The 72089-nt window shown below is 39.0% G+C and overlaps 1 protein-coding gene and 3 pseudogenes across 1 annotated transcript; all 4 read left to right on the forward strand.

Moving 5' to 3' along the window:
* Nucleotides 1–33755: 33755 nt before the first annotated feature.
* Nucleotides 33756–34525, forward strand: LOC126625722 (disease resistance protein RLM3-like). The gene has a single exon (XM_050294788.1). The coding sequence runs from the start codon at nt 33954–33956 to the stop codon at nt 34482–34484; it is 531 nt and encodes a 176-aa protein (XP_050150745.1). The 5' UTR covers nt 33756–33953; the 3' UTR covers nt 34485–34525.
* A 258-nt stretch (nt 34526–34783) lies between these two features.
* LOC126629608 (disease resistance protein Roq1-like) lies at nt 34784–35452 on the forward strand (annotated as a pseudogene).
* A 13959-nt stretch (nt 35453–49411) lies between these two features.
* LOC126629621 (disease resistance protein RUN1-like) lies at nt 49412–51175 on the forward strand (annotated as a pseudogene).
* Nucleotides 51176–51843: 668 nt separating this feature from the next.
* On the forward strand, nt 51844–53488 carry LOC126629628 (disease resistance protein TAO1-like; annotated as a pseudogene).
* Nucleotides 53489–72089: the final 18601 nt, after the last annotated feature.

Raw genomic sequence — 72089 nt, forward strand, 5'->3', positions numbered from 1 at the left:
TCATGTTTCGATGCTTCGACATTATGTCTCAGATCCTTCACATGTGATTCCTCCTCAACCTTTGGAAATTAATTTGGATTTTAATTTGGATTTGACTTATGACGAGGAACCAGTGACTATTTTGGATTGGAAAGATAAGGAGCTGAGGAATAAGACAGTCATTTGGTGAAAGTATTATGGAGAAATCACTCAGTAGAAGAAGCTACCTGGGAGACAGAGGATCGAATGAGAGAGATGTATCCACGCTTGTTTTATGACTATTAGTGGATGTATTGGTTGCGTGTAATTTCGAGGATGAAATTTTATAAGGTGGGTAGATTGTCACAGCCCGTCCCGAAATAAATTATCGATGACGTGAATTGACTATTTTACCCTTGGATGTGAGCGTTGTGGTGTGTTATGCATGTAAATGGTGGTCCAAACTTGCATTTTCCTTAATTTTTGGAACAAAGTTTGAAATTGGTTTTGTGGTTTTGGTTGGTGACCACGTGGACCACTCACACACACACAAACTCTTCCTCTCACTTCTCTCCCGTGCTCTCTCTCCCTCGGACTCACTCTCTCTCCTTCCCTAACGTACGAATGAACGCCAAACTCGCATTTCATGCACGGATTGACGTCAAGAAGGTAAGATTCAAACTCTTTGCAAGCCCCTGAGTTCATAAATACCATTTTTAGGACTTGGGACCTTGAAAAACCCAAGAAACCATAACCTTCGATATGAGGTACTATTCATGCAAACGTAAAATCTCATGTTTTTGGTGATTTCAAGTTTATAGGTAGCTTAAAGAGGTCCTCACGAGGCTAGAAGTGGTTCGTTGGAAGATTTTGGACGTCGGAATAGTGAGATTCGACGAGTTACAGGTTTGGCCGGAATATCGAGGAGTTTTCCGGCGAATCCCATGGGTTTTAGGGCTCGTAAAAGGTATGGTTTTGTTCGTCTTGATGAGATCTTCAAAATGGTTCAAATTTCATAAAGTTTGGTGCCAAAGTGAGGTAGAAATTAGGGTTAGAAGCTTTTCCAGAAACCGGTGATTAGTCGCCGGCGTCCAGTGACTCGTCAGGGAAGAAGGAGCATATTCCGCCAGTTTTGATGGAATATGCTAACGGCGTAAGGTAACACCGTCAGGTTTTAGACGGAATATTCCAGATTTTAAAGGAATATTCCCTAACGCCGTTATTGCCACTGTCAGTGTGCCAAGCATGTGCCCGCGCGTGGGCGGCGCGTCTGGCCGTGCCTTGGCCAGCACGTGGCGGCGCGTGGGTGGTCGGAAAATTATTCTAAAAATATGGGGATGTTCGTGGAGTTGCGTAGATCACGTTGGTATATTCAAACACCCCATTTGAGCATTGTATGAGATGTTATTAGCTAGTTTTGTCTATGTGCTTTAAATAACGTTTTTATAGTTATTTCGCATATAGGGGAGGCTTATCCAGAGGACGAGCGCAGTCAAGGGCGACTCGGGGGCTACGACCCTTTGACATACCAGTGAGTGGGCTTTTGGTTTTCAGTAAATACTTATATACTTGATATTTTCCCAGAAAATGTGTTTAAATGAAAGTATGCCTTGAATGCCATGCATATAAATTTATATTTCATATGTTAATTAGTATATGAAGCATAATATATATAATCGTGGTGCTGTGGATGCTCAGGTAAGCCCAGGTGAGTTATAAATTGTGAATGTGATTAAAGTTGTGATTGAGAAAAGTTAAGCTCATAAACCTGCACCTAGGGTGATTGTGATTTAGCCAGATATATGTCACATGCCTATTTATAATGCCACCTCCCGCACCATATGCTCACATTGGATCCAATTTAGGTGCACAGTCCTGTCGTACAGACCATTAGAGGTGGTTTCGACTCGTAGGTGACTAGAGATTTATCACCCAACTATCATGAGAGCGTAGTATTGAGCATAACTATATTACACCCAGTCTTGTCGTACAGACCTTTTTTAGTGGTTCCGACTTATATGCAGTGTAGTGCTATATAGGTCATTATAGTGACTCCGGCTAGATTGACTAATGAGTTATGAATTCAGCCGTACAGACTTCTACAGGGGTTCCGGCTAATATGTTATTTTCCATGAATTTATTATCACCTGAATTACTTATTCTGTTATATCTTGGCATAGCATACTTACGGTTATGAATATGTGAAGCATGATTTGAATTGAGATATTTACATATATATTTATGCATATGTTTATATTCTATTTCTGGGAAAATTATACATGTTTTACGGCGAGGGGTTAGAACTTTTGAGAAATGAAGTGGTTTTGTAAAACAGTTGTTTTTGCCCACTGACGTTTTATGTTTTGTGCCCCTCCAGGTTTTAGGTAGGCTGCTGTTGGTGACGTAGGAGGATTCAGGCGGTTCAGACATATTAAAATAATTGCAGGACAACTTATGGTATTGTATGACTAGTACTTGTCCTAATGGATTGCACCTAGACTTTCTACGCTCTGATTAGGTGTATTTACACTTGTATTTCACTCTTAGCACTTCCAGTTATTTTGTGCACTTTAGTAGCTTTTGGTTTTAATTTATTCGTATAACTCTTATCTTTATTGCTTCCGCACTGTGCACATGGCTACGTCACCCTCACATGACGGCCAGCATGCTTCGATTCCGGTCGGGGTTTGTCACTTTATGTATCCCAATACAATTATGTATGTTTTTAGTATAAGCATACACCTATTTATAAGTTATGTTTATACCATATTTAGGGCCTCGTATATTTGGGCCTTGGGCCTTGTATTTGGGCCTCACACTAAAGCCCATACTTTGTAAAGGAGGAGGAGCCCCTTATTCTATAAAAGGGGACTCCTACCCTCATTCTAGGGAGGCTCATTCTCACCATCAGAGGCCATTTCTGAAGCCTCTCCTCATCCCTCTCAAAGCTTCCTCACACCCCCTAAGCTCTAAGCTCTCTCTCTCCCTCTTCAACAGAGAAACATAATACAATCAGTGTGGACGTAGCCCAAACCTTGGGGTGAACCACGATAAAATCCTTGTGTTCTTTGTGTTCTTCGTGTTCTTGAGCGTTTGTGCAGATTCACGGTCGGATTTACGTTGTACCAAGACCATCCGGTTTTGTGCATCAACATTTGGCGCCGTCTGTGGGAATCGATACAAAAAACTATGTCGGTTCTCTTTCATTTTTTCATCTCATCACCACCGTGAGACCTCATCACTGTCCACCATGAATCTGCAAAATCTGCAAAACCCCAACCAAAACTCTCTCGATCTCTTTCTCGCTTCTGATCTCTTTCACATCTTCAAACAAAACACCATCACTCCTTTATCTCTGGAAAACACATAGAAACTAAACAAAAAACCCATTTCAAATCTCCAAACTCCATAACCGACTTACTACTCCCATACGTCCATCATACATTTACGCAACTACCCTCATCTGGAAAGACTGGCTGGAGCTCAAGGCAATGGTCTCCCGCCTATTGTACTTGAGTTGCTGGGCCTGCTGGCGGTGAATCTGGTAGGCGTTGGCGAGCACCTCCAACGGCAGTGCACGTAGTATGGAAGTTTAGGCAGTAAGAGTGATGATCATGGCGTTGTCGGTGATCTTGTGGGCGATGTACTCGAAACCCTCGGACATGCGTGATCACTCCGTGGTTCTGAGGCACGATGAACAGTACACCTTCGACGATGACACGGAGGACCAGATCGAGTGCACGGGGAGGCACGGCAAGTCGTGCAGCGGAGTGATGCTCTGCTGCTGCTCCTGCACGCTAGTAAGCTCCGCCTATGGAGCTCCCCCGTCTCTGCGCATGCAATCAAGAGGAAGAAGTACAGGGTGATAGGGAAGGTGAAGGAACACCACAAAAAGAAGGCCAAGGACGCCAAGAAGCTCAGCTTTAAAAACAAGAAGGTTGAGAAAGGACCCGGGTATTCTTAATGACTGGCCCATCAAGGAGCAGGAGCTTAAGGCTCTCGAAGCCTCCAACCCGACCCGGTTTCAAATTAAGAGCACCGAACCTCATCGTCCCATCGCCGCCGTACATCTCCACCGACGAATCTCGTGCCAGACCTCCTCCGTCATTGCTTCGCCTTCGTCTGTCGGCAGCGTAACAGAAAAATCAGAACTGAAGGATTTCTTGCACATAAGTGATTTTGACAAAGCCACCATTTTGAAGATGTTAGATCGAGCTGCAGAGGTCAAGGCACATCTCAAATCAGGAGACAGGTCATTTCAACCATTTAAGGGGAAGACAATGGCTATGATCTTTGCAAAGCCTTCCATGAGAACACGTGTTTCATTCGAGACTGGGTTTTTCTTGTTAGGTGGTCATGCCATATACTTGGGTCCAAATGATATCCAAATGGGTAAGCGGGAGGAAACGCGAGATGTCACACGTGGTCAAACAAAGAACCTGATCGGCTCATCCCTTCCCAGCAGTGCCAACACAGCATCACCATCATGGCCAACCTGCAGATTCAAAGGTGCACATGCATGACAGCTATAAGAGACAGAAAGAGAGGAAAGTCAAAAGCAGAAAGCAAAAGCTTTTGCAAAGAAAAAGAGAAGATAAGAGTATTTTCTTATTATCAAATATATTCCTTGTCTGCCATATTGATCAGGGTTAAGAAACAGAAACCAAAGCAAAAGAAAAAGCAATGTCTGGAGAAAGCAAAATAAAAAATAAGATGCAGTGGGAGCAAAAGTAGAAAAGAAAAAGGAAAAGGAGTAAAGGGTCTGAAGAAGTTTGTGGAGATGGCATGCGCCAATTGCACACCAGTGAAGCAATCCAGCCACCATGTCACTAAGAAAGCAAAAATAGAAAAAGGAAAAGACAGAGACAGAGATAATGGATGGGCACGACCAAAGCAAGTGGGTTTGGCAAAAGATACCTTACAAATCAAGGTGGACAGAAAAGGAGTGGGGAGATCAAGAAAAGCATCAGGAAAAAAGAAAATAAAAGAGAAAGTAAAAGCAAGGAATAAACACCCCATCAGAGGGTAATATGTATAAACCCCATCAGAGGGTTAAAAAAAAAAAAAAAAAAAAAAAAAGAACAACGACAAGCCCAAAATAAATGGGTTGGACTGGAATGTTGTGGAGGGCGAAGGCCCATAAGCCCAAAATAACACCAACCAGGTGATCAAAAGTACGCCTAGTACTCCAAATCATACATGAGCACTACTCATGTCATTCATACATAAACATTCATGACCATCATTCATGTCAACATTCATGAGCATCACTCATGTTAACATTCATGAGCATCACTCATAACAACATTCATGAGCATCACTCATGTCAATCAACATAAACATTCATGAGCATCACTCATATCAATCAACTTCAAAAGCTTCATTTACAGAGCTCTAGCTTCAAAAGCTTCATTTACAAGAGCTCTAGCTTCAAAGACTTCATTTACAGAGCTCTAGCTTCAAAAGCTTCATTTATAAGAGCTCTAGCTTCAAAGACTTCATTTACAGAGCTCTAGCTTCAAAGCTTCACTTGCAAAGCTTCACCTACAAAGCTTCACCTACAAAGCTTCAGTGCAGGGTATACAAATACCGCCTCTGAACAACCACCACTTCGGCCCATACATGGATTCAATTTGAAGTCTCCAGCCAACAGACTCTATTGACCGAAGACTTGGGGGACTACATTATGTACCATATATTGGGCCTCAACTGGGCCTCATAAAAAATACTTGGGGGACTCTAGCCCATCACTTATGTATTGAGGAGTGAGCCCTTATTCTATAAAAGGGAATCCCTCATTTTCATTAGAGAGCACCCATTATTCATGTACTGAGGAGTGAACCCTTATTCTATAAAAGGGACTCCCTCACCTTCAAACGCCACAAGCCAAGCCAACCAAGGCAACATAAGCTACAAGCAAAGCGGCCTCACAACATGTGCTACTTCTAGTTGAGCATCATTTCAGATTGGGCACCGCCTCATATCGAGCATCAGTTACTTCGGCCCACACATGGACTGAATTTCAAGTCTCCAGCCAAAAGACTCTCTTGACTGAAGACTTGGGGGACTACTGTTTATACCATATTTAGGGCCTCGTATATTTGGGCCTTGGGCCTTGTATTTGGGCCTCACACTAAAGCCCATACTTTGTAAAGGAGGAGGAGCCCCTTATTCTATAAAAGGGGACTCCTACCCTCATTCTAGGGAGGCTCATTCTCACCATCAGAGGCCATTTCTGAAGCCTCTCCTCATCCCTCTCAAAGCTTCCTCACACCCCCTAAGCTCTAAGCTCTCTCTCTCCCTCTTCAACAGAGAAACATAATACAATCAGTGTGGACGTAGCCCAAACCTTGGGGTGAACCACGATAAAATCCTTGTGTTCTTTGTGTTCTTCGTGTTCTTGAGCGTTTGTGCAGATTCACGGTCGGATTTACGTTGTACCAAGACCATCCGGTTTTGTGCATCAACAAGTTATATAATAAATTTGCTTAAATCCGCCTAGGCCTCTGCCTAGCCGTCTAGGCACTAGGCCCTAACCCGTCGCCCAATTAGTGCTTAATGTCTTTTAGAACCTTGGTATCAATACATTTTTCATTTTATGAATTAAAAAACCACGATTTGAATTTGAAACCTAGAACGTATTGAAAAGAAAAATATGACTAGAGTATAAGTAGATTAGTACCGTGTGACTCATGTGAGTTGATATTTGTCAATGTTGCTGGGAATTAGCATAATATCATTGAAGGGTCATGTATGAAACAATGAATCTTGTGGGTGGGATTGAATTGAAATTTAATTTGAGCACAATTATTTGGGAAGGGTATGGGGGAATATGAGTGTCATTTTCTTTGTTGGTTTGTGCCACTAAAAGTCATTTTCCAATTCTTGTCATTGTTGTTCATGTGGTGATAGAAATGAGTTTGGTGAAAACCCGAAATTTGGGCTGAATGATGATGGACCAAGTTGAACTTTCAACACAGTTTTGACATAAATATGTGCGTGGTTATGAAAGATACTTTTCTTTGGGTCCATTCATTTGGTGCCAAATTATGTCTTTACCCTTATGAAAGATTGGATATTTGCCTAACAAAAATGACACCTGTATTGACCTTTGTGACCTCTTGAATTTGGTTTGAAGAACCTCTGGACAAATTCGGGATACTCTGTTTGCAGATAATCAAGCCTAGTGTGGCTAAGTTGATTGTAATTTTGGGAATAGTTGACGTTTGTAGTCTTTTGTGCGAGACGCTCTTTTTCTCTTAGACCAGGTTGAAATCTATTCTTAAGTTTTGTACATTTTCAATTTCATCAATGAATATCGTACAATTTCTTCAAAAAATTCCTCTCCTTCTTTCTCCTCATATGTACTAACTTTTTTTCTTTCTTTGCACCACCGTAACGGATCTAGCCATAATTAGATAGCTAACTCATCACAAATAGCTTGTAATTTATGTTGTAAGATTTTTTTTTTATTTTCTTGATGGACTTGTTTTTTCAAAAGACAAGTTGTCACTCTAAATTGTCAATTAAGTCATTGTAAAGCAAGAGAGTTCCTTAGACTTTGTGCTCAACTTTAGGAATTTTATGCACTTTTTGGCTTTCTGAATTGTAACGTTATGGATTAAATTTCAAATGTTGAATTTTTTTTCCCTTTCTTTCTTCTATTTTGCCACATTTGAAAGTATTTTCTCTACTCAAAAGCTTGAACAAAATGGATTTAATGTTATGGATTAAGAGCGTAATGTGCGGATCCATGAATTATGAATTATTATCCAAGTAAAAAACATGTCTTTAACTATTTTTTTTTCAGAAAAATTAAGTCATGAAATTCATTAATATTATCTGTTTTCTCCCTACTACAAAATTAGGATGTATTACATTCAATTTTTCGCAAATTAATTCACGTCTTGCTTGTGATACAATTTGGAAGGTAGATCAACATATTTAATGAGTTTAAAAACATTTAGAAAAAAAAAATGGTGATTGAAGTTAACTTTGGACGATAGATCGGCAATTAAATTTGCAACCTATATGCATCCTTAGGAGCTTATAAACGAGGAAATGATAGTATTAATTTCCAAAATGCATCACATACAAGTGATGAGATTTAAATTAATAAAAAAATTGCACGTAATGGCTTTAAATCTAACAGTAAGGATAAAATTGACAAATTTTCTAGATAATAATGCAAAGACCAAGTCAGCAATTTATTCTTTAAAAATTTACGTTTTTAATTTCCTAGCAAAACACAATACCAAATTATATGTATATTTCCCAATGGTCCATTTTTTAAAAATGCTACTAGACCTACTCAAATGTCTTATTTCCCCACCTACCATCAGAAGTTAAAAAATTGAAACCCTGTCCCCACCCACTATTATTCCTAAGATAACCTTGTATCATAGTAACTAAAAAACTCTTAAAATCTTCAAGTTCATTATACATATTGGATATGAAGTTATTGCTTGAAACTGAAAGACTCGTATTCTAACCAATCATCTCTCTAATTAGCATCTCAATACGCCATGTGAGCTGAATGGGGTTCCGAGGACATAAATCACAACTATTGGAAAAGAGGACTAATCAATACTTTAATTAAGGATTTCCAATCAGCGCATATATCCAAAAGCGATCCTTTTGAAATTGAAATTGAAAATTAAACTTAATCCTAAATCAAGTTATAACACTAAATGAATTGAAATTGGAAATTAAACTAAAACCCAACTCATCTATCATACCACCTAATCAAGCCTTCAATCTGGACAGTCAGTGCCACCGTCAGCAGGCTCATGGTTTCAGACGAGGGTTAGATTGTTGGGAGATTTGGGATTGAACTCTCTGTGGCTTGAAAGAAAGTTGCATCAGGATAAATGACCGTACCAAAATAGAAATGGAAGATAATACTGTGAGGGAGACGAGGAAAAAAGGAGCTGGGAGAGCAAAGTAGTTCTTTGGAACAGTAAAAATAAAATGTTGCATTCGGCCAAGCTTCTAAGTTGCATCATTTTGTTATAAACTTGTGAATAAAATCTTTATTAAAAGATGGATGAAAAAATAAGACACACGGGTACAGATATCAGCACTCTTTTTTGAACGTGTACCAAACTGACTGATCCTTAATTAATTACAAAGAGAAAAGCGAATTGAGGTGTTTCTCTTTGTTTACAATTTATAGAAAGGTTTCAAGTGTCGTGAAAAGCAGGCACTCCCTCCCTCAATGTGCTGCCCTTTTGCTTTGCATGCTCAAGTCTCTCTGTGGCCTTCACTATTAACAATAACATTAACATCCATGTGCAAGAGGAGCAACGTCCCCAACCTAAAATAAATAAACAAAAAATAAAATAAAAGCAACGTCTGACATATTTTACACTAGTTTATACGAAGAAGAGGGAAGATACTTTGAATGCGTAAAAGCAATGGGTTGAAGAAAATTAACACTATGTTTGGATGAAGAAATTTAAGATTACTAAGAAATTTTAAAATGACGGAAATTGAATTGACAGGATTTTATTTTCTAGAATTTGTGAATTTTCTTGTTTAGTTAACCTAAAAGAACAATTGGGAAATGACATAATTTGTTATATTTAAGCTCTCAATCATAGAAATTGGGAAATGACACATCTTTACATGGAATTTAAACTTGGGAATTGGAGGTCCCAAATCCCAAGTTTTTTTTTTCACACGGAAATTCTAAATTTCTATGTTTATGAATCCAAACAAGGGAATTAGTGCATGTCAATTTACAAATTCTGACTTTTATTAAAATTCCAAGTTTATTTCCCTCGTCCAAACATAGTGTAACATAACAACTAAGGCAATTCACCACTTGCAGCAACATTCAATATTTAAATTTCATGCAATGATATTAGGAGTGTCAGCAAGTTATGCAGAGCAAAAAATAAGGCTTTTTAGTCAAAATGGTCTTTGAGATTTGCATAACATATCACTTTGGTCCCTGAGATTGAAAATCAATAGAAATGGTCCCTGAGATTGTCCACCATCCATTATTTTGGTTATTCTGTTAAAAACTCCGTTAAGTGTCTCGGAGCTCTTGGCCGAAAGTTTGGGCAATTTTCAAAGCTTCGTAACTCAATCGTTTCTTAACCAAATTCGACCCATAATATATCAAAATGAAGATAGGAAAGTGTAGAATACGATTATACCTATTTGGAAGCCCAATGGTTGCCAGAGATGACCGGAAAATGGCCTGAAAGGTGATTGGTCCGCGGGAAAATTGGAAAACTCGCCGGAAATTGGGTAAATTTTAAACGCTCATAACTTCTTCAATACTCAACAAAATCGAGTGATTCAAAAATAAAAATAATACTTCTTGATGAGACAAAGAGAATGGTACCCTTCTTGATGGCTAAATCACTGTGGTTTGGTTGAAAAACGGCTCGAAAGTGGTTGTTTGGTCTCAAGTTAGCCACTTTCGAGCGGGTTTTCAGCCAAACCATGATGAATTAGCTGTCGCAAAAGGTACCATTCTCTTTCTCTTATTGAGCAGTATGATTTTAGTTTTTGAATTACCTGATTGTGTTGAGTATTGAAGAAGTTATGAACGTTTAAAGTTTACCTAGTTTTTAGCGAGTTTTTCATTTTTCTCGCGAACCGGTCACCTTTCAGACTATTTTTCGGCCATCGCCGACAACCATTGGGATTCAAAATAGGTATAATCTTATTCTACACTTTCCTATCTTCATTTTGATATATTATGGGTATAATTTGGTTAAGAAACGATTGAGTTACGAAGCTTTGAAAATTTCCCAAACTTCCGGCCAAGAGCTCTAGGACACTTAACGGAGTTTTTAACGGAAGGACCAAAATAATGGATGGTGGACAATCTCAGGGACCAAAGTGATGTGTTATGCAAATTTCAAGGATCATTTTGGCTAAAAAGCCCAAAAAATAATAAAGAAAATCATGGAGTTGACACCTGAACTTTTAGCGGCAAGTGATGAAAATGCCCTCAGTAAATTGACGAGGCATACACCTTCTCCACGTGCAGTTCAACCCTCTTGAAGACCTGAGCAGTTGACTACAACCTCATCAAACTATTATGTCCATGACAAAGAAAATTGTCAAAAGTGTTACAAATAGGATTAATTACTAAATGTTATTTTTAATACTCTCCTAATTGAAGGACAATTCAATCAAGCAAGGATTCACAATCATATCCAATCAAGGATATTTCAAAGATAATCCCAAGTATTATTTATTAAACAATATCTTGGGATAGTTCTTTACTCATATATCATACGGATGAATCACCTTGACTAATCAGATGTCGGCATATGTTAGGGCAAACCATACACATGAGGCCGACCTAGCTTCTCTAAATAACTCATCTCCACCAATCTTTGGTAAGCTTTTGTTATGCAATCAAGCCTTAAACTCTTTATCTTTTTTCATAGAAATTGACTTAGGCATCAGATATCCATTGGCCACCCCCACCCCCTAACCATCTCGTGAAGAATTGGAGATGTTGGATTTTTGCGACCACAATTTGGTGCTTGCATTGAGCGCCCAATCTAATGCTCGAAGAAGGCTCTCACAATTTCTTTCAAAATTTTCTACTACGTTGAATCTTTCTTATGCTCCTAGTCATTGAACTTTTTAAATAAAAAAAGTTATTTGATCAGTCCCTAGCCAAAGGATACAATGGTAGAAAATTTTGAAACCATGACGAAAGGTGCATATTACATGCCTGGACATGGAGCGAAGAACGAAGGAAAGGCAGTTGCCACCACTCACTCCACTATCGTAGACTTCCAAACTGCAGGACATCAGGTAGAAGCTGAAGTAATAGTCCAAAAAACAAGCCCACGTGGCGGGCATTCCATGCAACCAGCTTCCAAGTAGGCCCAGCAATTGCAGCGAACCTTGGAGCAAGCCTAGGCCAAGCCTTGAAAGCCTAAGGCCTCCATGCCCAGGCACACAACTTTCACAGGCCTAAACCACGAAGGCTTGACGCGTGCTACAACCTATCCAAACTAGCAGGCTGACCCACTCGAGCCACCCGTGCCTGCTCTAGTGATCTGGATCTATGCCCCAACACCCATATCGACTCCTAGATCAGTTTTTCCGAACCGTCCATGTGGATACAAATTTACACTTGCAAGGCCAAAAGCCTCATGTGCCCACAATAAATTTGGGGGGGGGGGGTGGCTTTGGGCCAAGAAGCTCCGATGCCAAAGTTAGAATTCTGTAAAGAATGTGTTTGAGTGTTTGTGGGAAGCCAAAGGCCTCTTTAGGGGTAGCTAAAGCTTACTAAATTTTGGAAATAAATGGAGTATTTATAGGAGAAAATGAGGAGATGGGCCAGCCCTCTAGTATTTGTGTAAATAAATATCTTAGAATAATTTGGTACACATCCTAAATAAATGGGATTATGATTACTTACTTGAAAGAGGTATTCTCTGATTAGGAATGTATTTATGATAAGAATAAGGGATTATTCTATCATAAATACCTTTGACCTTTTCTACGGGTAGGGATACCTTGAGCAGTCGTTGATCTCTACCTACTTTACCTCAGTTGCGTGTGGTGAATGAGGCTGCTCCCTACTCATTTAATAGGGGTAGTCTTGTCTTTCTTGGGAAATAATCCACATGTAAGCTCCATGATTTTTGGGATTATTTTTGGCTCAACAAATGCCCCCACACCTGCTAGGCTGCTTGTAGGAAAGGGCAGAAGGTGTAGGAATCCAAAGCTGCAATGGAATTTGTGTCCCAATTTGATGTAGATTCCTTCTTTGATTTAGAATTTAAATTCTTCTAGGAAAGGGAATGTAATTGCCACCAAAACCTATTTAAGTTTGCGTCAAGGAGGGGGTTAAATAAATTTAGAGTGCAATTAAAACCTCGCAAGGAAGAGAGAAAGCCAAAGGATATTTCTTCCCCTCCCCTAGGAATCTTCTTCACTTGCCGGTGCAAAGAATTGTGTTCCATTGCTTTTTTTCCTTTCCAAGGTAAGAAAAAAAATTAATTTTCTCGTTCTTATTTTTTTAGAGCCTCAGGGCTTGAATATTTAGCTCGATGGGGGTCGAGGATGTGGCAAAATATGGCAGCCATGGGGCTGCTATACTGTTGTTGTATGTGGCTCGTCTTGGCTGGTTGTGTTGGGTTCAACACGCTGGGGCACTGGTCTTAGGCTACTGGGCTTGGGCTAGTGCAGCAAGGGAGGCACAAGGAAGAAAGAGGGAGGCACGGGGTCCCCAGCCCCCTTTATTTGGTTTGGGCCATGAAAGCCTGTTGGGCCACAAGAGGAAGACAGACAGTGTTGGGGCTCTTGCCCCCTTGCCATGTAATCTGGGTTGCTCCACTCTTTGGGCCAAGGAAAAAAGACCAGGTCGTGGTGCCTAGCGTGGCTGCTGGGCTCATGCGGTTATGGTCTTGATTTTTTTTTCTTTGAGAAGCCTTCTGATGCGAAAATTAACTTAAAACACAAATTAAACCCTCTTTTGACAATTGTAGTATATGTATAAGTAGGGATCGTTCTAGGCCGGGGATTAGGAGGGATTGCTAATTGACTCTAAACTGACTCAAAGACACAAAAACAAACTTAAAAGCGTTAGGATAGATTTAAAAGACTCAAAACTAGTTCAAAAGACTCAAAATAAGCTAAGAACACTCAAAACTGCCTAAAAACACCAACTAGGCAGTTTCTGACACTAAACACAATTTTGGACGAAAGTAAGGTTTGGGCTTGACTCAAAACACTTAGAACACAAACAAAACAAGTTTAAAACAATGTGAAACAAGAAAGTAAAGGGGGGAAGGTTTTGTTTTGGACGAACTTAAAATAACAAAACAGGTTGTAACTTAAAAACAGGTTTGAAACCAATTTTAGGAAATTAGATGGATGATGGGATAACTAGAGGCTTTTCCTCCACACATGACATGTATGCAAACAACTCGATTTCCAGTTACTACTACATTGAATTATGAACGACAATGCCCCAAATTAACCGTGACATCACTAGTTAACTCTCAGATTTTCCTTGTTTTATTGGATTGGATGACATCATTTGACAACCCAAAGTATTCTTCAAAAGTTCCCTACATGACATCATAATAGAGATACGATCAAAGATCATTACATTCAATGAAAATCATAAGCATTGACAAAGCACTTGCAACTATGACATCATGTCACTCATGCTAGGAATTAAACTTAACACGATCGTGATCAACAACCTTCACTACATATGAATATAAGTTTGTAACGATTATGTGAAACTTCCTTATACTCTAGCATCGGATTTATGCATGCCAATTAAGTGTCGACCCTCAATCAACAAATACAAATAAGTTATCAATTAAACAGTTAAGCTAATTGCATTCACGATTCAAGAATTCATAACTGGAATTTATCAACTCATATTGCACACATAATCATGGCTTTGAAATCACCCCTAGCCAAGAGGGGTTTAGCCACTCATGTTCACAATAGAACGAAAGAAAATGAATTTAAACATTGTAAATAAAGAACAAATTACACCTAGAATGCTTCAACAATCAAGCTTGAACATCCAAGAGTTCTTCCTTCTTTCTTCACTCACGGCACAAGGTTTGGTGTAAGGTTTGGGTGGTAATTTGTAGGGAAGAATGGCTGAGAAGATGAATGGATGTTTATGGATGAAGGTTGTGTTGAAATGGTGGTGAATGATCTATTTAAAAACTCCATCCATGGCTGTTACACACACTTCCTTTTATAGAGGAAGTGCACGACATTATAGGGGAAAATGGAGTGGTGTGTGTAGCAATGATTCAATGAAGTGGTGCTGAAATGATTCAAGGGTGAAAGTGAAGTGATGATGCATGGCATGGGGGGTAAAATGGAGTGGTGTGTGCATCAATGAGTGCAAGTAGGGGACATGAATGATTGTGCACATGGTAAAGAAAGGAAATAGAGGTGGAATGGTGCAGAAGGTGAAAGTGAAGTGATGATGCACGACAAGGGGGGTAAAATAGAGTGATGGTGCAGCAATGAGTGCATAGAGTGGAGGTTAAAGTGATCAAATGATGCATGAAATTTGATATGATGGAGGGAACAAGGAATGGTGCAGCAATGAGTGCATGGAGTGGAGGTTTAAGTGATGAAATGATGCATGAAATCTAAAATGATGGAGGGAACAAGGAATGTGCATGGCATGGGAAAGGAAAGTGAAGGAGTGGTGCTTCAATGAGTACAAGTAGTGGACAAGAATATTGTGCACATGGTAGACAAAGGAAAGGAAGTGGAATGGTGCAGCAAATGAGTGAAAGAAGGGACATGGATGATGATGCACGGCATGGGAAAGGAAATTTAGGGATGACACCCCTTTGTGGCTGAGATTAAGGCTTCTAGAATCCTTTATTTAGTGTCCTAATATCTTTGGGAACCCTCCTTGTGGCTGGAACTTAGTTGGATTAGGATTAAGAAAGGTTAAATCAAAATAAGGTAATCTTGACTCATGTTTCTTCTTTGGTTGCTGAGCTCTTTGTCCTTTTTAAATTAATTCTTCTTTCTCTTTAACACATTCCTAGCCTCTTTAGTCTTCAATTTCGTCGATCCACCTTGCTTCATGCATGTGCTATCCATTTCAAGCCCAAAACTACTCCAAAATGCACCTTATTGCTTTATAAGGCCTATGGACCTACAAACACACGAAAATAGCTTAAAATACATAATTAACTAAGAAATAACAACATAAATGCATGAGAACAAGCTAACTCAGTCGCATAAATATGCTCCTATCAAATTCCCCCACACTTAGCTTTTGCTAGTCCTCGAGCAAAACAAAACAAGCGAAACAAACAAAACATAACCTAGACCTTCCAACATTTGCCTCAGGGATTTTCAATGAAACATGACATGCCAAAGATCACTACTCACATAGATTTAAGCAATCCTTACCCTCGAGCATACTTAATCATAGTCACCATTCACTACCTCACATTTAATCAATTAAAACAACATTTTGAATGTTGTAACATGCCTTAGAGAATTCCCTCAATTCCTTACTAGATACACTCTTATTTTCACACAAGAATTTCTGACTACACTCCCTATACTAGGTATATGTGAGAAGATTGATGTAAACATGAAAACTAGTACTCACATATGTTTTTCAACAAAGAAGCAATTTCTGGAATTATTAATTCATGTATATATATGATCTCATGAATGGAATGCTACTACTTAGAAGCGAGAACCAGTGATATCATATGCTCATACCAATTTCAAACTCCACATATTGAAACACACAACACTCAAGATGGAAGTCAAGGGTTGTAACGGGGTTAAGGGTGTTGGCTAACAAAGAAAGGTAAGGGTAAACAAACGTTCTTAAAGCAATAGTGAGCAAAGTAATGATTTAGGCACTTAGAATTCTCTTTAGAATGCAGAAATCTACTTTTAAACACAAGGGAAGATTCATGCAACACCTTAGGGTCAATTTCAAACTTTTGGACCCTTTCTTCAACAACCAACACATGTGAGTTCATTCTCACTTATTTTCAACTGTTTTTCATTCTTTTCATGCATTTCTTTTTCTTTTCTTTTTCTTTTTCCACGAATTTTTCTCTCTGCCATGCCCAATTTCTTTGGCACACAAAAACACAACTTTGAAATTGAAATTCCCCCACACTTGTTTTCTGCAATAATGTTGATCAAAATGAATTTTTTCTAAGTTATGCTCCACTATACTTCAAGAACAAGGGTATGGATAGTCCTATTCTAGGTTAGGTAGAGATGATGTGGTTTAACAAAGAAAATAGGCTAAACAAGGCTCAACGGGGTTTAAACCTACAAAACAAATGACAAAGGTGGGTTCGGCTATTTGGCTTTGGTTCACTAAACAACTTCATCTTGAATATGTGTTATGCAAATCAATGTTATGCTTTGAATGGAACGGGCATGAGTTCTAGTATTTGGATCTATAATGATGAAACGCATTCTAAATAGCAACCAAGCAAAGAATAATGAGATCATGCAACGACTTTAGAAAACAACGATGCATAGATTATTAACTCTCCAAAGAACGTTTTAGGCTCAAGTCTCACAGGGTTGTAGCATTAATTTGAGTTCCTTCCTTCAAGCATGTTACAAAAACTGATTTTATCCTTTGTGATTACATGTGAATTCATAAATTATCACTATAACCAAGTATTAGCCAAAGAGCATATCAAACTTCCATCCATGTTTGTAACTTTCTTTAACAGTCATGCAATTAAAAACCGAATCCTCATCATTGTGTTGGAAGGTATCCTAAGACACAAACAACACACAAAAACAACTCTTTTTGGCTTTTTCAAAACAATTTTTCAAATTTTTATCAAAATTTCGGATTTTTATGTCAAAACATGCTAAAATGCTTCAAAACACACTACAAACATTTAAAAACAGTAAAAAACAACATTGTAAGTGATAGGTAAATAAAACCCATGAAAATCATGCAAAACAGCTTGTTTACCCCCCCCCCCTTAAACCAAACATTGTCCTCAATGTTTCAAACATAGACTTACACTCAAACAAGCAAACAACACAACTAATCAAACATGAAAAGCATGGCAAAGTAAAAACAAGAAAGAGTAGAGTTTAGTAACGCAAATCTGGTTATGGAGGTAGATGATCTTTGGCTTCGGTAGCAAATGAATTGGCACGTATTTTGTCATGCTTGTTGACTTTCCACAACTTTGATCTTGAACTGGATTGGAAGGAAGAGGAGAATTCCTTGGTGGTGGTGATTTGATGGCATTGTACGGTGAGGCTTTGCTCTTTGGCGACTGATGCGTCAATATGTTGTTGAAGCTTCTCGAGCTCTTGGTTTCAACTCAGACTCCTTCTGCTGGGTTGATTGATTGTGCAGGCTGCATTCTTCTCTGCTTGTTTCTTCTGCACGGCAGGTAGGCACGAGGTAGAGGTGATGGTCTGTTTCTTTGTTCAATCTGTCCAAGTGCCGACCGATTGCTTTCTTTCTCCTTGTTCCGCAGGCAAGAGGAAGGGTAAAGGAAAAGCATGCCATGAGATATCTTTGCCTTCGACTCTGATGATATGAGGTACTTTTGCTTTTGAAAAAGTATCTTTCCACATATTTATTCTTGAACTGGGCTGGAAGGAAGAGGAGACTTGATCTTGAAGGAAATCGGACCATGAGCAGTCTCACTTGGCAAGTGATCCTCAGCTTAGTTGAGGATGAATTAGCACGTTGTCTCCACATGCTTCAAGGTATCATTTTCAGTTGCCTTATCTGTTCTCCAGGCAGATGTGGCATCTTCTACAAAAGTACATCAGCAGTTAAAGATGAGCACTCGAGAGCAATGCTAGGTAAGTAATCAGGAAGAAGTTCCAGGCAGTCAGTTCTTAGATCGGAAGATTGACACCAAGTGCTGGCTGATTGCTCTCTTTCTCCTTGTCACAAAAACAAGGAAAAGGACAGGTAGAAAGCATGATATGAGATACTCTTGCTTTCAACCTTCATGATATGAAATACTTTTACTCTCGCTGACTTGTTTGTAGAGGTACCCCAAGGGATGAGGAACACTGAGTAACTCGAGAGGCTTCGTTGGGAATGCATTTTCGGAGATGAAGAAAGGTTAAGTAAGTCTGCCTTGGTATGGAGGATGAAGGTTGACATTTATAGGAATTTCTTCATAACCAGTAGAGGTACTATTCTTTTACTCTTGTCGGCAACCGTTGGGTGATTGAACAGTAAGATTCACGTGCTTTCTACTTTGTCAGAAATCTTCGACAAAGTTGCCCATAATTTCCGCAAAGATGAGGTTGTGTGTGACAGGTCCTGACAAGTCTGGAAAAGTATCGGCCCGTGGTTTCTGGGTAGGCCCAGCTTTTGAGAAAGCAGGCGCCTCTTCGATTTCTGAGCAGGCGCCTCTTCGATTTTTGAGCAGATGCCTCTTCGATTTTTGAGCAGACGCCTCTTCTTTCTGGAGCTCCGTCGAGTGCTGATTTATAGAGGCACGCATTACGTTCCAAAGCACACTTGAATGGTCGCCTGTATAAGCTCCCTTCTAAGATCTTGATTTGTCCGACCTCTTCTTTTTCTCCAACACCTTCGGAAATGTTTTGCCCATCTGACCGTCGTGTTAACTTGAATGTCGGGGAAGATATTGACATGTCTTCTCCAGACAATATTTGGCATTCGTCCTTATCCCCCAATGGTCCTCTTACAGTTGGGTATTCTGTGATGACGAACGATACAACCGCTTCAGTGGTGGCTAGAAATCTTCTCACTCCAAGAGACAGTAGGATACTTTCCAGGCGGTCCGACGAGCTGGCTATTCATGATTCTCTGGCCTTCAGCGTCCGATATGCAGGCTCAGCATCAAACATGGGCCAATGCCTTCTTGCTCAATCTCGTCAGGTTGAGTCTTTGATGGCTGAGGTGGCTAGCCTTCGGCAAGAGATCAGAGTGTTTAGGCACGAGAATAAAGAGTTGCACATGCTCGCAACTAATTACTCAACGAGTTTGAAGAGGAAGCTTGACCAGCTGCATGAGTCCGAAGTTCAGATTCAGAGTGATCATCAAAGGTTTGTGGCGTTACTCCAGAGGCAACTTCTGCCATCGTCTTCTGCCACTTCACCAAGTGTTGAGGTTCCGAAAAATCAAACTTTGGCGCTTCATCTTTCTGGAGCTCCGTCGAATGCTGAGGCACCACCTGACCAATGAACGTTCATTCCTGTTTGTTTGCACATTCTTGTACTTTTCTACCTTTCTACCTAATGTTCCTTTTCCACGAAAATTAATGTAAAAACATCTTGTTTACCTGTCAATGTTTCAAACATAAACCCACACAAAAAACAATCAAACAAGCAACAAATAAATATGACAAACATGGCAAAATAAATGCAGTAAAGGGAAGGTTTTTAGGAACGCAAAACTGATTGTAATGCATGGGTTGCCTCCCAAGAAGCGCTTGCTTTAACGTCTTGCAGCCAGACGAAACTTCCTTCTAGGCTTGGATAGGGCCCACGGCAGTGAGTGGGATTTCTTCCACAATCTGCCCCACACCATTCTCATAGTATAGCTTCAAACGATGCCCATTCACCTTAAATTCGTCGCCGTTCCTTAAGCTTTTAACTTGGACTGCACCATGGGGAAAAACATTAGTAACAACAAACGACCCAATCCACTTAGAACGTAACTTACCAGGGAACAAACGTAGACGGGAATTGAATAGCAGCACTTTCTGTCCAATTGAGAATGTTTTTCCCTGAATCATTTTGTCATGAAACGCCTCCTTCGTCTCTGAGGCTTGGGTCTCCGCGAATCAAGTCAAAGGCCTAAAATCCTTCAATCTAGCAAAGCCTTGAAAAGTACCTATTGTGGCTACTTCTAAGGATGTCGACGCAGGCCATCGTGCTCTAGTTACACCAGGGCAGCCCTACCCATCCACGTCTGGATATTCAGAGTGTGCAATTTACCCTTTCCCAAAGAGAGAGCATGGTTGGTCGCTAGGGGTGCAAGTCCTGCAATAAGTCCTTGATTGGGAGTAATCTTCAATGAGAGTAGGAGTATACATTTGTTATAGATACGCAATCAAGCCAAGTGATGAATAACTTCAGAAATCTTCATTGAAAAATGAGAAGAAGAATATCGAACTTAGCTGGAAGGTAGAAATTGCATAACAACTGGATAATCCTAGGCTTGCGAGGTAGTGCTCGTTGAGGTCCTTGAGTTTTTTAGCTTTATTTCTTTCGAGTAGGGCTCAGGGAGAAATGGGAGGTCATGAGTAGTACTTTTGCAAGTTGTAGGCATTCTACTGCTTGCCGATCTCTTTGTCGTTCATAATGGTGAGGGTGTAGCTACCCTTGCCGCTCGCTCTGTTGACTCTGTATGGACCTTCCCAAATAGGATTCATCTTTTTGGAGTTTTCTCTTCGGGTAGTGATGAATGCTTTTCTTAGGACCAGATCTACAGGCTGAAACTGCTAGATCTTTGCCCTTTTGTTGTAGTGGAGAGGAACTACTGTTAGTACTGCAATGCGAGTAATGACCTTCTCGCGTTCATCCTTTGCTAGATATAGATTTGTGGCCATTTCCTTTATGTTCTGCTCCAAAGTTAGCAGTATGGTGCTGATGCTCGGCATAATGACATTAGGGGGGATGATTGCTTTTAAACTGAATGCTAAGGAGAAAGGAGTTTCACCTGTTACTTGTCACTTGGTCGTGCATTATGCCCATAGGACATTGAGAAGTTCGTCTGCCCACTTCCCCTGCTTGTTTGTAAGGGATTTCTTGGGGCAATCCAAGATTGTCTTGTTGGATACATTCACCTACTCGTTGCCTTGGGGATATCTAGGCGTAGACATATGCTGCTTGATGCCATATTTCTGGAAGAACTTCGCCAAGTCTTTGCCCACGAATTGCAGGTCGCTGTCGGTGATGATAGATTGTTGAATGCCAAATCGACAAATGATGTTCCTTTATATGAAGCACTCTATGTTTGTTTGAGTAGTGGTGGTCATGGGCTCGGCTTCTACCCATTTAATGAAGTAGTCGGTAGCCACGATCATCATGCCCCTACCCTTAGTAGTGGGCGGTATGGGCCCTACTAGGTCGATTGCCCACTGCATGAATGGCCATGTGTTTGTCTACAAGTAGAGCTCGCTGGCAGGCAGTGCGGGTACATGCTTGAAGCGTTGGCAGCTGTCGCACTTTTGGACAAATTCCTTAGCGTCTTGATGTACGGTGGGCCAGTAGTAGTCGGCGTTGAAGACCTTCTATGCTAAAGATTGGCCTCCTGAGTGGTTTCCATAAACTCCTTCGTGGATCAAGCTCAAAACTTTTAAGTCATCAGGAGGTGCTAGGCGGTGGAGTTGTGGGCCTAAAAAGGACATTCAGACGAGAATGCCGTTCCACATGTAGCAATGTGTAGTCTTTATTTGGAGCTTTTTAGCTTCCAATCTTTCTATAGGAAGTGCCCCATTGACTAGGTAGTTGATGATAGGATCTTGCCAGCTTGGGGTTGTACTGACTTGTAACACCTCGGCTGTTGGTTGTTCTTCTATACTCGGTTTTCCTAAATACTTGATCGAGGATGGAGCGTCTAAACTCGTAGTCCAAAGCAGAGCCTAATGCTTCAGGGCATCTACATGAGTATTGTCTTCTCATGGCACATGTGTAAGGGTGTAAGTCTGAAACACCTCAAGCTACTTTTGTACCTTCTCAAGGTATAGTGTCATCCTTGGATGCTTTGCTGCATACTCCTTGGTAGTCTGGCCAGTGATAAGCTGAGAATCGAAATGGATTGCGAGCTTCTTGATAGCCAGATCTTGTGCCATTCGAAGGTCTACCATTAAGGCCTTGTACTCTGCTTCGTTGTTTGATTCCTTAAAGCCTAGAGTGATTGCCATCTTGAGCATCGAGCCGCCTAGGGTGATGAAAACCAAGCCTGCTCTAGAACCCTTGTAGTTGGATAAACCGTCAACATGCAAGCACCAAAAGTTCTTGTCAGAAAGGGTTGGTTCGGCCAAGGCATGCTCAAGGGCGTCTTTGGGCTATGTCATTGCATCTTCCAGGTCGGGAATGAACTTTGCTACGAAGTCTACCCATGCCTGAGCTTTTATGGTCGCGTAGGGTAGGTAAACCAAGTCGTATTAGCCGAGTTTCAATGCCACTTCATCATTCGTTGAGAAGCGTTTGGACCACGTAGGATAGATCGTAAGGGAAACTGAGTCAAAACGACGACATTAAGCGCCTGAAAGTATGGTCTAAGCATCCAAGCTGCAATAAGTAGTGCCAAAATTAGCTTTCGATCCTCAAATATCTTGTTTCTGCATCAAGGAGAACTTTAAAAGTGTAGAATACTGGCAGTTGGGCCCTTAGCTCTTCTCGTATGAGAGCAGAGCTTAATGCTACATTTGAGATTGCCAAGTAGATGTATAATTCCTCAGCTACTTCCAACTTGGATAGTAGCAGAGGGGATGTCAGATATCTCTTCAAGTCTTGAAATCCTTTCTCGCACTTGTTATCCCACTTGTCTCTTTGCATTTTTTTGAATAAGCATGAGAGGAAATGATTAGGTGCGGTTGGGCTTAATCGTAAGCCGATTTTAGCCGTCTTCTCCGACTACTCGAGATCAAGGATGATGTATTTGGCGTCATCTTTTGGCTTCCATCATTCTTTCGGTGTGTCTTTCTGAACGCCATCATCTTGATCTGCCTGCTGTGGTTGTTTTGTGGTAGCACGGTTGTCCTTCTGAACCTTCATAGCTTTTACGGGGGTGAAGGACTACTTATTTAACCCCTTCAACATTTACACCATGCATCGTTGGGATGCGGCCTAGTCAGACTTGATCTCTCCAACTCCTCCTCCTGGGACGTGAAATCATATTTCTGGTACTCGATGAAGGTACGACACCCAATTTCACTAGCCAGGGCCTTCCTAGAATCCCGTTATAGGAAGATGGGTTGTTGACTATAATGAAAGTCTGCTTTGAGACTACTGGTGGTTTTTTCACATCGAGTGTTATGTTGCCAATAATAGTCGAGGTGTATCTGTTGAATCCGTGAGTATTTTTGCTCGGCATATTATCGTGCTTTATAGGCCCATCTTCTGAATGACAGATAACTAAAGTAGATTTACTGTGACGCCGTTGTCCACCATTACTCTGTCTACTATAGTGTGTGCCAGTTGAACAGACACTACCAAAGCATCGTTCTGTGGGAAGTCAACTCCCTCAACATCTTGCTTGGTGAAACCAACAATAGGTCCAGGTTTGGCCTACGCTATTTGAACATGGGAGATTGTTATAGCCTGCTGGATTTTCCTTTTCTTGGAGTTGTTTGTGGCCCCCAAGTATTCAAACACATCGAAGATGTCGTTGATTCTGATGGTCTTGGCAAGCGGCTCCTTGTTTTCATATGCATCCCTCCTAGGCTGCGCATCTGGCTTGTCAAGGTATCTGTAGCATTTACCCTCATTCGCCAGCTTCTTTAGGTATTTCCTCATGGTACAGAAAGTGTCGGTCATGTGATCGGGACCTTAGTGGAACACGCAGTACTTGGTGTGATCTAGCTTGGAGGTGTTTAATCTGGATTATCTTGGCAGCTTAAACCAAGGCTCATTCTTAAGGTCGCGGAGGATCTGGTTGACTAGGATTGAGAACTTAGTATAGTTCTTGGTGGCTTGACCTCCTCTTGCCGGGGACCGGTCTCTACGCTTGGCCCTCTGCCTGATTCGATCGTTGGACTGCTTTTTGTCCACTTTCTTTTAGGCTACCTCGTACACCTTCTGCAGCTACTCAAGTGCCTTGATTGTATGTCGGGCCTCATCCCAAAGCACATCCTTCTCTGCCAGAGTGAATGAGTTTGCTAGAGTCATGTCTTTTTTCATGATTAATTCTCCAAATATGAGATGATCTGCTGGGAGTCTCTTTTAGAATGCTGCACTGGCGATCGAGTCGTTGTAGCTGACTATCTTCACCTTCTCCACCTTGAACCTCTTGACACAGTCACGGAGCGACTCATTTGGATTCTTCTTGATGTTGAAGAGATGATCAGACTTCTTCTTGATCGAGTGGTAGGATGAGTACTCCTTAGTGAAAATTACGGAAAGCTCATCAAAACTCCGGATGGACTGTGGAGGTAGGGTATGGAACCAATCTTGTGGCTCGCCTTGCAAAGTAATGGCGAATATATTGCACATTAAGGCGTCATTGGCCCTGTAGAGGATCATCGCGCTGCGATAGTTCTTCAAGTGCCTTTCTAGGTCTCCATCTCCTTTGAATAGGACGAAATATGGTGTATTGAACTTACGCGGGGGCTCTGTTTGCTCGATCTCATCCGTGAAAGGTGATTTGCCCATGACGTCCATGCGAAGGGCTTCGTTTGTTGTCTCAATATGGTGGAATCAGTGCAATCCTCAGTCAGAAACCTCTTTACTTCTTCCTGAATTTGCCTCTGTCGTGGTAATGAGGATTTCGGCTACCCCCGGTCATGACCTATTAGTCTCGGCTGCTTTTCCCTATGCTCAACTTGTCTATGTCATAGCTGTTGTGCATGTAGTACGTTCTTGGCAGGCGAACAGATTACTCGTAGGCTGCTAGTTGAACTTGAGCTAAATTGTGTGACTACTTCTCCCCGTCCCCTGTGCTGCCTACTCCGATGTGTGGTGAATGATGCTCTTTGCTGGCCTAGCCGTGTATGAACACTTAACCGTGAATGTATGCTTGTCCAGGGGCCTAGCCAAGAGTGCGCACTTATCCGGGCGCTAAGATGAAAGTCTATGGTATCTCGGGGGCCTAGGCGAAAGTGTATGCTGCCATAACACTTGGGTCGTGGCTGGTTAAGGGGTTGCTTGCTGAGACGCTGTTGGAGAGAAACGTCATCGCCTACCCTTATCCTGCTTTGGGACACCTCGTCTATGGCACACTACATCTCGGTGCACTGTAGGAGCTAATTCACCAAGGTAGTCTGCTACGCGAGGGCGCTTGTCAGTTTGGCAATCTGACGGGATAGGTTTTTTGTTCGCCATTTGAAGTGGAAGTGTAATGGATTATGGGTGTAAAGCTTGAGCAAGGATGGATCAAATATGCGGTAAGGTTGGGTGAAAATACCCTTGGTTCAACTGTCGGCCTTGGGATCTGGATTTGGGCTAGTTGAACTGGTCTGGGACCATGCTGGACCGTCTGGAGAGCTGTGGGAGTAGGTCGGGCGCATGGGCATAAGGCCACCTCGGTTGGCGTGGCCTAAGCTTCCTTGGTCTAAGCAACTTGCATCTAAGTGAATATGGCAGTGGCCAAAGGCTGCTGCCAAGGGCGAGCAGCTGCTTGGGTCTGCACTTGTTGGTTGCTTGAGTCGTGGGCCTCTTACCCTAGGGTTTCCTCGGGTTGAGTGGAGGCCGCCCCGTAGGCCACTGCAACGGCGGTTTTCACAACTGGCATGGCCACGATACTTTGTGGTGGCAAAGGTACAGTCTTTGCCATGGTAAGCCTCGAGGAGTGACGCATATAGCTACGTCGCGATCTCCATCGGTTGTTCCATGTCCTTCAACGTAGGAGGTTCCATTGGTTGTGGTTTCTGAATTTCCTGCCATCTTAGTCGTGGATCTACGAACGAAAGAAGTTGAAACCGAGAGTCTTCGAATCAGAGTTCTCAATGAAAGCACTAATTTATGGATGCAAATTTCTGCCTCTCCTTGATTGATAAATCTGCACCTGCAAAATAATAATACATAAGATTAAGGCCAAAAGCCTCACGTGCCAACGATGAATGGGGGGTGGGCTTTGACCGAAGGATTTCCGATTCCAAAGTTAGAATTCTGTAAAGAATGTGTTTGAGTGTTTGTGGGCATCAAAAGGCCTTTTTAGGGGTATCTAAAGCTTATTGAATTTTGGAGATAAATGGAGTATTTATAGAAAAAAATGAGGAGATGGACCAGCCCGCTAGGGTTTAGGGGTAGCCAGCCTTAGAGAGTGGAATTTGGGTGAGAATATTTTAAGATATTTGTATAAATAAATATCTTAGAATAATTAGGTAAATATCCTAAATAAATGGGATTAGGATTACTTAGAGGTATTCTCTGATTAGGAAGGTATTTATGATAAGAATAAGGGATTATTCTATCATAAATACCTTTGACTTTTCCTATAGGCAGGGGTGCCTTGAGCAGTCGTTGATCTCTGCCTGCTCTACTTCAGCTGTTCGTGGTGATTGAGGCTGCTCCCTGTTCATTTAATAGAGGCAGTCTTGTCTTTCTTGGGAAATAATCCACGTGCCAGCTCCATGATTTTCGAGATTATTTTTGGCTCCACAGTTGACAGCCATTAGACTAAACCCTGTTCTGACTAGTCCACTGGTCTACCAACGGACCAAAAATTGAACTGATGACGATTCCAACCTATTTTCCTACGATCCTGACCCATTTTCCAGGCATATTATTAGGATTAATTTAATTTGAATAATTAATATGCAACAGAAAATAATAAATAACAAACTATACGTTATCCAAATTATATATCTTGTTGGTTGCAATTGATAAAGCAACAAAGTAAGAAGTCGAAGAGATTAACTTACTTGAATTTTCAGCCATGTCTATCCCGCATGATTGGATCATCCCTATGCTTGTAGTCTTCCTCTTCGTAATTGATCACGCAAAGCTCCCCAAGTATTGAGCCTCTATGAGTATCCACACTGATAATCTAGCAACAGATGATGAAATGATTAATTTGAATGTGCTTGCAATATCTCACACATAGATCAATATAGAATGGAAGGCACTAGGTGTCTTGGCTTAGGGTTTTTATCTCTTTTCTTTGAGGGACAAAACTGAATGGACTTACTTATGAGAGAAAAAAACACAACGAATATTATAGAGACTCCCACTTTCCCTAGGGTTTCGACACCATGGGCTTGACCCATATGCCTAGCCCAATTTCACTTGCCCACTTGGGCTTGTGACTTGGACCCCTTTTAATTTAAATAAAGCACTAAGCTGTATAGACCCAAATAATTAGTGTAATATAATTTACGATTAATTATATTTCATTATCATCCATATAATGTTACTAGAACTTATCATATGTGTATAACCTTTTAGGTTCTGTCTAAAGCCAACAATGAAACTAATTAATGAGCTAATTTAGTTCCACAAACCATAAGTGACACCTAGCAGCATGTCATGGCAATTCGGACTAGTAGAAGTATACGCAAACTAATCATGATACTCTTTGGAACCTTGATTGTAGTTGCAATGTAATTCGGTTTTTTTATCATCCAAACCCCGATCACGATTTATGTGATATGATTTATGTCAAATCACATGTGGTATGATCACCATGATACATCTCATATTGAAGCTGTTCTCATAGACTTAACTTGATTATTAAGTACTTCGGCTGAATAATTTCATCTCACATTTCTCACTTGGTGTCTTAGGACACATATCTTTGTTGAGAATAATGCCATGTCGAGAAAGAAGGAAGCCCGTTTTCAAATTTTGCATGCTAAACCTTTTTAGCATTTTATCTATGTAATTAGATTTAGAGGGCCTCACATTTTGTTGGGTGAATCTCGCATCAAGCTTATACGAGGCTTCATCCTTGTCCTTGATGGAGAATGTCCTTGATAACTAACCCTTAACTTCTTAAGCATAGCTTTGTCATTTCCTATTAACAATATGTCATCAACAAATAATACTAGGAAAGTGATTGAATCCCCAATTCACTTATTGTAAACGCATGGTTCGTCTGAGGGTTTAGGGATCTCTAGCCATATATATGCTTGCAATCTTCCTCTTCATAATTAATCACGTGAAACTCCCCAAGTGTTGAGCCTTTGAAAGTATCTACACCTTTCCTAGGGTTTTGACGTCATGGGATTGACCCATGAGCGTAGCCCAATTTCACTTGCTCACTTAGGCTTGTGACTTAAACCCATTTTAAATTAAATAAAGCCCAAAGCTATTTTAATTAAAACCATGTCCAATAAGCATAAATAATTAATCTAATATAGTTAACAATTAATCATATCTCATCATCATCCATCTAATGTTACTAGAACTTATCATATGCGTGTGACCTCTTAGGTTCTAACTAAAGCCAAAAGTGAAAGTAATTGATGACTCACATAAATGTTTGTATAAAAATTCTTTCCGGCATCATCCCATTTTGAGGACTCACAGAAATGCCTCGTCCCGCAATCTGTTCTACGTACAACAATGTGTTGAACTACTTCAACAAGTTTGCGTGTAAGATATCTAGCATCCGATGTTCATGCAGCAGTATCCACAACCCCTTTTCGGGCTCCATAACAAGAAATGATATATTCTGTTAAAGACAGTCATTCACATAAATTCCTTTGAATAGGTAAATCAATCATTTGTCCTTGTGGATCCGATATTAATACTCTCATACCTACTAATTGGTGTACTTGGGATGCATTTCCTCCAGCTCCCAAAAAGGACATCCTATGAAATGTATTAAGGGGTCGGTCATCCTAAAATTAGGATTTATTTCTTGTCGCAAAAATTCACTTGTAGCATACCATATCTCAATAGATTGCCGTAATATTTCTACCGCGTGTACATTTCCATAAAGATGGTGTTTTCCAAAATAAAACTTTGTTGTTCAGCATCTTGGACTAGCCACCCCTTAGAAGGCATTGTTAAAAGATCATCAATTCCTAATGAAATGGATACAGCAGTAGCTTGTCCGAACCCCAAAGTTTTTACTTGATCCAGGATGTGTGATGTATATTGAAGGATGATTTTGTGAAAACATGTTCATTTGAGCAACATCAAAAAGCATGCAATTAACAATTAAAGGCGGAAACATGCTTGCATGCACTCAAAAACAAAACATTACCCATGAAATTCAAAGCCTAGTAGATTGGTGAACCAAGACTCAACTCAAAACAAAGTGAGTTGAAATTTATACCTTTGTAGATTCCTCTTTGCATAAGCAAAGGCTAATCACCCAAAGAGAGGGCCTTCATTCCTTGCTTCTTAGATCCATGGATTTGGATGGAAGAATATGGTTCTCCAAGTTCCCAAAATTGAGCACCTCTAAGTGTCTACACCAAGGTTAGATTGGAGAAGAAATGAGTGACCTTGGAGGAGTGGGATTGCTAGCTAATCCCTCCAAGGGGGCCGGCCTCTTTAGAGAGAAATGAGAGCTTTGTGTTCTCTCCAATTTCCTAAAAGAAAACCCTTAATGAATTTAGGCTATAAAGTCCTTTATATAGTCCCTTCAAATAAGTGACCTAAAGAACCAAAAAGCCATTCTTCTAACATGGCCGGCCACTTTAAGGGATTTGGGCTTTTGGGCCCTTGTGAATCTTTATTCATTAAGTTGTCATACAACTTAAGTCCATGGGCTTTGACGTTCGAAGCCCATTGGGCCTTAAGGTCCAAAACTATCCCGAGGTCTTTAACGAACTTATTCGTTTGATTAATTAACATATTAATTAATCCTTGCCATAAATAATTAAACCATTTAATTATTCTTACTCATCTCCGTTGTTTCTTCAATCTCTACCTTACACGGTGTACGATCCATTAGGTTCCTTTTAGCGAGGCAGTGGGCGATTAAAACTCTTTCAAATCGATTGTGAATTGAAACTTACTTTCAATTCTCCCTTTAGTGTTTATACACGTTTAGGGCTGCCACAAACCAAGAGTGACACCTAGCAGCATATCATGGTTACCCAAGCTAATCAGAAGAGGTAGAGAACCTATTCAGTTTAGGATTACAAATGCAATACGGTATTTCTCTAATACAATACTCTTGACCACATTGTTTGGTTTGATAGTTTATTCATGTCTACTATCCAATGTAATTCGTGTGCTTATATGATTACCTTGAATGTGATTCAGAACGACTTTCCTAAATCTCATTCATACTCTGGCCAGAGATTCTTAATCATATCATAGAGTATTCTCCCTCAAACGGTTTGAAGGTTAGAGATCCCTTGTTGCGCATTCACTTGCCTCCATAGCTAAGTGGCTTAACCCCAACTATGCCGTGGACACCCTCCTGATGGAGTGACTTTGACATAATCAAAGATCAAGGACTTAACCACAAGACAACTATGATGCCTCAGGTCAAAGGACTACTTTGCATTATCCCAACCTTGAGTTCTCATGTGACATGAATATGAGAACTCTTCGTTGATCGTGTTCAGTGAACTCATTCTCTATTGAGCACCTACGTACTTGTCTTGATGTCACACACACCAATGACTCGAGACTAGTCACTCTCCCTGAGAGAAGACACAGCACGTACTGATCTTAACGGACTGTCAATGCCCAATTGGCAATCCTATGATCAGGAACGTTTAGGATGTGTCTACGAAAGAATAGTCTCATGAATCTAACTTCTTTAGATTGCATTCTCCCAATCACATATTCCTTGGACTTATCGTTTAAGCATATAACATTTATATGAGACGGCTCAAACAATAATCTTTGCCCTTGATATTAAATTAGATTAGTTCAACATGTGAAATGTCCGTAAAGTATCATCATATGATTGGTTTTAGGGCACATTTCCAACATATATGCCATTCTGAAGTGATCTATTAATCTACTAAAAGGTTGTTTAATAGCAGTCCTATCTATCATTTTATTGCAGAAAACTAGATTGGCCCGTTCTGCCATAAGTACCTCCCTATTCCCCTGAGTGGGGTTCGGTAATAAGTTTGAGTCAATGATTGGAAAACTTCCTTTTCGCGATCTTGATTCACATAGAAATTTAGGAACCATGGTCCTAGGTGAATTGGAGAAACCCAAAATGACATGGGTGTCATAGAATTACTTAGTTTAGATACCATATGAGTAGGGTCGGCAAAACCCTTGGATAGCTTCTTCGATTTCTCGATAAAGAGAAATATGACCAACTGTGGTTCGAACTTATATACAAAATAATTTTATTTTATACTTCTTACTATTAGATAGTGCCCATAAATCTCATTATAGGTACCCAAAGGTTCGTAGTGAACTTTGATGGGAGTTTCTCTTGAAGTAATAACGTGTTGATCTAGTCGCCACTGGAGCCACAGAGGGTTATCTAAATTGATTCTTTTCTGCCAATAAGCTCCAATTGCATCATAAGAATTTAAAAAAAAAGGTTCTTTCGTACTTATAGTTATTATCATCAATTCTTTTATTATGATAATTTCTGCGATTACATGGATTAAACCTATTTGCACAAATACCTCGACGATTTCCACTCGTTAATACATAGGGCCCAATAAGCATATCTTGAGTTGGTACGGAAATAGGATCCCCAATAGCAGGAGGCAAGAGGTTCATATGAGAAAACATAAGTAAACGGGCCTCCGCTTGAGCCTCCAAAGATAAAGGTACATGAACGCATTGAATCCCTTACAAACTAATGGATGTAAACAAATAGCATGTCCTTCTAATAAAATGGGTTGGAACACCTATATGCCTAATCTATGCAAAGTAGGTGCTCTATTCAGTAATACGGGATGCCCTTGCATTACTTCATGAAGTATTTCCCATACAACCGACTCTTTTTCCTGAATTTTACTCTTAGCAACTCCTATATTCGAAGCAAAGTGTTGTCTAATTAAACCATGAATTACAAATGTTTGGAAAAGCTCTATTGCTATTTCGAGAGGTAATCCACATCGACGTAATGAAGGTGAGGGACCTACGATAATAATAGAACGCCCCGAATAATCGACCTGTTTGCCAAGCAGAGTCTCATGAAATTTTCCCTCCCTTCCTTCAATTACATCTAAAAACGATTTGTAAACCTTATTATGACCGTCCCTCATTGGTTGTTCACGGATTCCATTATCAAGAAGTGTATCCACAACCTCTTGTACCAATTTCTCCTAACACGTTACTAATTCCCTTGACGTAGATCTACTTGTACCGTTGTTCACTATGACTATTGTATTTTATAGTAAGTATTTTAGTAGTTTAACTTTAAGAGTAAATTGTAGTAATGGTCCCTTAACTAAAAATCCATTACCATTGGTTCCTCAACTCATCAAAACGTGTAGTTATGGTTCTTTTCGTCAACTTCGTCAGAATTTTGTCAAAATAAGTTATGTTGGAAGGACCATTGCTGCAATTGGATTAAGGTTGAAAGATCATTTCTCCAATTGGCACGGAATTCTACAATCATAGCATACCCGTGCTATAAAACGAGAAAGCGACTTACATTGGCATGGGATACCACTGTTCTGGTAGACCATGCTCGCTACCATGAGTTAAAACTTGGCATGGTGCGGATGTACAATGATGTTTTACCCAAGTTACTGCGTTCATGAATTTGAATTTGATATAAGTTTTAGATAAAAGCTTGTAGTGAAATCGTTGACTTAGCACGGGACAGGATGGCCCCAAACTTGGGAGGCCGATACCGGATTCGTTTGTAAATGAAATGGGGTGGGCCGGTTTTGGTCTTGTTATTTTAAAATTGGAATCAAGCCTAACAAGGCCCGTTTCAAACAGGCCGGCTTCTACGGATCCATTAGGTAGTAGGAAAGAAGAAAAACATAAGGACTGATAACAGAAAGCCCATTGCCCATACCAAACTGCATATTCCGATTCTTTGAGTAGCTCTTCTCTTTATGAGAGTATACAAGATACTCCTTCTGAGTTCGGAAAACTCCTCAAGAAGCAGAGACAAGTTGATTTGACCATAGGAGATTTAAAGCCAACCAAACAAGGTTTTGATGAGACACCTGGGTTAGTCATACCTTTGTGAGCTTAATTATCATCCTAAAGATGTGAAACATCGACATTTTGCATTAACACACTTTTTTTGTTGTTGAAATCCACACCGGCTAGAGAAAGAAAGAAAGAAGAGTTTAAATATTCTAACTCCACTCCAATTAATATCGAAGTCTTTTGTAATAAAACCTCACACCCGACGAATGTAGAATTATCAGAGAGACGGGCTGAATGCCCACTTCCAACAACACTGATACGTAAAAATACAAGGCCAGAAAACTCATCATGATTAGTATAAGTAAAAATACAAGGCCAAAGGGTGAGGACACACTTGTGTATGAGATGCAAGAAACATTTGAATTATTAGATTTGTATGGCTGGATCTTGACAGTTTCAATATAACCTTTCAAATACCGGCCGGTGCATCTCATACGTGTAAACAACTAGGCTTTGGGAAACTTCATTCTTCATTATATTATACTTTGTTTACGGACGCGCATGCGAGGTGTTTTGCAGGTGCTTTCATATGTGTAGTATATATGTTGTCGCATCGGATGCCAGAAGCCAGCAATTAAAATACTCAATAAGTGGAAATAAAGTTGGCAGGAAAGTTTCTCTCCTTGAACTTGACCACATTCACATTGGAAGGTGGTTGGCAGGAAGAAACGCATGAGAACTGACTTTCCTCTCCTTCAACTTGACGACATTCACATTGGAAGGTTGTAGGCAGGAAGAAAAGCATGAGAACTGATATAACAAGAGAGCCCAATGTCCATACGATACTGCATATTCCAATTCTTTGATAGACTCTTTTCTTTAGTTTAACTGGCTTTAATTCTCCTATGGCCAATCAACTTGCCTCTTCTTCTTCTTCCTTGCCTCCTTCATGGAGATATGATGTGTTTTTGAGTTTTAGAGAAGAGGATACACACACCAATTTTACCGAGCATTTATACAAAGCTTTAGACGATAAGGGAATAAACACCTTCATTGATCGCCAACTTACACGAGGAGAAGAAATATCACCAGCGCTCCTCCAAGCAATTGAAGAGTCAAGAATTTCTCTTGTCATATTCTCTAAAAACCATGCATCTTCAAGGTGGTGCTTGGACGAGCTCGTCAAGATCCTTCAATGTAGAGAATCAAAGCAACAAATAGTTTTGCCAGTTTTTTACAAGGTGGATCCGTCCCATGTACGAAATCAAACGAGTAGTTTTGGTGACGTATTTGCAGAACTTGAGTGCAAATTCAAGGACAGCAAGGAGAAGGTGCTCATGTGGAAGAGAGCTCTTAGAGAAATAGCAAATTTATCAGGACATCCTTTCCGAAAGGAGAGTATGTTCATTTCTTCCCCTTACCGTGTATTTATATAGTTAATTTCCTACAATAATGTCATCAATTCAGTTTTGTGTTTCCTTTTTACTCTTTAGATCTTTAGCAAGCGACACATACTTGATTTAGTAATTATTAGTACATTATGGATAGAAACATGGAAAAAAATTCAAGTACACTTTCGGTTAATATTTCTCTCTATTTGTTTTTACATCTCTTAAATATAGCAAAAAAAAAAAAAGTTCACTGATTATATGTGTTATTTGTTTTGAACTGCTAGCTATGAAGCTACAATAATCAACGACATTGTTAAGGAGATCTTAGTCCGAGTACTTGATGGCACATATTTGAATGTGGCCAAACATCTAGTTGGAATACAATCTTGTGTACAAGAGGTGAAAGAGCTTTTAGGTATCAATGGAAATGGTCGTTGTGTGTGGTTGGGATTTGGGGGACATCTGGAATAGGCAAGACAACAATTGCCAAAGCTGTTTACAAAAGTTTGAAGGTAGTTGTGTTCCTGGCAGATGTTCGAGAAACATCAATGCAACACGGAGGCCTACTCCGACTACAAAACACAATTCTAAATGAGATGAATTGTGGTTCAGTGTGGAAATTTGTCAATACTCATTGAGGAATCAGCCTTACAAAGAATCTATTGAAGCAAAAGAAGATTCTCTTTGATGATATGGATGAATTGGAGTAGTTAAACAACTTGGCTGAAGTCGATTGGTTCAGTGAGGGTAGTAGAGTGATCATAACCACAAAAGATAGAGGATTGCTAGAATCTCATGGAGTTAAATTGATATACGAGGTCCAAAAGTTAGAGGACGACAAAGCTCTTGAGCTTTCAAGTTTGAATGCCTTCGGAAGAATTGAACCTCCAGATAATTATTTTGAACTTGCACAACATGCAATAGCCTATGCTCAAGGCCTTCCGTTAGCTCTTAATCTTATTGGTTCTCATCTGCGTAAGAAAAGTATAGATCATTGGCAAGCTATATTGTGAATCGAAACTTAATTTCAATTATGCCATTATTGATTTTACATATTTAGGGCTTCCACAAGCCATGAGTGACACAATATGTCATGGCTACCGAAGATAAACATATGAGGTAGATAACCTGATTAGTTTGGGATTACAAATGTAAAACGGTCTCTCTCTAACACAATACTCTTGACCACATTATTCGGTTTTGTAAAGTCTAGTCTTAAGAGTTTGGATTTCCTTGTCGAATATTGTATTTGTGTACCACATGCTCAATTTAGTTTTGGACTACATTCTTTGGTTATGGGTTACTGCTGCTGGGATTAAACGTTCAAGGATGTGGCTCACTTCACTGCTTTTCAGCTGGTTGGGCACGCAAATTAAGAGCTGCCCACATGGGCTGCCTGATAGCTTTCTACTAATGGTCAGATCTTAGCCCTTAATCTTTTTTGATCAGTTTGTAGTACGACAAGTGTCCTTAGTTGGTAAGAAAACAAACTGATGCTTTTAGGGTTAAGATCCCTAGCTAGGGTTCTTTTTCTTTTTGGGTTTTTGCTGGTGCATATTGTTTAGAGTGAGAAGTTAGAGAGAGATAGAGCATTTATGCTTCCACCTTCTTCCTCCTCCTCATTTATGAAACCCTAGATGCAAAACCAAGTTCATGCATTCAACACCCAATGATTGTATATTAGGGTTGCAATGTGTTAAGGTTTTGCATTAGGTTCTCGGTCTAGTTTTAAGCTTTAAATCCTTTTTTAGGCCAAGCATTTGGATTTAAGTTAGATTCTTCCTAAAATTGTTTGACTGGAGAATCTGACTGGTCGTTTGAATCCAAATTTTATATGCATATCATAACATCATATCATTTTGTGATTTGAGTTTATATTGGTGCCACAAGGTGAAGAGCTCAGGAGGAGCTGCCGCTTCGTGAAGACCGAAGGAGTTCATCTCGTGTAAGGCAAGGTTGCACAAAGGTAAAGTTGCTCCGTAGATAGCGATCTAGTAATTGGGCTTGTGTGGTCTTTGTATGAACCTTGTTTACACTAGTAGATTGGACTCAGTGGAGAGTCCCCAGTTTTTTAACCAAGAAGTGGGTTTTTCCGGCCAAAAAACATCTTGTGTTCAAAGTTATTTATATTGTGTCACACATCTTACATACATATACATGGTACATGTATCTCTTGAACATTTAAATGGTATGTGCTCACAGTCATGCTTACTTGACACATTAATAACTTCCAATGAACTGAGGCCTTGCTAACTAGGATAGCTTTTGGGAATTGAAATTGGTGATTGAATCTTTGATTTATTGACTAACAAATCTATCTTAATTGATTACTGGACTTGACTAGTTAGTCTAGCGGATTATAATTTTTATATACAAGATATTCCACTTGGTACTAATTTCAATTGGTATTAGAGCCTTGCTCTAGATATACATAGAGTGATCTCTGAGATTTGCTGGTATTGGGTGGAATCTCATCATGGACTGTGATCATGTTGGTGGCTCATGTAATACACCTCCATACTTTGATAGTACAAATTATGCTACTTGGACCGAGAAGTTTCAAATCTTTCTTGAGGCTCAAGATCTTACAGCTGTTGATTATCTCACCCTAAAAGTGGAAGGTTCCATTGAGGCTAGTCAATAGAGAGTCTGTGGTTAAGCCAAAAGGTGAATGGACTTAAGGAGAAATTGCTTTGGCCATGGCTAATAGGAAAGCAAAGAATGCTATTGTTTCTGCCATTTTGTTTAATTAGTTTGCTCATGTTTGATATTGCATAACTGCCTAGCAAGCTTGGGACAAACTCCGAATTCTTCATGAGGGTGATAAAAAAGTGAGATTTTGAGATCTTTACCCAAAAGATTTCATGCAAAGAAGGCTGCCATTCAAGAGTTTCAGGACCTAAATGAAATCAAGCTTGGAAAATTGGTTAGGAAACTCATCACCTATGAGATGGAGCATGATATGGATGGAAGTGATTCCAAAAAGAGAAAAGAAATGGCCCTTCAAAGTGCTGAGAATAGTGAAGTTGTAAGTGAATTGTGTGGACAATCGTCTATTGATGATCTTGCCCTATTTGTCAAGCATTTTAGAAGAATTCTCAAAAACAAAGGGCAGGATACTAAGTGGTTTGGTGAATCATCAAACAGTTGCAAGAAACTAGCTACTGGAATGAGACACAAAGAGCTAGGTAGAAAACGTGACAAAGAGTAGTCAAAGATATTTGGTCCCTGCTTAGCTTGTAGAGGTAGTAGGCATCGTGCTGTTGATTATGCTAACACCAAACTCCTTGGTCAAAAGCACGAAAAGGTAATGATGGTTACTTGGAATGATAACAGTGATGAAGGTTCTATGCATTCTGATAAGTTGTCAGACGATGAAGAAAAAGTTTTTTCTTTTGTTGCTCCAATTGAGGAAGTGTCTCTAAGTGATGATGATTTTGTACTGAATGGCAATGAGGAGATGACTTATAATGATTTGTGCATTAAGTATGATACTCTCTTTTATGAGACTTGTACTACAAAAGAGGAGAAGATTGAGCTGACTAAGAAAGTTGCTAAGTTACAGAAAGAAAACAACTTTCTTCGTCTAGTCAGAATTGATCTGGATGAAAAGATTGGTTATCTTAAGGCCTATGCTCAGGTTCAAAACTTGCTAGAATCTCCAGAAAACTTGATGAATCAAATTCATGTGTTGAAGGCAAATAATGTGATGTATCATGAGGCTAATAGGAAACATTTACTTGAGCCAAATGAGGCAAATGATAAAGTTATTCGTCTTACTATTGGGGCTGAAAAAATTGACAAGATGCTGAGTATTGGGAAACTACACGATGACAAAAGTGGTCTTGGGTATGTAGAAAGTGGCTCAAGTTTTATCCCCACCAAAACAAAATTTGTGAGATAATCTAGGCCTATATCTCATAAAGTCAAACCATGTCCAAAGATGAGATCTTTTCCTACGTGTCATCACTGTGGTGAAGTGGGGCATATTCGTCCAAAATGTAGAAAGTTGTAATCTGGAAAGATCAATTTGTTGAAGGGTTAGGTGGATCGTCTGGTCATAGAAATCAACAGAATTGCTCAGCATAATCATTCTTCTTCATCTGGAATATTAAGCAAAGTTCAAAGTGGGTTAAGAAGTTCTCAAACATGTGCCTTGTTGGTCTAAATGCTTTATCTGTTACCAAACCAAATGTGTGGTATCTTGATAGTGGGTGTTCTCATCACATGACTGGAGACAAGGAGGCTTTCTCATCTCTTGCTCATTTTATTGGCGATGGTGTTGTGTTCGGTAATGGGGACACAAGTCTAAGTTCACATGAAAATGTGATGTCAAGATCCCTGGATTACCTAAGCTTGAAAATGTGAGCTAAGTTGATGGGTTGAAGTCAAATCTCATTAGCATTAGCCAGTTGTGTGCTGATGTGGCTGATGAAATGTGCTTCTCAAAAAGAGGTTGTCGGATTCTGGATGAAGTTGGAAAGAACTTGTTTGTACTCCCGAGATTTGGAAACAATTGCTACATTCTTGATGTCTCTAAAGTTGCTAAATACTCCAAGTGCAACAAAGCTATTGATGAAACTAGTGTATTATGGCATAAGAAACTTGGGCATGTGAACTTCAAAGACCTTAAGAAATTTTCCAAACATGAGGTTGTGAGGAGGTTGCCTCCTCTTTCTGTTTCTGACTCCTATGTTTGCGAATCATATCAACTGATAAACAATCTAGGGTGGCTCACAAGAAAGTGACTAACATTGGAACAACTAAGCTTCTTTAATTGATTCATATGTATCTTGTTGGACCAATTCAAACCTTATCTCTTGGTGGCAAGAAGTACATCTTGGTAATTGTGGATGACTACTCTATATTTACTTGGGTATGCTTTTTAAGGGAAAACTCTGATACCTTTGAACAATTAGGTACAAAGTAATGTTGAATGAATCTCTGTCTAGCCATCCTGCTCTAGTCTGAATCAGAACGGATCATGGAACCCAATTTGAGAATGCTCACTTTGATGATTTCTGTTCAACAAACAACATCAAGCATGAATTTTCTGCTCCAATCACCCCTCAACAAAATGGTGTAGTGAAAGGAAAAATCAGGGTGCTACTTAACAGCAAAAACTTGGTAAAACACTTTTGGGCAGAGGCCATGAACATCGCTTGCTACATCTCAAATTGAGTGTTTCTTAGACTTGGCACTAATGTGACACCTTATGAACTTTAGAAGGGTAAGAAGCCAATGGTAAAGTATTTCAAAGTCTTTGGGAGTGTTTGCTACATTCTACGTGATCAAGAACATCTAGCAAAGTTTGATACTAAGATTGATGAAGGAATCTTCTTGGGGTACTCCAACATAAGTCGGGCTTATAGGGTTTACAGTTTGAGAACAAAAACCATCATGGAATCCATAAATGTCAAGATTGATGACACTTATGTCCCTCCCTCTTTGGCAGCTAAAAATGATGGTGTGTTATTTCCCTCTACTAAGGATAATGGTGATGCTTCTGTTAAGTCAAGTGTGGTGTCAGAAAGTGACAATGAGAGTGAATCAAGCACTGATCAAGATTCTCGTGTCTTATTCAAGGATAAACCAAAGTGGGTGAGAGGTCATCTTGATGAGGAAATTGTGGGTTCAATTGACAAAGGCATTAAAACTCGAAGACAAAGGAGTTAAATTGTGGATATCTTAATGAGGAAGTCTAAGTGAAACAACCTAAGGGTTTTGAGGATCTTCACAGGCTAGATAGGGTGTGCAAACTAAGGAAGGCTCTTTACGGTCTTAAACAAGCCCCATATGTTTGGTATGATAGGTTGTCTTCTCATCTTCTTACTCATGGGTATACTCGTGGCTCTGTTGATAAAACCTTGTTTGTTAAGAAGGTTAAATCTCATGTTGTGATTACTCAAGTGTATGTAGATGACATAGTTGTTAGGTCTACTTCTAATTCTCTTGTGAAACAATTTATTGATATGATGACAAGTGAATTTGCAATGAGCTTGGTTGATGAATTGAACTACTTCCTTGGACTTCAAGTGAAACTAGAAAAGGATGGCATCTTCATCTCTCAAACAAAGTAAACTTGGTGAAGAAGTTTGGCCTCGAGGGTTCAAAAGCTGCTAGATCTCCAATGAGCACATGTGCCAAAATTCACAAGGACTCAAGTGGCAAGGATGTTGATCAAATTTTGTATAGAAGCATGATTGGAAGCTTACTTTATCTAACTGCCAGTAGACCAGACATCACATTTAATGTTAGTAGATGCACGATTTCAAAGTTGTCCCAAGGAGTCTCACTTACAAGCAATCAAAAGGGTTATCAAGTATGTGTGTGGCACCATTGATTATAGACTTCAATATACTCATGACACCAACACAAACCTGGTTGGGTATAGTGATGCTGATTGGGCTATTACATTGGTGATCAAAAGAGTATCTCAGGGGGAGCTTTCTATGTTGGGAACAATTTGGTCACTTGGCACAGCAAGAAGCAAAATTATGTCTCTTTGTCTACTACTAAGGCAGAATATGTGGTTGCCGGGAGTTGTTGCACTCAATTGATGTGCAGGAAACAAATGCTCAATGACTACAGTATATCTCAATCCACAACATGAGTGTAATTGATATTTCTAAGAACCTTGTCCAACATTCAAGAACCAAACATATTAACATTAGGCATCACTTCATTAGAGATCTAGTGGAAAGTAAGATACTTACTCTAAACTTTATGCCAACTGAAAAACAACTAGCTAACATATTCACTAAAGCCCTAGATAATTGAAGGTACGAAGATCTTCGACAGTCTATTGATCTTTCTGCTATGAACTAAATAGATTGAATAGCTACGCTTCCACGTTGTGTCTGTCATGGCAACATGCTCATTAGATACCTGCGTATTGTCTCTCTATATGCTTATCTTAATTGTCATACATTCATGATATTTTTGGGATTATCCTTGGATAATTATTCACTTGATGCCAATATTCTCCCTATTGTCTTGATGTCAATATTCTCCCTATTGTCTTGATAGCCTCTGAAAAATCCTGTTTCCATCATCCAAACCTTGGGGTGATTTTGGTGTTAGACATGCCTTGGTTCTATGTGATTGGTAGTGACTCTACTTACTCTGTATTCTAAACCAAGTGTCATTTCCCTTGTTCCTTTTTGTGTCTCCCCAAAAGAAAATATCAAAAAAAAAAAAAAAAATAAGGGAGTATAGGAGCATTGAAAACAACAAAGGGGGGTTTACTTCAAGTTATCATCGATAAAGGGAAAATCTCTTCAAAAGTATTCTTTCATGCAATGTCATGGGGTGTTTCAATGTCTCAAATTCCCTTCCTCGGGTCATACATCAATCTTTTCATAGTTTAGATTGGTGTTTCATAAATTATGTAGTTTCTCTCAAATGACCTTGACATCTCTCCATTGGTGTCTCACTCAAATTCTCATAAAATGTGCTCCCTTCATTCAAGGCCTTTGCCTTATTTGGAACATCTTGTCCTTTGTTTATATTATGTAGGAAGTGTTGTCTCTTAAGGTCAATGAATTTTTAAAAGCTTGGTTAAAATTGGCATGACCTTTTTGGTTAAGTGCTTGGATCTATGATTTTAAGATGGCTATCACAAATACTTTCTCCCATATCTTGACACATCACTACATGATTATGAGCTTGTATTAATCTCATTATTAATGTTTGTGTATCCCTTTGAAGATTTGTCCTTTGAGAATTGCATTGCACGTCTACTTTTTGTGTTCTTCAAATTGCATATCTCTTGGAAGCATAGATATTCAGCCTACATCTTAGTTCATTCTCTTACTGGTTGTTATGTTGTTGGTTGTCTATTGGTGCGAATCTGTAATTTTGTGTGGTAATCTTGTTCAAGAGTTTGTTCATATTACAAGCATAATTTCTGGGGGAGTTTTCGTTATGGGGGAGTTCAATCACAACCCATACATCTTTTTGTGCTTACTTGTTGCTAGTCTAATTGTTGCTACACTTTGCTTGGGCATATCCATATGTGATCTATTGCAAATTCTTTGTCCACTGTGCTCTTGTTCTATGTATTTGTTGTTAGATACCACATCACCCAGGGGAGTGGATCCTCTATGCCTTATATGTACATGCTCACATCCTATAGCACGAGGCATTTTGGGAGCTCACTGGCTTCGAGTTCCACAAAAACTCTGAAGTTAAGCGAGTTCGTACGAGAGCAATCTCAGGATGGGTGACCCACTGGGAAGTTCTCGTGTGAGTTCCTAGAAACAAAACCGTGAAGGCGTGGAGCCCAGGTCGAGATGTGACAATTTGGTATCAGAGCCACTCTGCCGTTCTATGCGAGTGTACCGACGAGGATGTCATGCCCCTAAGGGGGTGGATTGTAACATCCCACATCGACCAACGGAGAGGGGGTGATGTACCTTATATGTACATGCCCACCTCCTATAGCAAGATGCTTTTTGGGGACTCACTGGCTTCAAATTCCGTAGGAACCTTGAAGTTAAGCGAGAAAGGGGCCAGAGCATTCCCAGGATGGGTGACCCACTGAGAAGTTCTGCTATCGTGAATTCCCAGAAACAAAACCGTAAGGGCGTGGTCGGGGCCCAATACAGACAATATCGTGCTACGGCGTAGTTGAGCCAGGGATATGGTGGTGCTTAGGCTGGGATGTGACAATTTGGTATCAGAGCCAATCCCTGGTCGGAAGTGTGCCGACGAGGACATTGGGCACCTAAGGGGGGTAGATTGTTAGATCCCACATCGCCCAGGGGAGTGGATCTTGTATGCCTTATATGTACATGCCCACCTCCTATAGCACAAGGCCTTTTGGGAGCTCACTGGCTTCGGGTTCCATCGGAACTCCGAAGTTAAGCGAGTTTGCGCGAGAGCAATCCTAAGATGGGTGACCCACTGGGTAGTTCTCGAGTGAGTTCCTAGAAACAAAATCATGAGGACGTTGTCGGGGCCCAAAGCGAACAATATCGTGCTATAGTGTGGTAGAGGCCGGGCCGGGATGTGACAATTTGGTATCAGAGCCACTTTGCTGTTTTGTGCAAGTGTGTCGACAATGAAGTCATGCCCCTAAGGAGGGTGGATTGTAACATCTCACATCGAGCAACGGAGAGGGGGTGATGTGCCTTATATGTACATGCCCTCCTCCTATAGTACGAGGCTTTTTGGGGACTCACTGGCTTCAGATTCCGTAGGAACTCTAAAGTTAAGTGAGAAAGGGGCGAGAGCATTCCTAGGATGGTTGACCCACTGGGAAGTTCTGCTCTTGTGAGTTTCCAGAAACAAAACCGTAAGGGCGTGGTCGGGGCCCAAAGTGGACAATATCGTGCTACGGCGTAGTCGAGCGCGGGATGTGGTGGAGCTTGGGCCGGGATGTGACAATTTGGTATCAGAGCCAATCCCTGGCAGGAAGTGTGCCGACGAGGACGTCGGGCACCTAAGGGGGGTGGATTGTTAGATCCCACATCGCCCAGGGGAGTGGATCCTCTATGCCTTATATGTACATGCCCACCTCCTATAGCACAATGCCTTTTGGGAGCTCACTGGCTTCGGGTTCCATCGGAACTCTGAAGGTAAGCGAGTTTGTGCGAGAGCAATCCCAGGATGGGTGACCCACTGTGAAGTTCTCGTGTGAGTTCCCAAAAACAAAATCGTGAGGGCGTTGTTGGGGCTCAAAGCGGACAATATCGTGCTACAGCGGAGTCGAGCCCGGAATGTGGTGGAACTCGGGCCTGGATGTGACAATTGCAACAAATTTGACTATTCTGTGTGGTTTTCCACCTTGTCTTTGCCTTACCATGACAAAATGGAGGAGAAAAATTTTATTTATGTTTCACACCTTGCTGGCCTTTTTTACCCATGATAAATTTCACTTGTTCTTGTCAAGAGTTGTTCATATGCAGGATTCATTCCTTCGTTCTTTTCTTGAGTGTAGTTCTAGGCTTGGGGTATTTTGTCAAGGAAAGCCAAAATAGGAGACTATAAAGTCTAGTCTTAAGTGTTTGGCTTTGCTTGTCGAATATTGTATGTGTACCACATGCTCAATTTAGCTTTAGACTACATTCTCTAGTTATGGCCTACTATTGCTGGGATTGAACGTTGAATGATGTGGCTCACTTCACTTTAAAAGGTTTGGTCATGCATGTGCATTTCACTTCTATATTCTTGGTGCATTCTGTTTAGTGTTGTAGTCTAGTCTGAATTGCTCGATGTTTTTCAGTTGACTGGGCATGCATATAAAGAGCTACCTACATGGGCTTCCTGACATCTTTCTGCTGATGGTCAAATCTCAGCCCTTAATCTTTTCTGATCAACTTGTAGTACGACGAGTGTCCTTAGTTGGTGAGAAAAACAAACTGATGCTTTTAGGGTTAAAATCCTTAGCTAGGGTTCTTTTTCTTTTGGGGTTTTTACTGGTGCATATTGTTTAGAAAGAGATAGAGCATTTATGATTCCACCTTCTTCCTCCTCCTCATTTATGAAACCCTAGTTACAAAACCAAGTTCATGCATTCAACACCCAATCATTGTATATTAGTGTTGCAATGTTTTAAGGTTTTGTATTATGTTCTTGGTCTGGTTTTAAGCTTTAAATCCGTTTTTAGACCAAGCTTTGGATTCAAGTTAGATTCTTCGTTCAACTGTTTGACTGAAGAATTTGACTGGTCATTTGAATCTAGATTTTATATGCATATCATAACATCATATCATTTCATGATTTGAGTTGATACCGGTGCCACAAGGTGAAAAGCTCGGGAGGAGCTGCCATTTCGTGAAGACCGAAGAAGTTCATCTTGTGTAAGGCAAGGTTGCAAAAAGGTAAAGCTACTCCGTAGATAGGGATCTAGGATTTGAGCTTGTGTGGTCTTTGTATGAACCTTGTTTACACTAATGGATTGGACTCAATGGAGAGTCCCCAGTTTTTAACCAAGAGGTGGGTTTTTCTGGCCGAAAACATCTTGTGTTCAAAGTTACTTATATGGTGTCACACATCTCACATACACATACATGGTACATATATCTCTTGAACATGTAAATGGTATGTGACTCACAATCATGCTCACTTGACACATTAATAACTTGCAATGAACTAAGGCCTTGTTGACTAGGATAGCTTTTGGGAATTGAAATTGGTGCTTGAATCTTTGATTTATTAACTAAGAAATCTATCTTAGTTGACTAGCGGGCTTGACTAGTCAGTCCAAAGGATTAATATTTTTATATACAGGATATTATGCCTGGTACTAATTTCAGGTTTGATAGTTTATTCATGTCTACTATCCAATGTGATTCTCTTACTTAGATGATTACCTTGAATGTGATTTGGAACGACTTCCTAAATCTCATTCATATTTTGGCTAGAGATTCTTAATCATATCATAGAGCATTCTCCCTTAACGGTTTGCAAGTTAGAGATCCATTATTCTACATTCACCTGCCTCTATGGTTAAGTGGCTTAACCCTAACTATGTCGTTGACACCCTTTGATAGAGTGCATTTGACATAGTCAAAGATCAAGGACCTAACCACATGACAACTATGATGCCTTAGATCAAAGGACTATTTTGAATTATCCCAACCATGAGTTATCCTATGACATGAGTATGAGAGCTTCTTATTAATCGCGTTCAGTAAACTGATTCTCTATTGAGTACCTACATACTTGTCTTGGTGTCAGTCACACCAATGACTCAAAACTAATTACTATTCCTGAGAGAAGACATAGCACGTACTGATGTTAATGGACCGTTAATGCCCAATTAGCAATCATATATGATCATGAAACATTTAGGATATGTATACAAAAGAGAATGGTCTAATGAATCTAACTTCTTTAGTTCACATTCTCCTAATTACATATTCCTTGGATTTATTGAGATAAATTTAAACAATAATCTTTGCCCTTATGTGGGTGCAAATCCAGTCTTCCATGCTCGAAAATGTCACATTGAAATTGACTACCATGTTGTCAGGAAATTGCTTGCACAAAGAGTTCTTGCAACTCGATATACCCCATCTCACCACCAAATTGCCAATGTCTTCACCAAAGGCCTTTCACGTGTACGGTTCTCTTTCCTCACTTCCAAGCTCAATCTTCACTTTGTTTCCTTTCGCTTAAAGGGTGATCAAAAGCGTATCATGAATCTAGAAAAGAGTACCATGAATCTAAACTATTCAGCAGATACATGAATCACTTAAGGTCTGTTTGGTTTTCTACTTGAATCCAACTTTTTGGACTAAAAAACACTTTTGGTTTTACGACTTGAATACTTGTTTGGTATGACTGTTTTCAAAAAAATTCAAAACTAACTTGAAGATTAGCCTATTCCTAAAAAACCCAAAAAGTGAGTTTTAGAGTTTTTAAACTCCTAACCCACTACTTTTTCTCTCTCCTGTCCTCCCACTCCCGATTTCTCTCTATCCTATCCTACTCTTTCATTCGCTCCAAATCTCTCACCTATCTCTCTCGCATCTCTCTCCTTCTCTCTCCTTCTCTCTCCTCCCCTAAATCTCTCTCCTTTCTTTTTCCCTCCTCCCCTAGAATCTCTCCTCTCTCTGTTCTTTCTCTCTCATCTCTCTAGTTCTCTCTAATCTCCCTCTCCCCTGACCCTCCATTTGGGTTGTTATGATTTTTTTTTTCTTTTTAAGTATTAAAATTTAAAAAAAAATTTGAATCTCATACTAAACAAGTTTTTGGATCTTTAATAAAATTGTTCTTAAAACATGTTCTTAATAAATGTTTTTGAGAAATTATGAATTTTTTTTAATACTATACCAAGCAGGCCCTTATATTTGTTATTTTGTTACTTCTCTTAATTGGTTGCACAAAGACAACTTATAATATGTATATATTCAAAGCTATGTAAATAAAAAAATCATTGACATATTCTCCCAAAATACAAGCCTCTTTGTTTTCTTCACCGATTCTCTCTCTGCACTAATTCTCTCGCTCTACTAATTTCTGTTTTGCTATAGTGGTTCGGCTACCTGGAAAGATCGAACAACATTTGAACTTCCTCTAGATAACGAAGGATGAGATTAGTTAATCCAGCGACATAAACAAAGATGTGGGCTTTGAAAGTGTCGGAATTATAAATTCATTGTTGGTGAAGATAGGCCACTGGTGATTACAATATCATTGAATACTAGAATACAGGCAAACCAAAGTGAGTCAATCGCTGGTCGAAGAAACAAAAACTTCCAAGTATAACAAAACAAATGAAACAAGACATACACTTCGTTATTTTAAAGACGGCCACGTACCAATTTTATATTTTTCAGTCTTTCATGATTATTTTACAATACCATTATAGTGGATTGTTACATCCAAGGTAGGAGGTAGTAATTTGCAACGAAACATTCCCTTCATTAAATTAATCGCGTGAGGACGAGTATAACAAGAGAGAGTCCACATTCACATTGAACGTGGTAGGAAGTTGCTGCTTCCTACATGATGAGTCAATTTCATGTTATATATTTGACCCTTTTCTTAGTATGTTTTGGTAATTATTTTGGTAGAATTTTGATAATGTGCTTTATATTTTCAATATAGGACATCTGATTTCCTCTGGATCAAAACATGATCAAACGGATGAATTTTGGAGTGATTCAAATTGGAGAACGTTCGTGTGTCTCTTGGTGTGTTTGTATCAAAATTTGGGATTTTTCTACCAAGCGGTTATTTTTTGGCGATGGAATAAAGGAGCAGTGTGCAGTGCTGAAAAAATGATGTTTCTGGGCTTAAATTGCATTTTTTGAGCCCGAGATGACCTTTGATGGGTTCGTGGCCTTTTGGAGCAGTTTAGGGATCCAAAACATGGCAGTTCAGATTTTAGGCGAATTTTACCATTTAATTTAGGGTTATGTTTCCTATTTTATTCTAATATTTAGTTTCCTAGTTGGATTGGAAGACCTTTTATTAGGAGGATTTAATTTCTACTAGGTTAAATAAGCTTGGCCGGCCTATTCTTGTGTCTTCTTCTTCTCCATGCTTTCTTTGAAGAGAGGAAATTGGTCAAGCGTAGAAATTTTCAGACTTTTCCCATTCAAGGTGTTTTCGATCTTTTATTATTACAATAAAGAACTTTGTGATTTTTATTATGAATATACGTAATTGATTCTCTTTTTGCTAGGGTGAGGCCTTGAGCCTTAGCAAGAATATGTAGTTTCTATTCAATTTGCTTATGATATATGCATGTAGGTTTTCGAGTTATTAATCACTGGTTTAAACTATCTAATTGGCTTGATTCTTGATCACCATTAGGATGTTTAGAAAAGTAATTTGATGCAATTTTGGTCGGAGTTCGGTCCATGAAATTGACGAAGGCTTGTTGTGTGTGCAAGTTCACTTAGCATGAATATCACGTCTTAAGGATTGTATGATTTTTCAAAAGGTTTCACAAAACTTAATGAGTCATGCATGTTTAGATTTGATTTGAATATCACAGACGGATTGCATGTTTGATATACACTCTATATTGGGGGTCCAACTAGGCATATATTAGGAATACCTAACCTTCAAAATATGCATGTATAGGTCATAAGTAATTTGAAAGAACTGTATAGGATTGTTAAGGTGACGTCGGATCCCTAGTGCTTTCTTAATTTGATTTCTACAAAATTGTTTCCTTTTTCTTCATCGTTAATATTGCAGATTAATTTACTTTTATTAATTAAATTCGTTTTAATTTAAGTAGGTCATAAAATCAATCATCTCAATTTGTGCTTTAAAATAATTAATTGGAATTTGGTTTGCTTCGATTTATTTAATAATCCCTGTGGAGAACGACCTTGTGAGAACCATTTATACTACAATATCCTTGTCATTCTTGCAAGTATTTTAGGAGTGTTTAACCCTTTTGTGTGTGGTAAAATCCCTATCACTACACAGGAAGAAAAGCATGCATAATCCTTACTCAATTCTTTGAAAGGCTCATTAGTTTACCTGGATTTCTCCAATGAACAATGAACAATCAACTTGTCTCTTCTTCTTCCTTCAGCAGTCCTCCTTCGTGGAAGTACGATGTCTTTTTGAGCTTTAGAGGAGAGGATACACGCAGCAATTTTACAGATCATTTATACAAGGCATTGGTCGATAAGGGAATCCACTCCTTCACTGATTGCCAACTTACAAAATGAGAAGCAATATCACCAACACTCCTCCAAGCAATTGAAGAGTCAAGGATTTCTCTTGTCATACTTTCTAAAACCTATGCATCTTCAAGGTGGTGCTTGGACGAGCTCGTTGAGATTCTTCAATGTAGAGAATCAAAGCAACAAATAGTTTTGCCAGTTTTTTACAAGGTGGATCCGTCCCATGTACGAAGTCAAATAAGTAGTTTCGGTGATGCGTTTACAGAACTTGAGTGCAAATTCAAAGACAACAAGGAAAAGATCCTCGCATGGAGGAGAGCTCTTAGAGAAGCAGCAAATTTGTCAGGACATCCTTTCCGAAAGGGAGAGTACATATATCTCTTCCCCTTGCTGTGTATTTATAATTTCCTACAATAATGTCACAATTTAGTTTTGTGTTTCATTTTGAGAACTGTTATTAGAACTTCAAAAATCTCATTTTACACTCCTTACAAGTGTATTTCCCTTTTCAATTATAGAAAATTTGGAGTGCAAAATGAAATTTTTGGAGTGCCAATAACAATTCCGTTCATTTTTACTTTTTAGATCTCCAGAGCAAGCGATAGATGATTGACTTTAGTAATCACTAGTGCATATTGAAAAAAAGAACTTTCTTTTGGTAATATTGCTCTCTATTTGTGTTTTCACATTATTATCCTTGTTTAACATAAGTACAGCAAAAATAGTTCACTAATTAACCGTGTGATTTTTTTTAACTGCTAGCTCTGAAGCTACATTTATCAGCAACCATGTGAGGAGATCTTAGTCAAAGTACTTGATGGCGCATATTTGAATGTGGCCCAACACCCAGTTAGAATCCAATGTTGCGCACAAGAGGTGAAATAATTTTTAGGTGTCAGAGGGAATGATTGTCGTGTGGTTGGGATTTGGGGGATATCTGAAATAGGCAAGACAATAATTACAAAAGTTGTTTATAATGCAATTGCTCATAAGTTTCAAGGTCGTTGTTTCCTTGCTGATGTCAGAGAAACATCGACATCACGTCAAGGCGTAATCCAACTACAAATGGCTCTTCTTTCCAAAATTCTACGCAGTACATAATTCAAAAAGGATGATGCTCATCACTGAATCAGTCTTATAAAGAAACTATTGAGGCAAAAGATGATTCTCTTAATTCTTGATGATGTGGATAAATTGGAGCATTTAAACAACTTGGTTGAAGTTGATTGGTTTAGTGAGGGCAGTAGAGTGATCATAACCGCAAAAGATAGAGGATTGCTAGAATCTTATCGAGTTGAGTTGATATACGAGGTCCAAAAGTTAAAGGACAGGGAAGCTCTTGAGCTTTTAAGTCTAAATGCCTTCGGAAGAAAAGAACCTTTATATAATTATTTGAGACTCGAACGACGTGCAATAGCCTATGCTCAACGCCTTCCTTTAGCTCTTAATCTTATAGGTTTCCATTTGTGTAAAAGAAGTATCAATCGTTGCCAACCTATATTGGATAGTTATGATTCTTACGAAAGAGAACCTTATCGAGGTATTCAAAGAATACTTCGAAAAAGTTATGATGCATGGGATTATGTCAGAGCAAGTCCACTTCTAAAAAAACGCGCCATCACCCAGTCCATTTAATTCACTCAGTGAACAGTGATAGACCCCAATGAACAGTGATAGGCCAAATGCATTTCCACCCCTAAAAAAAAAATAGCCTAGTCAATTTTATTAAAAAATTATTATTTTTTATTATAAAACAATAAAAAAATTATTTTTAATTTATGACTTTATAAAAAAATATTAATAATTTCTGACAGTTTATTTATTTTTTTATATTTTTTTGGCTAAAAAATCTGGACCGTTGATCTGAAAATCGAACGGTCCTCATTGTGCCACGTCAGTAGCCATTAATTTTAAATTTCAAAAAAATTTCACCGTTGGAAATCCAACGGCCTAGGACGGGCCATGTGGCCTCCCCATCAGATAGGTGAGTGCGCCTGCGCATGTGCCTCGCCTCTGATTTCTTGTCGGCGACGCGCACCCAGTTGCGTGTGCTTCCCACGCAAGCTTGACGTTAGATGGCCCCGTTCTTTGGTCTATCGATTCTAGGCCGGCCTATGGCCTGGCTTGGGCCAGTGCCAGCCTATTAGGTTGGGCTGGAGGGTTTTAGCTGGGTGCTGGGCTATCAAGCCCCATTGGACTTGCTCTCATGCAACAAGTTTTCCTAGACATTACATGTTTCTTTAAAGGTAGAGATAAAGGCTATGTGTTATGAATATTAAGAAGTTCAAGCTCCTTGTACCTCAAGATTGTATTGAAGTAGTTGTTAAGAATGCCATCATAACTATCGAAGGTAATAAGATTTTGATGCATGGCTTGCTAGAAAAAGTGGGTAAGCATATAGTTTGGGAAGAATCGCCCACTGAACCAGGTGAGCGGAGCAGATTGTAGGATCATAAAGATGTCTACCATGTTCTAACTGAAAACAAAGTAAGTAGAAAAATATGTTCTTGCATTTGATTTCGCATGATATTGAAAAGAAAACAAAAATTTAAAACAGACATTGTCTTTTGTTTGTTAATTAAACAACATGGTTTGTTAACAATATTTCATTATTTTCTATCTTAGGGAACAAAGAAAATTAGAGGCATTGTGGTGGAGCTGCCCGAACATGACGTGATACCCTTAAATGTACAAAGCTTCTTGCAGATGGTAAATCTTGACATTTTTGTACATAATGCACTCTATTCTAGACGCATTTGTTATCTACCCAATGATTTGAGGTGGATTGAATTGGGTCTACCATTCAATATCGAACGAAAGCATACAGTTGTGTTCAATTTGCCGTCCAATTACCATCCAGGATATCTCGTTAGGTTTGATGTGTCATACAGTGGCATAAGACAATTGAAGGGATTTGAAGTACATATATGTATTTTAAATTATTTTGAACGATTACTAATTTAAATGCATATTTTATTTCCCAAAAAAAAAAAACTCAAGTGTTTCATTATATTCTTTTTAAAGCATGTGTATTTTTGTTTTGGTTTTGGTTTGACAGAATTTAGCAAAACTTTCGAATATGAATTTTAGTGGTTGCGAATTCTTGGAAAAAATCCCCGACTTCTCCAAAATCCCAAGCATAAAGCACTTGGATCTAAGTGAGTGCAAAAGTTTGGTTGAGGTTGATGATTCTATTGGATTCCTTGATAAACTTGTTGACTTGAATCTTCGTTGATGCTTTAAGCTTACGAGGTTTGCAAAAAGACTTGGATTGAGATCCCTTGAAAAGCTTTGTCTCAGTGGTTGCACAAAGCTCGAAAGTTTCCCAGAAATAGAGGAGGATAAGATGGAATCTCTAATGTATTTGGAGATAGAAAGAAGTGCATAAGAGAATTGCCTTCATCAATTGCTTATCTTACTGGGCTTCAAAGATTAGATGCAGGTGCTTGTGAGATCCTTACAAATATATATATATATATATATATATATATATATATATATATATGGGTGCCCAGAACTGATCGCAACTGATTTGGATACTTTAGATGACTACTGTGTCACATTAACGCTTCCCAAGCTAGACTATCGTGATCTTGAAGGATGCAGTTTATCAGAAATTGATTTCCTTGTGCCTCTTGATTGTTGGTTCACAATAAGAAGCCTTAATCTGTCGCAAAACAATTTTGCTAGTCTTCCCGAATGCATTAGCAACTTTATTTGACTGGTTGCAAAATGCTTCAGGATATTCCACAAGTCCTTCCACATAAATTGTTTGACTTATATCTGGATCATTGCACATCATTGGAGAAAATTCCAAAACTCCCTCCGATGCTTCGGGTTTTGGCCTTGACTAATTGCTTTAGACTAATTGGCGATGAGGTGGCAAAGTTGGAAACCAATTCGTTGAATGAGGTTCCTCTCTCTTCTTCTCAATTTCTCTTAAAATGAAAAATAATTTTATTGATACTCGAGAAGAGAAATCAAATCACGACTATTTGTAAATAGTTATCTATACATTATTTAATCTGTAGGAATCTCTTTGGTGCTCTGAATTGCAAGTTATTTGATAGGATTTTTGTACCTGAGCAAATAGGGTTAAAATCACTGAAAATATTTGCAAGAATACAAGGTAATTGTAGTATAGTTGCTCATGCTAGGTCGTTGTCCCCAAAGATTGTTTGACTAATTCGTAATTAAATCAACTCTTAATTAACTATTAGAACAGATTTTTAAATTTAAAAAGATTAAATTAACAATAAAAGAAATTTGAAAGTTAAACATTTTTAAATTAAAATCAATTAAGGGAAATACTAGGGTTTAGCCGTCACCGTTAACAATCTTATGCAATTCTATCAATTACTTATGAATTTCCACATACATGCTTTCAATGTTAGGTTTTCCTAACACATATTTTCCTCGTGATGTTCAAGTGAAAGCGTATATCTAACATGCAACCTGTATGTGATGTTCAGATCAAATATAAACATGCAAGACTCATTAAGCTTTGTGAAAACCCTTTGAAAAACCATGCAACCCTTAAGAGCATGATGTTCGCCTTAAGTGAACTTACAATTACAAATCACAAGAAGCCCTCCTCAATTTCAGGGTGATGTTCCAACAAAAATTGCATCAAATTACTTGTCTAAATATCCTAATGGTGATCAATCATTAAAATATATAGATAGTTTTAATCGCAGTGATTAATAATTCAAAGAAAGAATGCATCCATTCATAAGCAAATTAATAAAATTACATATTCATGCTAAGGTTCATGACCTAACCCTAGCAAAAGGAATTAGTTATGCATACTCATAATTAAAATCAAAGAAAATATCATTAACTAGAAAAAGAATGAAAACACCTTGTAGGTAAAAAGTCTGAAATTCTCCAACGCTTGCTAAATTCTCTCAATGTTGCGTAGAGAACCCTAATGGCTAAAAACCTTATTTATACTACTCCAAATTAAAACCCTCCTAGAAAAAAGTTTTCTTAAAACTAGGAAATAAAATAATAAAAGGATAACTAGGAATTACATTCCTATTATGACTAGGAAATCTACCCAACACAGATATTACCACTTTTCTGGACATTCAGAACTCCAAAATAGGCCCAAAACGACTCAAATTAAGGATTAGGACCTCCTCTTCAAGTTCCAAGAAGAGCCCAAATCCAAAATCCAAAATCCATCATCTTCTAGCACTGCACGCTGGGCATAAATTAATTCACGAAGCCACTCATTTGATGTAATAGCTTTTGATGTAATAGCTTTTGGAATACTTATTGTATTAAACTATTATATGTTTAATGAAGGGCAAAGCTTATTGTTAATCACTATTTATTGTATCATGTGTTTAAGCAATAAGGGAATCCAAGGAATGTATTTGATCTAAGACAGAAGTGATTTAAGTAAGTTAGATTAACGAGACCTTTCTCTTATGTTCATTCCTAAAACGTTCCTAGCCATAGGATTGCCAATTTGGCATTGACAATCCGCTAAGGTTAGTATGTGTTATGTCAACTCCAGCGTGAGTATGACTAGTCTCAAGTCATTTAGTGTTGGACACTAAGACAAACACATAGGTGCTCGAAAGAGTAATCGAGTACACTGAACAACGATCAAAAGAGAGTTCGAACATACATGTCATGTAAGAACTCGATAGTTGTAATATGCAAAGTAGTCCTTTGACCTGAGGCATCATAGATGTCTAATGGTTAGGTCCTTGATCTTTGATCATGTCAAAGGCATTCCATTGAGAGTGTCCACGACATTGTTGGGGTCAAGCTATCTAGTCATGTAGGCATATGAATGCACAACAAGGGATCTCTAACCTTCCATGGTAGAAGGAGAATACTCTAAGATATGATTCGAGAGTCTTTGGCCAAAGCATATGAATATGACTTACGAAGTTTGTTCCAAATCATATTCAATCGAATCATATAGAGAAGTATCACATTGGATGGTAGACATGAAACAAACTATCACTCTAACAATGTGATTAAGAGTATTGTATTAGAGAAGGACCGTATTGCGTTGTAGTTGTAACTGGATAGGTTCTACAACCACTTCTACTTAGCTTGGGTAACCATGACATGCTGCTAGGTGTCACTCATGGTTTGTGGAAGCCCTGAAGATTAGCAAACACTAATCTTCAACAAAGGGAGAATTGAAATGTTGTTTCAATTCACAATCGATCGTTAAGAGTAACAATCGCCCACTACGTCGCTAATTGGAACCTAATGGATTGTACACCGAGTAAGGGTGAAAGTGAAGAAATATAAATGAGATGGATAAGCGATTAAATGGTTTAATTGAGAATGGTCAAGATTAATTAATTAGTTAATTAATTATACGAAAGGTTCGTATTGGGCTTTTAAGTTGGTTTTGGGTTTCGGGGCCCAAAAGTGTTTTGGTCCACGAGGCCCATTATGTTTAAGTTGTATGACAACTAAAACAAAATGGGCAATTAGCCCAATAACAAAGACAAGGCCGGCCATAAGGGTGAGTGGATGCAAACTTGAATTAATTACAAGTTTGCCACTCAAATGTGATGTAGTATAAAGTCAACTTTATAGCTATTTTCTCATTAGGGTTTTCTTGAGGCAAAGGGGTGAAACACTTTCTCTCTTTTTCTCTACAAGGAGGCCGGCCACATAGGGAAGAAATAGCTAGCAATCTTTTCTTCTCTAAGTCATCCATTTCATCTTCACACCTCATCCTTTGTGTGGAGACTTAGAGACACCAAACCTTTGGTGTTTTGGAGATCCTTTCCTCACATCCCCAAGGAGCAAAGGAGCATCAAAAGGAAGAAAATCACAAGGAAGATCCAAGGAGCTAGGAGGTGACTTGAAGGCCCTCCACTTGGGTGAATCCCTTGTGTAAACAAGGATGAGCTTCAAGGGTAATGAAACTCAAAATCCAACCTTCTCTTTAATGTTGTTAAAGAGTCTCATGGTTCACCATTCACTAGGCTTTGAAAGTCATGGGTTTTAGAATTGTTTTTGAATGCATGCCTACTTTAATGTGTTAATAGTTTGCATATGTGTTCAAATATTTTCACATGTTCTTAGCTAGGACAAAATTTTTCCTTCAAGTGGTATCAGAGCCTAGGCCTAGTTTATGGTGAATCCATTTGGGTTTTGTGTTTTTTCATGGTTAGTGATTTAAATGTTGTAAATGTTACAAGCTTTGTTCTTGCTTTTGAATATAAATTTTGCTTGAAAATTTAGCATCTCAAATGTTGTAGATGTAGTTCATTTAAGCATGAATATTGGATTTAAAATTTGGTGCCATGTATTTGGGGATTTTCGGCCAAATCCAAAGGGTGGATTTTTGGGTTCTTGTTTGTCTTGTTAAAAGAGTTTTAAAGTGACTTTTGGAACCCCTAAGTACCCTAGGATGTTAACCCTCTTTTGTGTAGTGAAAATTTGAGTTTTATTGTGTGAAAACATTCATGGAGCTCTTATGAGTTTTCATGTGTGTTCTTCAATGTTCTTGAGTTTCTTACCAAGAACAAAAGGTTTGGAATTTTGATTCAAAGTGTTTGGTGTTTTTCATAAAGTTTTGGTTTATTTTTGAAAGGTGATGGATGATTGGTGATGGATGGTTAATGCCTTTAATGTTTCACAAAACATTTTTCTTACAACCCATCCCAATCAACATTTCCTCTCCTACCTATCCACTTGCACAAAACTTTGAATTTTTCACCAAAACCTTCCCCCCCCCCCCCCCTTCCTCCTTTTTCACTTCCAAAACCGGCCACCCCTTAGTGGGGGTATTTTTGGGGCTTTCATGCAATTACATAAAGTTTTGATACTTTTGTGTATTTGCACTTTGACCCAAAAGTTTGCGTTTTTACGTTAAGGCCCAAAAACTCTAAAGGACAAATTGTTTTGCTCCTTTAATGATTTTTTTGTTATTGTTAAAATTTTGGGTTCTAGTTGTAATTACATGAAGTTGTGGACTCTTGTGTTTTTACAAAGTGACCCCAAAAGTTTATGTTTATTGAATAATGGCCCAATTGTTGAGGTCATTGTTTTTGGGCCCAAATAAGATGAGAACAAAATGGTTTTGTCTCTTCAATGAGAATTGGATTTTCATTTCTATTAGTTCCATTTAAATCAATTCTATGAATCCGAAAACCAATTATTTAAGTTGCTTTCTTAGTTAATGTGATTGATTAAGAAAAGGGTGATTATGAACCAAAGGCCTCGATAATTGAGTTATGTGATTGGCCGCTTTACATTATGAATGTTTGGGTTAAGTAGTTTAGATTTGAATGTAATTTGATTAGTTCAAATTTGTTGTAAATGGACATAAGTTCATCAAATGTGTTGTAAAAGCGCATAAGCCCTTCTCTTTATTTCATGTATTCCTTTTTGTTTATATGTATGCAAATTGGAATAGTTGGGTCCAACGCCCAATAGGAAATAACGGTTTAATTAGATTAAACGCGTAACTAAAATCAACAACTATCTACCTTAAACCCAAGGTCCAACACAAGGCTCGTGTTGGATCAAATCAAATGGTTCATAATCATCCTAAGACCTAATATGACTATATAGTCCATATGAGGATGCAAAACATTCGTTAGTAGTTCCATATAGTCTCGCTTGTTTCATCGAAATAGTGGGAGTATTATATACTACTAATTCATATTAACTTGGACCAATGGTTGTGATAGGCCAAGTTCTTTTAATAAGATTAAAATTAAATTGATGTAGCCCAACACTACTCCCTCAACAAAACGAATATTAAGTTGATAAGCGAGAGATGCTTTGAACATCTCTTCGTAGGCCTTCCACCATGATGGGCTCCAATCGTTTGTGACTCCTACAACGGCTTCCTATCATGGGGAAGTTCAAAGTATGTGCTTACATTTAGGAGGAGTCCATGTATACATACATGATGTAGTGAGGTAGGCAACGAGGATGGCCGACATCATATCATTGTGAGGCTATTCTTGAACCCCTACACGAACTAGCATGGTGGGAATAACTTAACTAAGTGTAATGATGCCAACATCATATCATTGTGAGGCATCATTCTCTAGAGGCCAAACAAGATGGGTAATTACAAGAGTTGTAAATGATTAAAACGTTATTCTCTCATCATTATTTTTGCTAACCAACATCGTATCATCGTGAGGTGGGCTTGGTAATGGTGAGTCTCCCATACCCCGCTAAGAGTTCAACACAACTCTCGAATTCCATTGAGGGATGTAGAATTTGCCAAAAATAGTGGGTGGTTCTATTTGATTTAAGACCCAATCAAGTAGTTTTAAAATTAACAATCTAATACGATTTCTGTTATGTTGTGTAGTTAACGACATGCCTAAAATTACACCCACCATTATACTTGACAAAAGGGGCCTTAGGGGCCAATGTTTCCTTGCTTGGTATCGCCACATTGAGAATGTCTCAAAGGTGAAAGACATATTGTATGTGCTTAAGCAATCCCCTCTTCATGTACCTCCTACGAAACTAGCTTCAAAGGAGGAGTGTCAAGATTATGCAAGACATTATGAGGATGATTTACAAGCCAAATGCTTAATCCTCACTTCACATAGTGAGGAGCTTATGAAGCTACATGAGCACATGGACACTTCTTGTGCCATGGTTGAAAGTTTGCATAAGATGCATGACATTGAGACTAGTAATGTACGATTCTCAAATGTTTGTAGTCTATTGAATGCCAAAATGGCAAAGGGGACATCGGTTCATAAACATGGACAAAAGATGGAAAGGATCTTTCAAGATCTTGAAAGTTTAGGAACTTTCATCGATGGGAAAATGGCCCAAGACTTTTTCCTTGCATCTTTCTCGGATGATTTCACTAAGTTTATTGTAAACTATAAAGTGAATAGATTCAATCATACTTTTACTGAGATGATTGACATGTGCTATAAGTTTGAACAAGGTTTCAAAAAAGACAGTGGGAGTGAGAATGCAATCACAAGGAAAAGGTTGCATAAGAAGAAGGCAAGAAAATCCAAAGAAACATGCTTTCATTGTGGAAAGGATGAATGTTGGAAGAAGAAATACAGGGTGCGCATTGCGAGCCTTATGACACAAACTTTTGAAGGGACTATTTCTGTTATAGAGAGTGCTTTTACAATGAGCTCCAATTCCTGGATATTTGATTCAGGCGCTAGTCAACATATCTGTAATTCGTTGCAGGGACTAACAGGGAGCATAACATTGTGCAATGGGGAGATGATTGTGCGAGTTGGGAATGGCACTAAGATCTCTGCTAAAGCAATAGGCACCTACATGCTTAAACTGCCCTCTGGGGAAGTCTTGGAACTTAAAAATTGTTTATATTTTCCTTCATGTATAAAGAATTTGATTTCTATCTCTAAGCTTTTACGAGATGGGCACTCAATATTGTTTGACAAAATGAGTTGCACTTTATACTTGAACGGTCATATTATCTCTCATGGTAATATGATAGAGGGACTTTTTCACCTAGAGACAAGTAGTGGGATGCACTGTATTGAAAGCGGGAATACCTCAAAACCCAAAAGGGCTAGAGAAGAAGTTAACCGAGAAAAGATGTGGCATCTTAAACTTGGACATGTGAACCTTGATAAGATTCGCAAGATGCCGAAAGACGGATATTTCCGCCCATTAGGTAATGACCAAATGGGTACTTGTGAATGTTGCTTAAAAGGGAAGATGACCAAATCTCCATTCAATGGAAAAGGAGAGCGTGCCACTGAAATTCTAGGGTTAATCTACATTGACGTATGTGGACCTATGTCTACTACGTCGAGAGGAGGCTTCTCCTACTATATCACATTCACCGACGATCACTCTCGGTTTGGCTATGTGTATCTTATGAAGTACAAGTCAGAATCCTTTGAAAGGTTCAAAGAATTCAAGAATGAAGTTGAGAAGCAAACTGGGAAATAGATAAAGATCCTAAGATCAGATCGAGGGGGAGAGTATCTAAGCACCGAGTTCTTAGATTATCTCAAAGAGTGTGGAATAATATCACAGTGGACTCCACCGGGAACTCCACAACTTAATGGAGTTTCTGAAAGGAGAAATCGAACCTTGATGAACATGGTTCGTTCTATGATGACTTCCGCCGATCTACCAGTAACATTCTGGGGATACGCTCTATATACAGCAGCTTACTTGCTTAATAGAGTACCTTCCAAGTCAGTTTCACAGACGCCCTATGAGATATGGCATGGAAGAAAGCCAATCACGTTAAGATTTGGGGTTGTGAAGCATATGTCAAGAAGCTTGAAGCGAGATCAGTTAGGTGTTATTTTGTGGGATATCCTAGAGAAACTATGGGATATGAGTTCTACCATCCTGACGACCAAAACGTTTTTGTCGCCAGAACTGCTAAGTTTCTAGAGGACGAATTTGTTCTCAAAAGAACTATAAGTAAAACGATGGAAATTAATGAGATTAATGATGAACCACAAACAAGTACTCGACAACTTGACAACCCTGTTTCTGAACCCCTAGCTCCACGTAGATCTGAAAGGGTTAGCAAGCCACCTAAGAGGTATGGCTTAGATAATGACTTTGGGGAACTGCACCTTCTAGGTGACAATGACACAAAGGAGGACCCTAGAGACTATACTGAAGCAATGTCTGACATTGATTCAAAGAGATGGCAAGAGGCCATGAAATCCGAGATGGATTCCATGTATCAAAATCAGGTCTGGACTCTTGTAGACCCTCCAGAAGGTATAGTACCTGTTGGAAACAAATGGGTCTTCAAGAGGAAGATAGGCGCTGAAGGGAACATGGAGACTTATAAGGCTAGACTCGTAGCCAAGGGTTACAGGCAAAGAGAAGGGATTGACTATGAAGAAACCTTCTCTCCTGTAGCCATGATTAAGTCCATTCAGATTTTGCTTACTGTGAGACATGGAACAATCTAAGAAAGGTTTTCTTCCTGTGAGACATGGAATTCACCTTTCTAAGTCCATGGGACCTAAGACTCCTGAAGAGATACGGCAGATGAATGCTATTCCTTATGCTTCCGCCATAGGAAGTCTCATGTATGCCATGATATACACAAGGCCTGATATCGTATATGCTGTGAGCATTACTAGTCGATATCAATCTAACCCAGGATCAGAACACTGGGCAGCTGTCAAGACGGTCCTTAAGTACTTAAGAAGAACTAAGGACATGTTCCTTGTTTATGGAGGAGCAACATAGTTGCGAGTGGAAGCCTATACAGACGCAGATTTCCAATTTGACGTCGATGATAGAAGTTCCAACTCCGGATATGTATTCACTCTGAATGGTGGTGCTGTTAGCTGGAAAAGCAAGAAACAAGATGTAATTGCTGATTCCACGACGGAGGCAGAATATGTCGCTGTAGCTGAAGCTGACAAAGAAGCGTTCTGGATGAAGAAGTTCATTACTGAACTTGGAGTGGTTCCAACCATTACATCACCAGTAACTTTGTACTGTGACAATAGTGGGCGATAGCTCAAGCCAAGGAACCCAGGGCTCATCAAAAGAACAAGCATTTTGACAGGCGTTTTAATATCATTAGAAGATATGCTGCCGAGGGGAAAGTCAACATCCTCAAGGTTGCCTTAGGGGCCAATGTTTCCTTGCTTGGTATCGCCACATTGAGAATGTCTCAAAGGTGAAAGACATATTGTATGTGCTTAAGCAATCCCCTCCTCATGTACCTCCTACGAAACTAGCTTCAAAGGAGGAGTGTCAAGATTATGCAAGACATTATGAGGATGATTTACAAGCCAAATGCTTAATCCTCACTTCACATAGTGAGGAGCTTATGAAGCTACATGAGCACATGGACACTTCTTGTGCCATGGTTGAAAGTTTGCATAAGATGCATGACATTGAGACTAGTAATGTACGATTCGCAAATGTTTGTAGTCTATTGAATGCCAAAATGGCAAAGGGGACATCGGTTCATAAACATGGACAAAAGATGGAAAGGATCTTTCAAGATCTTGAAAGTTTAGGAACTTTCATCGATGGGAAAATGGCCCAAGACTTTTTCCTTGCATCTCTCTCGGATGATTTCACTAAGTTTATTGTAAACTATAAAGTGAATAGATTCAATCATACTTTTACTGAGATGATTGACATGTGCTGTAAGTTTGAACAAGGTTTCAAAAAAGACAGTGGGAGTGAGAATGCAATCACAAGGAAAAGGTTGCATAAGAAGAAGGCAAGAAAATCCAAAGGAACATGCTTTCATTGTGGAAAGCTTTTTGGAATACTTAATGTATTAAACTTTTATATGTTTAATGAAGGGCAAAGCTTATTGTTGATCACTATTTATTGTATCATGTGTTTAAGTAATAAGGGAATCTAAGGGATGTATTTGATCTAAGAGATAAGTGATCTAAGTGAGTTAGATTATCGAGACCATTCTCTTATGTTCATTCCTAAAACGTTCCTAGCCATAGGATTGCCAATTGGGTATTGACAATCCGCTAAGGTTAGTATGTGTTATGTCGACTCAAGCTTGAGTATGACTAGACTCAAGTCATTTGGTGTTGGACACTAAGACAAACACATAGGTGCTCGAAAGAGTAATCGAGTACACTGAACAACGATCGAAAGAGAGTTCGAACATACATGTCATGTAAGAACTCGAAAGTTGCAATATGCAAAGTAGTCCTTTGACCTGAGGCATCATAGATGTCTAATGGTTAGGTCCTTGATCTTTGATCATGTCAACGGCATTCCATCGGAGTGTCCACGACATTGTTGGGGTCCAGCTATCTAGTCATGTAGGCATATGAATGCACAACAAGGGATCTCTAACCTTCCATGGTGGAAGGAGAATACTCTAAGATGTGATTCGTAAGTCTTTGGCCAAAGCAAATGAATATGACTTAGGAAGTTTGTTCCAATTCATATTCAAAGGAATCATATAGAAAAGTATCACATTGGATAGTAGACATGAAACAAACTATCACTTAAACAATGTGATTAAGAGTATTGTATTAGAGAAGGACCGTATTGCATTGTAGTTGTAACTGGATAGGTTCTCCAACCAATTCTACTTAGCTTGGGTAACCATGACATACTGCTAGGTATCACTCATGGTTTGTGGAAGCCCTAATGACTAGCAAACACTAATCATAAAGGGAGAATTGAAATGTGGTTTCAATTCACAATCGATCGTTAAGAGTAACAATCGCCCACTACGTCGCTAATTGGAACCTAATGGATCGTACACCAAGTAAGGGCGATAGTGAAGAAATTAAATGAAATGGATATGCAATTAAATGGTTTAATTGAAGAATGGTCAAGATTAATTAATTAGTTAATTAATTATACGAAAGGTTCGTATTGGGCTTTTAAGTTTGTTTTGGGTTTCGGGGCCCAAAAGTGTTTTGGTCCATAAGGCCCATTATGTTTAAGTTGTATGACAACTAAAACAAAATGGGCAATAAGCCCAATCACAACATATAGGCCGGCCATGGTGAGGAGATGGTGAAAGTTTGCTTAATTGCAAGTTTGCCACTCACCAAAGAAAAGTATTATAAAAGCAACTTTATAGCTATTTTCTCATTAGGGTTTTTCTTTGAGGCAAAGAGGTGAAACATTTTCTCTCTTTCTCTCTACAAAGAGGCCGGCCACTTAGGGAGATTAATCTAGCAATCTCTTCTTCCCTAAGTCATCCATTTCATCTTCACACTTAACCCTTGGTGTGGAGACTTAGAGACACCAAACTTTGGGTGTTTTGGAGATCCTTTCCTTACATCCACAAAGTCCAAAGGAGCACAAAAGGAGAAGGAAATCACAAACAATATCCAAGGAGCTTGGAGGTGACTTGAAGGCCCTCCACTTGGGTGAATCCCTTGTGTAAACAAGGATGAGCTTCAAGGGTAAAGAAACTCTAAATCTTTACTTCTCTTTAATGTTGTTAAATAGTCTTTTGGTTCACCATATACTAGGCTTTGAAAGTCATGGGTTTTATGAATTGTTTTTGAATGCATGCCTACTTTAAAGTGTTAATAGTTTGCATATGTATTCAAATGTTCTTACTTGTTCTTAGCTAGGACAAAATTTTTCCTTCACAGCTTTGGGTTTATACATCTTGTCCCAAGACCACCAATGGATTTTCCGATCCTCCGAGCCATTCCCCCACCAAAATCGCGCCATGAGTTGATGTAACTCATCAAAAAATGTCTTCGAGTGTAAAAAACAATTCAATGCATAAGAAGGAAGGATCTGAGCAACAACCTTGATAAGAAGCTCCTTTCTCGCGCTACTCAATAGCTTACTCTTCCACCCATTAAGCCTTTGCGTCACCCGCTCCTTAATAAAAGAAAAGGTTTGTTTTTTGTTCCTCCCAATACAAGTCGGTAACCCTAAATACCTCTCATGCGGTTCCACCATCTGTACACCGAGGAATCCTACCAACAGTTGTTGATCATATTAACACACATTCGCACTAAATGCTACTCTACTCTTCCCAAAGTTCACCGATTGTTCCGAAGCTAAAGAGTAGATATCCAAAATATGTTGAATCACTACACATTCATCCACATTCGCTTTCCCAAATAGGAAACTATCGTCGGCAAACAATAAGTTATGAACTGTGGGTGCACCCTCACACAACCGAATACCACTCAACTCCCCTACTTGTTCTTTCTGAGGAATAAGGGCCAAAAGGCCTTCAACACACAAAAGGAACAAATACGGTGATAAAGGGTCCCTTTGCCTGAGACCTCGGGAGGGAATCACATAACCACTCGGCTACCTGTTAACTAGAAAAGAGTATGACACTGATTTAATGCATGCCATCACCATTTTTATCCACTCCTTAGCAAACCCCAACTTCTCCATCATGGCTTCCAAAAAACACCATTCAATTCTATCATAAGCTTTACTAAGATCAAGCTTAAGCGCAAAAACACCATCCCTACCTGTCCTTTTATTATGCAAATAATGCCCAATCTCCGCCGCCACCAACGAATTATCCGATATTAATCTTCCTAGCACAAACGCACTCTGATTTGGTGAGATAATCGAAGACATCATGCCTTTGAGCATGTTAGCAATCACCTTGGCACCAATTTTCTATAAAACATTAAACAAATTAATGGGACGTAATTGAGACATATCATGCGGCTCATTCACCTTAGGGACTGCACCGTGTGAGTTGTTAGCATAAGTTGGCCATTCGTGTAATTATTTGTTCCTTATTTGATTCCTTGTAATTAGGTTAGACTTTATTATGTATTGGGTTTTTTATCATAAATGATCCCTGAAACCGATCCTCATCTTCAAGATGGTCCCTGAAATTGAAAATCAATCACTGTAGTCCCTGAAAATAGGTATCGCAAATCAATGTGGTCATTCCGTTACAATTATGTTAAAATTTTTGTTAAGTGCTGATGTGGCACATAAATGGGCCCCATAAATCCTTTTTTCTCACAAATAGTCCTTGAAATTGACCCACGACATCAAAATGGTCCCTAAAATTGATCTGCGACATCAAAACGGTACCTAAAATTGAAAATTGATCAATGTAGTCCCGCAAGTAAGTGTTCAAATCAATGTAGTCCTTCCATCACATTTCTGTCAAAAATTCTGGTATGTGCTGATGTGACACATAAATTGATCACACAAGTCTAATTAAATTAAAAAAAAATAGGCTTAATAATTTAAAAGTTAATAAAAAAATTGTCAATCCAAAAACATAGTCTTGCAATCACATATGATCCTAGTTCACATTTCTCTACGTCCTTTGCTCTCTATTCTCTAAAAAAATATACCTATACACACATCTTTACATACTTCGATACCCTTCACCGAATTGAACTTCGATGGAGATCACCTTTGGTGATGACTTGGCTCATTGACAACAACTTCTGGGACATTACTTGTTAACATTTAGGCGATCAACATCCTCACAACCTTAATCTTGGAGAGCTTGTCCGGCACTTCCCTGGTGGTCTGGTGATGCAAAGAACGGCAAGGTCTGCCTTGAGATAATGAGGTTATAACTGAGGTGCGTCTATTGTTAGTTGAAAAATATTTCCACACCCCCTCTTAGGCCTTGGTTACACCTTGTGCCTTTGAGAATTTATGGAAGGGATCTCTCTTCGGAGTAGGCCCTACTATAAGAAAAAAAAAATTCATTGTGCAAAAAGGTATTTAGACAATTTTTTTAATTAATTATTAAATCCACATTAGCACATAACAAAAGTTTTTTACAGAATAGTGACGGAATGATCATATTGATATGCGACACCTATTTTCAAGGACTACATTGATTGATTTTCAATTTCAAAGACCATATTGATGGTGTGGGTCAATTTCAGGACCATCTTGATGGTGTGAGTCAATTTTCAGGGACCATTTGTGATAAAAACCCGTAAATCTTGTGAGGCCCATTTATGTGCCACATCAACACTTAACAAAATTTTTAACATAATTGTGACGGAAGGACCACATTGATTTGCAACATTTATTTTCAAGGACTACGTTGATTGATTTTTAATTTTAGGGACCATCTTGATGGTGAGGATCAATTTCAGGGACCATTTATGATAAAAACCCTTATTTATTCTTGCCTTGTAATTTAAAGTTGTAATGTATATCTTGCGCTTGCCTCCTTTGTGAGAAGAAATACACATTAGATAATTAAACCCAAATTTAGCATGGTATCAAATCAGAGTTTGTACAATTTCTACTTTTGCCTATTTCCTTCGAAAACCAAAACATTAGAAGCCTCCATGGATAACATATCGTCCTTTAATGGTGGAACCACTACTGGTTCTACCAATCCTAACCTACATGAGTTACCCCATGTAACGACCCAAAAATTATTTGGAAATTAAAGACAGTGGTAGGCCAAAATATAACACTTACTCATCAAATTTATTTCGGCTAATTTATGGCTACATTTAACCTTCTTGTTAGATTGTTTACGTACTCTCAAACGGGATCAAGTCGTTCGTAATTCACCGTCAATTAAACCGTTTTCTAAAATATTCAAGTGGCTATCATATACTATATTAGACTCAAACAATCAAATCACATCAATTGAATACCAAATATGAAAAAAAAAATATCAAATTTAACTTAAAAATGCAAAGTCGACCCACTGGCCACCCGCCACTGCATGAGGTGGTTACTGCCGACCAGAAACCCACATTTTTTACCAACTCCAAATTCTACCAAAATTTACAGAAAGATAAAGATCAAGATAAGGATCAACTTTTATACTTGCCATTAAGTAAAAAAGTGGATGGAATATGGTCAATTCCGTCGATAAAGCCGGCGGGTGCTTAAAACTTCCCAGCGTCGATTCGCCGCCAATGGTGGTCCAACGAGGTCGGGGTTGGTCGAGTTTTGCTCCTAGGAGGATGGGATACGCAACCCAAGTGGTAGCATTGGTCGTTGCTTCACCAATTCACCGAAAACTGAAAAAGGTATCTGAAGTATCGCCGAAACCCTTAACTTTTGTGGCCTTGCACCACAACGTGTGATGGTTTTTCAAGGTGGTTCTTGGGTGGGTTTTGTAGAGAAAAGTGAGATCTTCAAGATGGTGTGGTAGCATGGAAAAATTCATGTGGAGTTGACCGGAATCCGCATCAAAAAACTATCAAATGATATGGGAGTTACCCCTTCCCATTTTCTCTTTTTATTTTTCCTTATTTCCTATTCCCCCTTCTGTTCTTCTTCTTCCCCTGCTGTCATCTAGACTCTTTTCCTTTTTCTTCTTTTTTTTCAAAAATTCCAAATTATAAAATATGGACAAAGACCAAAATATCCTCCAACTAAAACGCTTCTAACTTCTTTGTTCTAACTCGGAATTAAGATATATTTTCGCCTACGCGCTTGTAGGATCGACCTCTATTCAAATATGCCCAGAAATACGGTGAAACATATAAAGATAAAGTGTGTCCTTGTATAATCCTGATTAGCCAACTAGGGGCATTTTCATCTTTTTCACTTATCGAACAAATATACCCCGTAAATATAAATGCGTCGTGACTCCGAATATGACTACAAAATACTTAATTTAATAATAAAATCTGGGAACGGGATTGCACATTTCCCTACACTTGGATTTCATAATCATCAATGAATTTGAATTTTACAACTAAATCACATATTAAAAATAAAAATAATCAAGGGTATTACACCCCTACACTTGGATTTCATAGTCACCTCCTTTGCTCCTTGGTTCTTTCCTTTCTTCTTGGATCTTTGCCCCTTTGTTTCTCCTTTGCTCCTTGAGGATATGAGGAAAGATCCCCAAAAAGCACCAAAGGCTTAGTGCCTCTAAGTCTCCACACCAAAGATGTAGTGTGAAGAGAAGATGGATGACTTAGAGAGATTTTTTATGCTAGTAAATGTCTCCCTAAGTGGCCGGCCTCCTTGTAGAGAAGAGAGAGTAAAAGTCTTTCTCTTTTTATCCAAAGAAAACCCTAAAGAGGTTAAAGCTATAAAGATGCTTTTATATCTCTTTCTTAGGTGAGTGGCAAACTTGCAATAAAGCAAAACTCACCACTTTCCCTCACTATGGCCGGGCACCTTAAGTGATTGGACTATTTTCCCATTTTTGTTTTAGTTGTCATACAACTTAAATATAATGGGCCTAGTGGACCAAAACCCATTTGGGCCCCGAAGCCCAAACTAACTTAAAAGGCCCAATACGAACCTTTTGTATAATTAATTAACTAATTAATTAATTAATCTTGACCATTCTCAATTAAACTATTTAATTTCTTATCCATCTCTTTTATATCTTCACATTCATCCTTACTCGGTGTACGATCCATTAGGTTCCAATTAGCGAGGCAGTAGGCGATTGTTACTCTTAACGATCAACTGTAAATTGAAATCACATTTCAAGATTAGTAATTGTTAATCTTCATGGCTTCCACAAACCATGAATGACACCTAGCAGTATGTCATGGCTACCCAAGCTAAGTAGAAGTGGTTGGAGAACCTATCCAGTTACAACTACAATGCAATATGGTATTTCTCTAATACAATACTCTTGATCACATTGTTTGTTTCATGTCTACTATCCAATGTGATATTACTCTACATGATTTAATTGAATATGATTTCGAACATTCTTCCTATGTTATATTCATATGCTTTGGCCAAAGGCTCCCAAATATATCTCAGAGTCTTGTTCCACCATGGAAGGATAGAGATCCCTTGTTGTGCATTTACATGCCTACATCAATAGATAGCTTGACCCCAACAATGTTGTGGACACTCTCAATGGAATGCCTTTGATATGATCAAAGACCAAAGATCTAACCATCAGACAACAATGATACCTTAGGTCAAAGGACTACTTTGCATAATGCAGCTTATGAGTTCTTACATGACATGTATGTTCGAACTCTCTTTGGAACATTGTTTAGTGTACTCGATTACCCTTTCAAGCACCTATGTGTTTGTCTTAGTATCCAACACTAAATGACTTAAGACTAGTCATACTCACGCTTGAGTCAATGTAACACAAACTAACCATAACGGATTGTCAATGCCCAATTGGCAATCCTATGGCTAGGAACCTTTTAGGAATGAACATAAGAGAAATGTCTCGTTAGTCTAACATACTTATATCACTTTTCTCCTAGAACGAATACATTCCTTAGATCCCCTATTGTTTAGACACATGATACAATAAACAATGATTAACAATAAGCTTTGCCCTTCATTAACAAATAATAGTTTAACATAATGAGTATTGGAAAAGCCATTTCATCAAATGAATGGCTTTGTGGGCATACTTCCAACATATATATCTCATAAATCTGATGCCATCTAAAGTATTGGATTTTCAAACACTCTTACAAACTCTTTCTCAATTTGGGCCTCTACCATCTATCTTAATGCTACCACCCCATGTTTTTGGGTGTTTCGAATTTGTCCATCTCCATACAAACCAATGCAGCAAACTTGATCCTTGTGTTGTTAATTGTGTTTTTCTAAGATATGGGGTACATAAAAAAAGTTACCACTGTTATCATCCTCCCACTTAACGAACTTATGTCACTATGGAGTTGACATTTTTAGAGTCCAATATGTGTTATTCTTCACCTCCTTCCACCTCGTCTCTTTAGAAAAAGATCATGGTTGAAGAACAGACTTGGACAGCAGTGCCCACAACATAACCAGTAGATGCCTCACTATCAGAGTGCCCACGACACAACTAGCAGAAGCATCACTGCCACTTGTGTACATGGCACAACAAACATAAGCTTCACTACTAGCAACAGCACAACTGCTGGACACAAGTGTAAACCATGTATCATTGGCTACCCCTTTTCGTCTCTAAATATAGTATATATGGATGATGACCATGCTTCTGAGAATATTCTTGAGGCAAGTCCCACTACCCTTATTAATGTATCAAATAGTTCAAATTATCAACTACCTTACAGGCATAATAGAGGGAAACCACCTAATCGATATCGGACGAATGAAGAAAAGGGTCCAAATATCCTATTGTCAACCATGTATCATCATATAAACTTTCAAAAATAGGTAAAGCATTCATGCAACAGTTATCAGCTGATAGTATTCCGAGCTCCTTGGAAAAAGCCCTATTTGACACTAGATGGATCGAAACCATGAAGGAAGGGATGAGTACACTTCACAAGAACCAAACGTGAGATCTAGTCCCATTGTTGAGAGGAAAAAAAGAGTAGGGTGCAAGTGGGTGTATATAATCAAGTATAAAGTTGATGAATCCATTGAAAGGTACAAGGCTCGATTGGTTGCCAAAGGTTAAACTCAAACCTAGGGTATTGACTACACAAAAACATTTGTCCCAGTATCCAAAATAAGTACGGTAAGAATGTCGCTTTCACTGGCAGCAAACCTAAATTGGATATACAACAATTTGATGTGAAGAATGTTTCCTACATGTGAATCTTAACGAGGAATTATATATCGACATTCCATCGGAGTATGCATTACTTACACAACCAAGAGTAGTATGTAAACTGAACAAAGCTTTGTATGGACTGAAGCAATCACTTCGTGCATGATTCGGGTGATTTCGAATGGCCATGAGAAAATATGGATTCAGGGATAGTACCTTAGATCATACGCTATTAATAAAACATCAAATGGGTAAACTAACGGTACTCATTACTTATGTAGATGACATGATTGTCCCATGGGACATGATTATCACATGGGATGACAAGGCAAAAATATCAAGGTTGATAGATTACTTGGCAACCAAGTTCGAAATAAAAGATTTTGGTGGGCTCAAATATGTTTTTGATATAGAAGTACCTCGATAAAAGTAGGGCATATTTCTATCAAGGGAAATATGTTCTAGACTTGTTAGCAGAAACACAGATGCTTGATTGTAAACCTGTTGATACCCTCATCTTAAAAAACTATCACCATGTCGTGTATCCTGATTAGACCTTAATCAACAAAGGTCGTTACCGAAGGTTGGTTGTATGGTTAATCTACTTGTCTCATACTAGACTAGACATTGCCTATGCGGTGCTTGTTGTCAGCCAATTTATGCACTCTCCAAGTGAGGACCACATGAGTGTAGTTGATAGGATAGTCCACTACT

The sequence above is a fragment of the Malus sylvestris genome, chromosome 1, assembly GCF_916048215.2.
Source record: "Malus sylvestris chromosome 1, drMalSylv7.2, whole genome shotgun sequence".
Taxonomy (NCBI): Eukaryota; Viridiplantae; Streptophyta; class Magnoliopsida; order Rosales; family Rosaceae; genus Malus; species Malus sylvestris.

Bases quoted from the DNA above. Each gene is read 5' to 3' on its own strand.
- LOC126625722 (XM_050294788.1), top strand. From the start codon at position 33,954: ATGGCCAATCAACTTGCCTCTTCTTCTTCTTCCTTGCCTCCTTCATGG.